Raw genomic sequence first — 72,089 nt, forward strand, 5'->3', positions numbered from 1 at the left:
CCAAAAACAATCATCCAACAATTTTTCCTTCACAAGTCTGGCCCTCCCAAGATTATCATCTCTATAAATATTCCATTTCTCACTTATCACCATGTTTTGGAGACCGCTCTTTATTAACTTGAACCTCTTCAGCATCACAATCATTGAAGCAAAACGAGTATCAGCAATAGAAAGCAACTTCAAACTCACAAACTCATTATAGATGGCCAATCTCATAGAATGATTCATAATGAAATGCTTTATTGCAGCAACATCACCTATAATATCAGAAATCCAACTGCATTCCTCATACGTTATTTGATTGTTCTCCACATTCTTTGCAGCACAAATATTTTTCACTGCCAAATTTAATGTGTGAACAACACACGGTGTCCAGGTAATAGATGGGAATTCCTGCTCAATTAGTTGCCCTGCTCCCTTACAATTTGCAGCATTATCTGTGATTACTTGAACCACATTCGCCTCTCCTACTTCTTGAATAACTTCCTTCAACAACCTGAAAATAAAATTTTCATCATTAGTCTTTCTCGAGCAAACAAACAAACACACTCAAACAGATTATAAAAGAGCAAACGAACAACCTGAAAATGAAATTTTTATCCTTGATCTCCCCCGAGCAATCAACTGATTTTAAAAACATTGCTTTACCATCAGATACTGCCATGAAATTAATGAGTGGCCTCCTTTGTGAATCACTCCACCCATCACTTACAATACTTACTCCCTTATGAGTCCATGCTTCTCGAATAGGTTCACACAACCTATGAATATTTTCTTTCTCCTTTTGCAACAGAGTGGTTCGCAACGCGTTATATCCTGGTGGCAAATAACCTCCAATATTATGATTTGCTGCATAAGTATACGAAGCTTGGAAGTAAGGGTTCTTTGCCAAATTGAATGGCAATCCTGCTGAATAAAACATTCTAGCAATAAGATAATTTAATTCTTCTTGTTCCCCAACATTGAATGCCATCTCCAGAGAACCCGTAGTTTTTCTTTTTTTTGGGCCAGTGGAAGAGGTAGAAGGGGGTAACGGTACATTTCTAGGTGCATTAGATTGCTTTCTCTGTTCAGCTTCATGTTCCAATCTCTCCATCTCTATCATGTCTCTATTTTGCACCATTAAGCATTTCCCAATTCCTTTGCCTGATATTTTTAACAAATGAGCCCTCACTCTAGTATATGAACTTTTATAATCTTTTTTACAAAAGTTGCATTTCCAAGACAAATTCCCTCCTGCTTCCACTCTAGCATCCAATTGGGTAACATATTTCCATAAGGGTTTATCTAGTAATTCATTGGCAGTAGAGACACTAGCAGCAGTGGCACTATCACTGCCACTGGCGGAGGCAGAACTTGAACGATCCATATTGTAATCCTGTAAATGTGTTAAACAAATAAAAAGTTATATGATTCATAATTAAGTCCATATATAATACATAAGGTAGATGGAATACCAAGTAATGATAAGGTATATCTGTGTTTTCACATATATTTTAGCAGGTATAATATAATATCTTGGTCTTAATTCTTAAAGAACATAGATGCTAAATCAGTGAAGTACACTTAAAAATTAATAGAAACAAAAGCACACAATTTGACAATAAACTATTCAGTAAAGAATGATAAAGAGTAAAGCATTTAGCCGCCCACAACTACAATTACAAAGAATCCAATGTACAATTATTTAAACAAAAAAATAGGAGCATACACATTGCGGTTAGTGATAAATTTTAAAATAATTAATAGCCCACTTTCAGTGACAAAAAAAAAACAACAAACTACTTAGTAAACATACACACCCTACTTAGTAATCAAAAATAGTTCAATAAAAAAACATATAAAGCCAACCAAAGTATTCTGTTTTTGTTTTATTATCCATATTCCCTAGTAAACATACACACCCTACCTCCTCTGTTTCAACCAGAATATGATTGCCTTCTTTGCCTTCTTTCCTTCAACTAAATTTCTTATTTTCCCTTCTTCAATTAGGCCCCCACCTCAAGAATACAATTCATTGGTCTTTGACATCAGCACAAGCATTGGAATACCAACATATCTATGAAAAAAAATAGATTGTTAGTTATTCTTAAATTTATGAAAACAATGACTTCTATGTTTTGAAGATGTCTTCAATTATGTACTGCATACTAGTAGCAAATTTATGCTACACCGATGAATATATATATATATATATATATATATATATATATATATATATATATATATATATATATATATATAAAAGAAAAGATTGTACCGTGTTCACCTTGAGGGGTTGTTAAACTGTTGGGTCCCATCTATTATATATGGCTAAGTTGCTGCCATGGATTGGTGATGACGCATGTTAAGAAGAACATGTTAGGAAATGGGGAAATAGGCACCTGTTAAATTCATGAGGGATGTGTCTTCAAACCCGAATAAATTAGGGAAAAAAATGAACCGAATTGCATATGTATAAAAATATAATAAAACTAACAAATATTATAAAAAGTAAATAAATCGGAACAGGTCGATCTGAATCATGTGATACAGAAAAATCATAAGACAAAGAGAGATAAACCTTGCGAGTATTGTTGGAATGGACAGTATGAAGACTAAAGAGATCTGTAGAATATTGAGCGGAACAAATAAACCTTAGAATCGAAAATCATAAGAGTGAGAGATAAAGAAAAGAAGATAGACTCACCCACAAAAAAGTAATTGAGGGGTTGCTACAGAAAAAAGGTACGTTGAGAATGAAGAACACACCTCAAAGAGCATTGACGGACGGCGAGCCGGTGAGGTGAAGAAGAACGATGGAATGGGGTCTGAGTGGTCTGATTTAGGGCTCCAAATTGTTCGACCAAATGTTTTTTTTTGGTTTTGTTTTTATTTTATTTTTATTTTAATTTTATTTTAATTTAATTTTAATTTTATAAAAATTTCAAAATATTTACATTTGTACCCTTTGACCGTGTCCGACACGGTCAAAATCGCGTGTCGGGATAGTCAACGTGTCGAAAAAAGTTGACTACTTGTCGGACGCGTGTCGAAGCGTGTCGGAACGTGTCGGTGTCGGACACGTGTCCGACACGCTTTTTTCTCCAGAATTGACGTATCGGTGCTTTGGAGGCCAAACAGACTCGTTCCTCTTTTCCTATTAATAAAAAGCAGAGTTTGCAACCTTTTGATTTAATACATTGTGACTTATGGGGGCCATATAGAACTGTTTCATCTTGTGGTGCACGTTATTTTATTACCATTGTGGATGATTTTAGCCGCCATGTATGGATTTATCTACTGCGTGAAAAACATGAAGCATGTTCTACTTTAATCAAGTTCACTACAATGGTGCAAACTCAGTACAATTATACCATTAAAAAGATTCAAACTGACAACGGAACTGAATTCCTCTCTTCTGCTCTTCGAATTTTTTTTGAAAATCGTGGAATTTTACAACAGTTCTCTTGTGCCTATACACCGCAACAAAACGACAGAGTTGAAAGACGTCATCGTCACATACTCAACGTTGCACGTGCATTACGGTTCTCTTCCTCTTACATTATGGGGTGAATGTGTTCTTACAGCTGCTCATTTGATTAATAGGACTCCTACTACTCTCCTTGGTGGTAAATGTCCGTATGAACTTTTACATAATACTCCACCAATGTATGATCATATTAGAATTCTGGGTTGCTTATGCAATGCTACGGTCCTACCCAAACCTCTTGATAAGTTTGCTGCACGCTCCCGTAAATGTGCATTTGTGGGTTACCCTCCAAATAAGAAGGGCTGGAAAATGTTTGATTTACATACAAAGGAGATCTTTGTCTCTCGTGACGTTCAGTTCTTTGAGGATATTTTTCCATTTGCAATAAAAGAAACTCAAGTTGTGTCGCAACCTATCTCCTCACCTGCTGTTTTAGTTGAATCAGACTCCATTGAAACTACACTTGTTCCACCTTTGGACGATGAAACTGCACCTGCTCCAGCGTTACATGATGTCGAAAATTCATCACTTCAGACGTCGCACAACAGTCCATTTCAGACGTCGAACATCAAGGGGAGTTTGCCTTCTTCGAGTGAGTCTTCTTCCCCTCCGCCAGTATCTCTAGTTCGACCTAAAAGGCTCCATCATCCACCAGCATATCTTAAGGATTATCAATGTCACATAGCAACTACACCCTCTTCTGTCAACTCTCTCTCCAATGTCTCCTCAGGTATGGTCTATCCTATTGAAAAATATGTTACTAATCATGTATTTTCTTCAAAGCATCAAAAATTTTTGGCAGCTATTAGTAGTTCTATTGAACCACGTTCATTCAAGGAGGCAGTAAAGAATCCGAATTGGCAGAAGGCTATGCAGCTTGAAATTCAAGCACTTGAGGCAAAACGCACATGGGTTGTTGCTCCTCTTCCTTATGATAAGAAAGCAATCCCTTGCAAATGGGTTTTTCGCATCAAATATAACTCAGATGGTTCTATAGAGAGATACAAGGCTAGACTGGTTATTGCTGGGAACAATCAAACTGAAGGAGAAGATTATACTGAAACATTTGCTCCGGTTGCCAAAATGGTAAGCATACGTGCCTTTCTTTCTGTTGCTGTTGCAAAAGAATGGAATCTTTATCAATTGGACGTTCAAAATGCATTTCTCCATGGTGACCTTAAAGAGGAAGTGTATATGCGCTTTCCTCCTGGTTTTTCTAATGGAGCTCCTGGCACTGCATGTAAACTTCAAAGATCTCTCTACGGTCTTAAACAGTCACCACGTAATTGGTTTGCCAAACTTCGTAATTCTCTTCTTAGTTTTGGTTTCAAGCAATCCAAGGCAGATTATACGTTATTTACTTTTACTCAGGATCACAACTTTGTTGATGTTTTAATTTATGTGGATGATATTATTTTGGCTGGCAATAATACTTCTGTTTGTGATCGAGTAAAGCTTCATCTGCAGTCTTGGTTCAAAATTAAAGACCTTGGAAAAATTAAATATTTTCTAGGTATTGAATTTGCTCGCAGCTCATCTGGTTTAGTTCTTAGTCAAAGAAAATTTGCACTGGATATTTTGAGTGAATGTGGTTTACTAGGATGCAAACCAGCTGAATTTCTTATGGATCAGAATCATAAATTGGCGCTTGCGGATGGACCAGCGTATGAAGATCCTACTCGTTACAGGCGCCTTGTTGGTCGTCTCGTTTATCTTACAATTACACGACCTGAACTGAGTTACGCGGTTCACACACTTGCTCAATTTCTCCAACATCCTCTACAAGAACATTATGATGCTGTGTTGCGAGTTTTGAGTTACATCAAAGGGAATCCTGGTCAAGGCCTTCTCTTACAATCAAACTCTGATCTTCATCTTCGGGCATTTTGTGACTCTGATTGGGCGAGTTGTCCAGTTACTAGAAGATCCATTACTGGTTATTTTGTTAAACTTGGTAACTCTCCAATTGCATGGAAATCAAAGAAGCAACACACAATTTCCCGTTCCTCTGCAGAAGCTGAATATAGATCCATGGCTGCTGCTACATCTGAATTATTATGGATTAAAGCTTTCCTGCAAGATCTTGGAATTGCTCATCCCATGCCCATGCGCCTATACTGTGATAGTAAATCTTCCATTCATATTGCATCTAATCCAGTTTTTCATGAGCGTACAAAACACATAGAACTGGATTGTCATTTTGTTAGAGAGCATATCATGTCGAAAACTATTTGCACTGAGCATATCCCTACTTCTTCTCAACCTGCAGACATCCTCACAAAAGCTCTTGGCATAAAACAATTTGAATTCCTATTATCCAAGTTGGGCATTTCATCCTTACATGCTCCAACTTGAGGGGGAGTATTAGGATAACAGTAAACAACTTAGTTTGTTTTAGTTTGTTATTATTTTCTGATGTAAACTTGTATTATTTGTTTTCCTTTATTTTAGGGTTTACTAGTGTACATCCATTATTTTTAGGTTTGTTAAGTTAGGTTTGTTAGCCCTCTCTTGTATGTAACTTTGGTCTATTTAAAAGACTTGTACAAAATTAATGAAACAAGTTATTCATTCAATTGCAACTTCCTTTAGGAATATTTTCAAAAAAGTAAAGTTATGAGTTTTGTGATCAGCTATAGTTTTATTATGTTGGAGAGTTTCTCGTGGCAATTGCAGTCCACTGGTAAAAGTTGGGTTAGGATACTGATAAGGACTCTCCAACACTCAAATTAATCTCGAAGTCAAAAAGGGATAAGAATGTAAGAACGAAAGTAGAGGGGAGAATTAAATGGGAAATAAGGCCCTACGGTGGTTTTGATGATTTTTAACAAGAGAAAAGAAGAGGAATTAATTGGGGATTCCCTTTAAAAACGGGGATATGTTATCCTATTTTTTTCCACACTTATCATTCTTTAATATCGTTTAGATCAGAATCTCAATTAACCTTTATCATTTCTCTTTCATTTCGAGATTCTAATATTATGATATTGAAAAGTTGTAGATAAAATAAACATAAATAAATAGAATAACCTGTCCCTTAAAAATATAAAGACGTGTTTAGGAATTAAGAGGAAAAGAAAAGAAAAGGGATTAAGGGAGAAAGAAAGTAATAAAACTATAAAAGGAAGAAAAATAGGAAAGTAAAGTAAATAAAGGGTAAACATTTACTTAAAACTTGAGAGGTGGAGACTTAAAACATTTCTCAAGTTAAATGATCATTGCTTGAGTATTGAGTTTGATCATCCCTTTAGTTAAAGGGGTTTGTATTTATCATTTAACATGACCAGAAAAAGTTTCCTACACACATAACATTTTGTGGGGCCCGCATGTTTAATAAAAAAAAAACTATAACGCGACAAAACGAATCTTTATAACATAACACAATCACTTTTCCTACAACATAACTCGTAACTCTTATAAAATCCTTAGTTAAAATAGAGTTTTAAGTGTTGTTTTGGTTAAAGGTTGAGTTTGTGTGTAGTTTTGGATAAAATCAACGAAAGTCTTTAGCAATGATTTAACTGTTTTTATGGGAAAGCTATTTGCTAGATGCTCAGAAACTCTTGTATCAGTATCATAGTAGAAATCAATAAAAGCATTAATAAACATCTCTCTTCCCTGTTTCAACAACTCATACATTTTAACGAAATCTGTGTCACTGCTCACCTGTTAGTGGAACGAGCTTTTTGGACCCACACGAGAAGTTCTTCTATTTATCATTTGTCTTTATACTTCTCATAAACAAAAGATTTCTCATTACATCTTGACTTCATTTGTTATAGCCCAAAATATAAAACTGCAATCTCCTTTAAACGGATTCTACCAGCATGCAGAAAAGGATGAACTTTGCCCTTACCCTTTAGTCTTCCGAACTTTTTCCCTCTTTGTCCTTTCAATAATGTATCACCTAATCTTTTACAACATGATATATCGTTGTGTACATAAGAAGAACTATAGTCTACTTGGCTGGCATCAAATCCAACTAAAACTGTTGGGATGGTATCATGCATGGCTATCGTATAATACGATACAATTCGCAATGCAACAATATATATGGAGGGGTGTATTAGAAAAAGGGTTGTATATAATGATACAATATTATATTGTATCGTGTATTATATGATACAAAAATTAAATCAAATTTTATAATTTTTAATATAAAATAAAAATTTGATTTATGATTTAAATTCAAAAAAAATCTTAAAATTTATTATTAATAAGAAAAAAATAAAGATTTGATTTGTAAATTAAACTCAAAAATCAATATGAAAAATCTGTATTAATAAAAAAAATAATTAAATAAATATTTAAAATCTCTCTAGTCTTCAAAATAAAAAAAATAAAAAAAAGATGGATTAGTTATCTCACTTGTAGATGCTGATAATAATAATAGTGATATTATTAGTCTTGATGATTTATGAATAAGAAAATAACTTGTTTATACTTTAGTTACTTACTAGTATATTACCCGTGAGATGTACGGGGGAAAAGATCAAATTTTTTGTCGTCCGTCGTGATTGGTTAATCGCAATGCAAACTTTACACTTACAAAAAAATTGTGTTGTTATTTTGTTCTACATTTCAGGTGGAAAAAACTACAACATTGACACAAAACTTTGCAAATATTAACCACAACAAAAATCTTCTATTCAGAGTGATCAATTATTTTGCAAATCAAATATAGTTATCTACTGAATCAGTTATGTAAAAAAAATACGCCATAGTAGACTATGTTAACATGAAGATAGCTAAAAAAAGAAAAATGCATACAACTTATTGTTAACTATAACTGCCACCAATAAAATTAAGGTAACAATCAGACCAAGCAAATATGAAATTAAAAGATCAGCTTGTACCTATAATAAGAAAACACTATCAATTCAGTGTCATTCCGTAGCAATTATTGGAGGGATGAGTTCAACACATACCAAACACGTGATTTCCTATGATTATGCATTACCAGGGATATCATCTTCTACCATCACATTTATGCCTGCGATACAAAATGAAAATACTCATTAAATAGATTACGCTAATATGTTAACACCTAAAAGTAATAGTCTCAGCAAAAAAAAATTTGATTTTTTTTAGAACCCAAAAAACGTTGTCTGAAAAGGGATTTGGAAGCAACTTAACCAAATAGGCATGTATGAGTCATATTTTTTTGTTTACATTGGAACAAATGTGTCTAAACAACATCAAATCAACTTGCTAATCTTTGAAATACTTCCTTGTAGACGATGTTAAAGGTACTATTTGTAACACAACCATTATCATCAAGTATCAAAATCTTCAATTTTGTTTGAAATAAATACTCAATTTTGTTTGGAATAAATAGCCGAGTACTTAACTCCTTCTCCAATTTAATATTTTTAAGAGGACGCACAGTTGTCAGCTGAACAATTAAATTTGTCTTCAACAAAATTGTAACGCCCGGCCGCTTCAAGAATCAATGACTATCCCCACATATTAACATGAGACTTTTCAGTGTACTTTTTTCTCACTCGCACACTTCCTGAGAATACTTTCCAAGAGGTCACCCATCCCAGAATTGTTCCAAGTCAAGCACGCTTAACTATGAAGTTCTTCCGTTCCGGGCTGTCGAAAAGAAGGTGCATCTTGTTAGTATAGGTAGTACCAATTAATTCTTATAAGCTATCCCAAACTGTGCAGTCTCATACTTGCACAGTCTTTGGAATTCCTCTCTTTCGGGTGTCGATTCGATTCATTCATGTAACCCCCCGCTAGAAGCCTGTCAAGAGCCGCTCCTTGTCCATGCCCTTTCGCACCGGCGATCACCTCCCATCCTCGTCAGCGCCCGGGATGTTACAAGAATCAGTAAAATTCACAGAAGGTGTCAACTACGACAGAGAAATTTCAGCATCACTGTACTCTCACAGGTTGACTTTCAACATCCTGGTCAGAAATAAAAATTGTATGAAATATAAAACAATTTTGAAAAAAAATTTATTGATTAATTCTGATATTAATAATAATTTTAATACACACTGCAACTTTTCCAGTGTCCGCCGATACAACATCATTGTCGGAAGCATGATTGAAGATTGCTTCATCTTGTAATTTTTTTAATCATGAAAGAAAGAAGAAGATTAAAACACATGCTAAACATTTGTAACAATATAAAGAACCCACATTGATAAATTTTTAAGAAAAACAACATACATTCGAGTCCATCAAAGACTTAAGGAATGAGGTGACAATAGCTTCGCTGCTGCAAACTCTTGAAATTTGATATCTTCGTTCATTATGGGTGTGCATAACAACCTTCTCGGAATGAGTTTTTTTTTTTAATTTCTGTTGCTGGGAATAAAAATGGATGAGAAACTTGTTTGGTAAAACCAGTTTATTTTTTTGTTCTCCGGATGAACCGGTTTAATTTTATGCCGAGAAACAAAAAAAAGAATCAAAAAATTTCTGCTTTTCTCATTCTGGGAAAAAAAAATAGAATCAGTTTTCCCTCGTTCTCTCGCTTCTTCGTACCCCCTCACACATCAACACCAATGCATCACCGGCCATCGACATATCAGCAGACCACAACCCTTTTTCATCGCGGAATTTCTTTCGTCTCCTTCCCTCTCTCTTTCGCGTTCCCACCAGCCTTCAACATTTTCTGCATAATTGCATATGAATCTTCCCATGATTATAATTCTGATTTGTTTCATATGGGACCTGGACTAACTAATTAGTAGGGTTGGGCTTCGCTTAAAGGGGAAATTAAAGTATTGTTTTTTATCTCCTCTATATTTCAAATCCATAACTTTTTTAGCAATCTGTCATATGCGAACCCAAGCTTTATACATAAATAATAATAATAAACCTTACATTCATTTGTTGAGAGTTCAAGCACACAAGTTCGTGGCTAGAATTCCCTCAAAAGTAATCTCAGGTCCAAAAGCAAGTATCAAGCCCCATTCAGGATCTTCTCCTCCTCCAAAAACAAGTGACAGGAATAGACATTATTAAGAAAAATATTGCAAATCAATTAGCTATAGACAACCACTTGCCTCCAATATGATGTTTAGGAAATAAGAAATAAAAAAATGAATTGAGAAGAGGATGAAAAATAATGTTTAGAATTATATCTTAGCATTTGTTGTAAAAACAATTACACAATAAAATATTATAATTTTTTAGATAATTTTTTTAAATATGAAATGTTGTCATTTTAATTAAAATCTATTGCAATTTGTTAGTTTATACAAGTGATGAAATTTGTAAACAAAAAATAATGAAATAGATTTATACGTAATTTTGATTCTCATAATAAAAAATAAAACGTGTTATCAAACACAATTCTCATTCTCGGAATAAAAATAAAACACGTTATCAAACACGTTTTTTTTCTCATAAACTGTTCTAAGACACAGAAATAGAAAAGAATTGTTTCTTTTCAGAAACAGTGCCAGGGAAGAGAATGGTTGTCATGCACACCCTATATGACTCCAAATTATTTTTTTTACGTTGACCTTAAATAACATGGACTTTTCATTAAGAACGTTAAGATCTCCTGGATAATGTTCCAAATCAGCACCCTACATAAAAATCTCCTTCAAAATTAAGTATTACTCGGTTTTTTAAACGATTGGAAGTTAAAAAATTAGAAGTTATTTTTTAAATTTTTTAGAAAATATTCAAGCTACATTTTTTACGTTTTAGTTTTAATGAAAAAATTATTTAATTATTATAATGTTGTGCTGATTGTTCATTTAGTTTAGATAGACCTTCATTTATCACAATTTGATTGTTCATTTTATTTAGATGCTTGTTTCTAAAATATTTACAGCGGTAAATCCAATTATCATAGCTACACAAAAATGGGTGTGTTAGACAATAGATATAAGAAAAAAGTGTTAGTAGGCGGGATGGTTGCCACCTCTAACTATCAGCATTTTATATCAGCATGTAATAGGTTTTAATATTTATCCACACATAAAAAGTTCTTATACTTGCGTCTAGATTACTATGTATCTATATTTTTGTATTGGTGACGTATATCACATGAAGAGTTAGAAAATATTTGAGTTAGTATGTTTAATAGTCTAACATACATTTCATAGTTGAAGTTATGTTGTAATATCAAAAGATAATTTAATAGCTTAATTGCATAAATAAAAATAATTATTCATAAAATTAGAACATATATATATATAACCATATATTTAATGCATTGTATTTAATCTCATTAATACTTCAACTCTACCAATAATAATTTGGTGAAGAATATAAAAACATGTTGCCGGGCGATGTGGGCCGACCCGAGCCCATTTTGTCACTTGTAACTATCAGTATTTTATATCAGTAGTAAATCCATTGATCTTAACCACACAAAGACGAGTTTGTTAAACAGTAAATATAAGAAATTGGCCGATATTACTCCTATATATATATATATTGAATTTTTTGGTTTTACATTCCAAAGAATTGGCCGGTATTAATACACAATTTGAAATCTTTTGAATATTGTTTAGGGGGGTGTATTGGATTAGGATTTCAAAAGACTTTTTGAAGCTAAAAAATCTTATAGATTTTAAAAGACTATTTAGAATTGGAGAGACTTTAAAGACTTTTTTAAAAAACTTTCTTTACAATCAAGATTTCATAAGATTGAATTTTAAAGGACTTTAATAGAATTCATAAGATTTGAAAAGACAATATGGATTTATAAGATTTTAAAAAATCATATGAATTTTTAACAAACATTCAAAATTACAAGAGTCAATAAAAAAGGGAAAGGTTATACTTACAACCTATTTTTGTTTATAACTTTTTACAACAATATCTTAATCGTTGATTTCCGTCAATCAACGGTTATCATTCGTTGTAAATTAAATATTAGTTAATGAGTTTGATTTGCGAATAACCATTAATTGACGGAAATCAACGGTTAAGATATGGTTGTAAAATGTTGTAAACAAAAATAGGTTGTAAGTATAATCTTCCCCATAAAAAAATAACAAATGAATGCAATGAAATTAATAAAAAAAGTAAAACCTAATATAATTTTCTCAATCAGTAAAACATAATATAATTTTTAACAAACATTCAAAATTACTAAGCAATAACTTTTCACATATCTAATGGGTTGAAAATTATCTTCTTCATTTGGTATCAAAGCTATGCATATTTGATTATAAGATCCAATTTTTTTAATTATAAAAATAATTCTAAATTTGCATATAGAACCTAAAGTTAATGATAAAATTTTGTTTGCAATTTTTTGCAATTGATCTTGAAAACCTTGGGGTTTTTGTTTTACGTGATGAGAGTTTTCTAACCATATATCATATGCATATTTTCATTGAATATTCTAAGAAAATTTCTAATATGAAATTTTGGGTTTAATTACATGAAAGTTTAGAAAAATTTTCAAATTTTTTTCAATCGATACATTGAAACCTTAAATTGCTTTGGGGCTTTTGAGAAACAAGCTTTTAGTTATCTATTGACACAAAAATTGTTTGAAATCGTTTCCTATAGTGAAGAAATTTCATTCATGAATATATTGTTACGAAATATAGGGTTCATATTATGAAAGTTTCAATCTTTCTTTAATTGATATTGTTTCATTGATGTAAAACGAAAATTGGTTATAGGGTTTTAGTTCCCCTGTTATTTTTCACTGTTTTATGTTGTTTTTAATACAAAAATCATACGTTTTTGTGCCAAGAAAAATCGCGACCCATAGCTTGAAAAATCACTTTTTAAACTTCCAAAATTTCTCAAAAATGGTTCAAAAATATGTTATTTTCGAGATAGATTATATTAAAATCTCGTTGGTTTGTCGTTTCTTGGTTGTTTTGTGATGAAAATCGCTCAGCTCCCATGGCGAAACCCAATTTTGAGCAGTCAATCTTCCAAAGGAAGAAGTAAACACTGCAATAGAAGAATCTCAAGAAATCCTAGGGGTTAAGGTGAGATTGTGAGAGAGGCATCCTATTTGTATTTTTCACTAAAAAGTTTCACGAAATCTGTAAGAACCCGCACCGTTAATTAAGGAATTTAATTAATTAATTATGAGATTAATGAGATAATTCCATAATTGACCCTTATAATTATGAGAAGACTTATATAATTATGGTAAGTGATTAATAATGTTGAAAGTCGATTTTCTGGCGAAAAGTGCAGATATCGGTTCTGCTCCTCAATATAAATGCGTACTGATGAAGTATCCCGAAAAATTATTATAAGTGTGGGAATATTTCTAGAATAATATTTAGGACTGAATCTTAAGTTTGAAGTCGAAATGCTAAGCGTAGCTATTATTGTTAATACTGTGTGATTACACTTAAGTGGGCTATATAAGGACCTTTGCATAATAACCTAGGTCAGATTTTTGATATGCCTACGTGAAAAGTTTTGAACTCTTGGCTGCCGCCCATTTCCTCCCTTGCCACCCTCATTCTCCATAGACAAACCCCCAAGAACCATCTTTCTACCTTGTTTCTTCACCTAAACACCATAGCTTGATGTGAGCTTGCTCTGTGAGTGAGGAAAACACTTCTTTTCTGAGTTTGGCCACTGTTTGGTGAGGCTCATGATGCTGAGTTTGAGAGTTGGGTTGGGTGAGGCCATTGTCATGGCATTTTAGGCTTCAAGAAGTCACCTTTTGGTGTAAAGGTCTCATCTTGTGCTGCATTTTTGTAGTCTTGAAGGGACAGAAACTAGGTGCTGTGTAGATGACTTCTTTTCTGTCTCATTTTTGGAGTTTTGAAGCCTTGAGGTATACCATGAACACCTCTTTGGTATTTTGATGATTTAAGCTAGTTTAATCCTTTAAAAAGTAAAACTTGGATCATTTGGGTTAATGACTGTGTATCTGAGTTCCTATTATGTTAATAAACATCTGTTAATGGAGACATTGGACTCCAAATCGAGTTTGGACACTTCAAAGTGGACTTATATAGAAGAATGCTCGAGTTTCTGCATTCTGTCTGATAAGTATTCGAATACTTTTCGTGTAGTATTCGAATACTTATCCCTTGGTAGTCGAATACTCCTTGCAAGAGTATTGGGATACTTTTCTGGGAAGAAAAGTGTAACACCCCGTGTATACCCGGAATATTAACATTACATCGTATTAAGCGGTGCTTAATTAAAAATGCGGAATATTCTTTTTCTTTTCAATTATGACGTCATTATCAATTACTAACTTGATTACTTAATCAATTTCATAAAATATCGCCTGTATGTAAATTGCAATAAGACATCTACTGAAATACCTCAATATATAGATAAAGTGTGTATCTAAATCACGACATTACATCAAGTAATCCGGACAATATCCTGATACATTATTACAACTCCAAAAGACTCAAGACATAATCAGGACATAATAGTACTATGTGTCATGGACAATCCCCATGCTCACCAAATGGACATAGTAAACAACAAGTCTCAACATAAAACTCCATAAACATAAACTGAAGCTATAAGCATAAGCAGCATGCAAATCCAGCATCCAATCATGGCAGCATAATATAACAGCAATCTAACTCAGCTCCGGCCTCCTGCCGCCTGAGGTCTCAACATTACCTGACCCTGAAATAAGCATTCCCCAAACGTGGGGTGAGATCTCTAAACTAGAAATCTCAGTAAGACAAGGGGTCCTCCAGGATCTTCCACCCCAAGCTCACTTACATGTGCAATATAAGTTCAAAAAACATTTATATCATTATCAGTTCCAAAACTATGTAGTGCAACAGATATCTATGGCATGTGTGTAATCACAATCTACTGGCCAGAGAAATGTAGAATACGTCTATTCCCTACATGTAGTACAAGGAACACCGCTTGCACCTCACCCACAGCCTCACCCTCTTGTATGTTCTACATACTCAGGCTTACCGTATAGGTGGAACACCTCCATGCATATCAACAAGGCACTAACATATAATAGCTCAACAACATTTCCAAAACATCAAAAGCATGTAACACAGCATGCATATACCATATCCCCATGGGACATGGTGGAACCACAACATGGCTAAACCGAGGACACGAAAGCTTACCTCTAAGCTAGCTATCCAATGCCACAAGCTCAAAGTCCAATCACAGCAGATCACAATCAAGACTCAAAACTCAGAATGGAGATGCTCTTGGAGCTCACTAGACACCTCCAAGATTCTGCCTCCCACTGCACACGAAAATGGTGCACCAAGGTGGTTCTTTTACACAACAAGGAGGCTCCTTGAAGCTTCAAAACACCAAGAACAAGATGACTCCTCTCAAACCCTCAAACTCAGCCCCCTCACCAGCTCAACACAGAAGCTGGAACCTCAGAAAAGACCCTCCTTTCACTCACTCAAGGATGCTCTCAAGTGTTTACAAGATTAAGAGAAGGGAAATCAAGAGTAAAAGCTTGAAGACTCAACACAAATGAGAAGGAAGCACAAGAACAATGACCAGCAGCTGACCACACCAGAAACTCACGTAGAAGAGAGTGGAACCTAGGGTTTTGTGCCCATAATGGGAGTATTTATAGCCAAAACTCACTTAAGCACGCAGTATTAACTTTAATTGCTACGCTTAGCATTTTAATCTCAAACTTTAGATTATGAAACTACATAATTTTCTAAGAATTAACATATTTTTCTTATAATTTTCTGAGCAACTTTCCGGTACGCGCTTTTCCAAGTCAGTACCGGTTTCTAGCACCAGTTCTCATTATTTGGACTTGAAACTCGTTTCAAAAGTCCTACATATTATTCTAGTAATTATCATGCACTTACTTTAATTTTCCGGGATACTTTTTCGGCACGCATTTATATCGACTAGCAGAACCGGTATCTGCACTTTTCTTCCGAAAAGTGACTTTCAACATTCTTAATCACTTATTATGATTATTAAGCCTCATAAATACTTATTAGGGTCAATTATGGAATCATCTCTTATTTTTGCATAATTAATTAATTAAATCCCTTAATTAACGGTGCGGGTTCTTACAAAAAGTATTCGGATACATTTGAGTAAGTATTTGAATACTAAGTAGTATTCGAATACTGTTGTGTTTGTATTCGGATACCTGGTGGTATTGGGATACTGGGGGAAAAGTATTCGGATACCTTGTGGTATTCGAATACTTAAGTGAAAGAAGTCAAATACTTTCTGGAGAGAAGGAGTATTCGAATACTCATCGAGGAGTATTCGAATACCTCCTGCAGAAATTGCATGAAATGACTTAAAATGAGTTGGAAAGCCTTAATCACCTAATGGAATCTTGAGCAATGATTATTAATGATTAGTTATTGTATAAACAGATTGTGATTGTGCTGTTGTGGGCATTAAGCTAGTGTGAGCTTGGCTTGGATAGTTAGCTTGCAAGGTAAGTTTTTGTGTCCTCGGTTTAGCCATTGTTGGTTCCACCATACCCAATGGGGGGATGGTTTGTATGCATGATGTGTTTTCATGTATTGATTATTGAAATGCTTTTGAGCTGTTAAGTGCATATGCTTATGATATGTATGTGATGTTTCACCTAGATGGGATGTGATCTTGTGGGCAGGTACGACATGGGCGTGTACTATGTGGGTAATGTAAATTTTGCATTTCTTTGGCCAGTAGAATAGTTAACTCACATGACATGATTATCTGCTGCATTGCACTGATTTGGAACTTATATTGTTAAACTGCTTTTAGAACTTATATTGCACATGTAAGTGAGCTTGGGGTGGAGAAATCCTTGAGGTCCCCTTGCCTTACTGAGATTTCTGTTTAGGGATCTCACTCCACGTTTGGGGCGCTTATTTCAGATTCAAGTAATACTGGGGTGAGACCTCGGGCGGCAGGAGGCCAGAGCTTAGTTGATTGATGTTTACCTGCTTATGCTGATTATGTTTGGATGCTGGATTATGTTTATTGCTTTTATGCTATTAGCTTCATCTTGTGTGGATTATTGAGCTGAGCCTTTGTTGACTTTGTTGCCTTATTTGGTGAGCATTATGTTTTGTTTACTTTGACTTTTTATGTATATTATGAGGTATTTTAGTTAGTTGTTGAATTGCAATTACATTACAGGCAATGTTTTGAAAAAGAATTAAGTAATAAACTTGGTAATTGATAATGACGACATAATTGAAAGGAAAAAGATATTCCGCATTTTAAATTAAGCGTGGCTTAATACAATGACATGTTAACAAACCAGGTATACACGGTGTGTTACAAAATCCACACAATAGAAGATCCATTAAAATCGTCGGATTTTTGAATACCACGAGATTGTGATTCCATTGTTTAAAATCCTGATTGAATACCAACAGATTTGGACGGATTCTAAAATAATCCATTAAAATCCTAATCGAATACCAACAAATTTTTTTTTTGTAATAAATACCAACGAATTTTTTTGTCAAAGAATAATCCAATAAAATCCTTTGAAATCTCAATCCAATACATCCCCCTTAATTTCGCTAGAGAAAAAAAAGAAAATAAAAGGATATACAAAGGATACATCATAAAAACCATATAGAAAGTAGTGGGAAACATTAAAATAGTCTGTAATATCTATATTTTTTTATCAGAATCATATTTCTACAGTTACTGGAGATAAGTTATCTGCATTTACTCCCAAAAATGACTTCATTTTGGGATTAAAAAAGTAAAAAATTATAATTATAAAGAATATAATAATCCTGAAATAAATTAAAATTACAAAAATACCATGAATTCCGTCCCAAAACGACGTCGTATTAGGCTTACTGCAAAAAAAAATGTACCATTTTTTTATTGGTTATACATATATATTTAAAACGTGTTGCAATATATATATATATATATATATATATATATATATATATATATATATATATATATATACATATTCTTAATTTTCTCTTTCGTGCTGCAATAATATTGTATTGAGATTTTTTTAAAAAGGGCCCAAAATTTTGTTAAGAGAAGATTTCTCTTTTGTATTATTTTTTTGTGTTTAATTTTTAATTTTTCCTTTTTAAAGTATAAATATGTCATTTCTTATTTTTTTATTTAAATTTCAAATTTAAATTATTTTTTGTCAACTAGACATATATTTTTATAATTTAATTTTTTTCTTTTAATCTATAATCTATTATATTAAATTTAAATTTATTATATATATATATATATATTTTTTTTTTCTCAAAACAGAAGCATTGAACACTAAACTTTTTTGCTACCTATTAAGTTTAAAAATTCAAATATAAAAAGATTGAATTTTAAATATTAAATATTTTTTCACCCAATAGACATAATAATAAATATTATTAATAAGCTTAATAATTTTTCATGCAGAAAGTAATGAGAATAGATATAATAATAAATATTATTAATAGACTTAACAATTTCAAATGCAAAAATTAAGTAGAGGAAAATATTAAAGTAGTCCGTAAAATACTAACACCGGTTAGCAAAATCAAACCTATCGAACTAATGACTTGCATTAATGGTTTTCAAATTCAATTCAATTTGTTTGTTTAAGTTTTTTTTAAAAAGTCAAAAATTAAAATTCCAAATGATACATAAGGACATCATTAATAGCATTAAAATTTCAACTTTTTTGGCTATCATCGTTTTTAATCATCTCAGTTTTTAATGCAAAATTACTGGAATGACACGAAGTAATGACATACATTAATAGTTTTCAAATAAAATTCAATATGTTTGTTTAGCTTTGTTTTCTTCAAAAAATCAAAAACTAAAATTCCAAATAATACAGAAGGCCATAATTAATAACATTAAAATTCCAAACATTTTTGGCTATTATCGTTTTTAATGCATGTACTTGTATGGCACGTAATGACCTTCTTTGCCTTTTTAAATTCCATTCAATATATTTGTTTAAGTTTTTTTTAAAAAAATTCAAAATTCAAAACTGCAAACGATAAGACAGACATCATTAATATAAGTAAGATTCCACACATTTTTGACTTGCATGTTTTCTAAACATATGTTGATTTTATGATAATTATGATTTTGGTTTTCCAATATATATATATATATATATATATGTATGGTTCGCTTTTTCTGCAGTTACTTCAGATAAGTTATCTGCATTGAGCCTAAAAAGATGTCATTTTGTGTGGAAATCAAGGTATTTTTGTAATTTTAATTTATTTCAGAGTTATAATAGTCTTTATAACTATAATTTTTTAATATATTAAAATCAAAACGACGTCGTTTTGGGAGTAAATGCATATAACTTATCTGCTGTAACCATTGTTATTAAAATTTCGATTTATCACTATGATTTTACGTTTTTACGATTTTTTTTCATCAAAACGATTTTACTAATATTTCAAACGCTTATACGTTTTTATGATTTTTTATGATTTTTTTACATTACGATTTTACGTTTTACGATTTTTTAATCAACTTCCGATTTTACTTAAGATCTAGATTTTAACAACATTGGCTGTAACTGCAAAAATATTTTTCTGATATATATTTGCAACTTCAGAAATTTCTTTGGGTCTTTTGATTTTTTGATTATATGGAAAAAAGCATAAAAATGGTTTTTAAAAGGCTTTAATATTTCTACAGTGAATGTAGATAAGTTATCTATATTCACTCCTAAAATGACGTCATTTTGGGTTGAAAAATTAAAATATTATAATGAGAAAAACTATTATAACCCTAAAATAAATTATAATTACAAAAATATCTTGATTTTCGTCCCAAAACGATGTCATTTTAAGTTCAATGTAAATAACTTATCTACATGGACTGTTGAAAAAATGAACACTTTTTAAAATGAGGTTTAACAATTCCCACGTAGAAAATAATGAAAACTTAATATAGTTGTCTCTCATTAAAAGATGTTAAACTCTTTTCCCACCTATATCAACTTCAAATTTCGAATTTTAAAATAGAAGTGGGATATTAATGCACATGTCTGCCACTATTTAATGCTGAAATTTTTTTGCACTAACTATTTATTTTAAATAATTTAAATTTCGAAGTAAAATAAAATATTTTCATTCATCTGTGTTTTTAAATTCTATATCTCATATAATTATTTTTCATTTTCCATCTTATCATTATAAGCATTGGCAACTCCCATATTTATAAGGATTCCATTCATATCTCATTCATCTTGGGATTAATGATTTCCCATTTTTATTCATCGAATTGGCAACTCATTATTAACATCCAACAATTACAGCAATTATATAATAAATGACTTATTCCTAATACTTAGAGGTATATTAATAACTGCTATTTTCATTAACTGTTAAAAGACTACTCGTAATATAATTACTTTGTGTTTTGAAAACATCTACATTGACCTTTGAAAATTTTCAAGAAATCAGAATTAGAATAGGAATTCCTTGAAATTTTCAAGGCATTCAGGTTTACAATAGAAATTCCAAACGATGTCTCATATGATGCATTACTTGGATCGTATTTTTGCTTGCATGTGTTTTATTTAATATGTATTTTTGTTTTATACATTTCTTATTTGAAACTAAACAATGAAATTTCAATTTTTAACTTAAATATTACAGAAGTAGAGCTTGAGAAGATGAACATATAAAGAAATAAAAATAATAAACAAACAAAAATTTTAGGTTATTTGCACAATTTCAAAAGTTATTTTCCTTTATTATGAGATGTTTTTCGAATTTCAATAGTTTATTCACATTTAAAGCATATTAAATTTTTGAAAGTTTTACCGAAATAAGTTTTAAATATTATTTAATTTCGCTGGAAAAAAAAGAAAAAAAGGATATACAAAGGATACATCATAAAAGTCATACAAAAAATAAAGAAAAATCATTATTTTTTTGGATATACAAAGCATATTAGTAATTATGTTCGGTGGAGAAAAAAATAAAAAAATAAAAAAGAAAAGGAAAGAATATATAATAATATATCCTTTTTGTTATTATAAAGCCACAATTGCATGGTGCATATACAAATAAAAGGAAAAAAAGAAAAAAGAAAAGAAAATGGGAAGCAGCAAATTCGAAAAACCAAAAGAGGGTAACTCATATTTTCATCTTCCACCGAATATACTCACACATCGTTCTTCTTCTTCTTAACCCTAATTTCATTGATGATGTTGCTTTCATGATAGATTGTTTGCTTTCACTGTTATAAAGCCTTGATCTTTTCCTTTTCCACCAATATGCATTTTTCGTATTTTTCTCACTGATACCCCTAAAAAGCATAAAATGAGCAAGAACTATAAAAAAATATCCTTGAAATCCTATTTCCACATTTTGAGGAGATTGATTATTTGCAAAGAAAGTTTTTACTTGATCTACATATCGCTCCCACAAAGTATACCCAGGCTTATGACCCATATTTCGTAGTGGTTGTAAGAAATCATCGTATATATTAAAAAATTTACTTATTTTATAATATATCATGCCCAAAGATACTTTTCCAGAACAATATCGACTCAATTGTGCAATTTATTTATGGGAAAAAGTTTCCGATGTTACTTTAGATAACTTTGTCTAATGTTCATCGAAACGACGTCATTTTGGGATTGAAAAATTAAAAAATTAGAGTGATAAAGACTATTATAACCTTGAAATAAATTAAAATTACAAAAATACCATGATTTCCGTCCCAAAACGACGTCGTTTTGATGAACATTAGATAAAGTTATCTAAAGTAACATCAGAAAAAACAAACCCTTTATTTATTTTATAATATTCAAAAAATGAAAAAAATTATGGAGAAAATACTTGTAGAAGAAAAGAGATAGAGAAGAATGTCATACGAACACAATAAGATTGTACTTATATCAGAGACAAAAATATTACCTACTAAATAAGGAGAGTTGGGTGCTTCCTTCTCAATAACGTCAAAATCAACAAAATCAAAACCATCGACAAGAATAGAAGCATCAAACGTGGATTTCAAGTCAGTTCTCAAGTTGAAAGACAGACAATATTCATGCCTAGTTGGCCTGAAAATATCACCGTTCAATCCAACTCTAAAATTTTTCATGAAATAGACATCTCTTTCTCGATTTTTTTTACGGACCTGCAAAGAACCTTTCACTGTAGCATGAATTTTTTCACCCTACAAAAGAGATACATTAGTATATTAATGGAAAACAAAACAAAAGACACCAAAAAATCGCATGGTAATAATCATTGAACCATTACATGTTCATCCATCAGAATCATGTCCACATTATCATTAAAATCCTTACGGTGAAAATTAGGAACCTTTCAACACCTCATCATCCTAACCTTAATCCTCCAATCCTCCTTGGTAGGATTAATATCCTTTATAAAGTCATACTTGGAGAACATCATGAAACACAAACAAATAAAATAGCTCCAGCAAACGAACAAAATAGCTCCAACAAACAAATAGCTGAAACAAAACAGTCAGAACAAATTCGCAGAAGCAAGAGATGAAAATATACAGGAGGTAGAAGATTACGCATCTGAATGATTTGAAGGCTATAAGAAAATATGAAATAATGTATAATAACCCTCACATGTAGCGTGAATTTAATAGTTTTAATCATGTTATTTAGGAATAATTATAAGGAAAGTAGAAGAAAAAGAAATAAAGTCACCTTTGGTGAAAAAGGAGTTAAAATGACAGTTAAGGGGTAAAAATGCGGGTAAATAAAGTTACCCTAAAGTGAAAAGTAAAATTATAGATATTACCATAAAAATATTTTGGACTAGTGTGCAACGTTGGAATGAGAGTTTAGTGAGCAGGATAGATAAGCTTTTACCCAGTTGAATTTCACTTAACCTATGTAAGTGAAATATGTTAAAAAGCTTCGTATTCTTCTTCTTCCTTCACGCGACGAGCCGACGATAGGGAGCTAAGAAAAAAAAAAAAGTTGAGAAAGTCTTCAATATTTGATAACTTGAGCTAGGATTGATGAAATCAATCCATTCCAAAGCCTAAAGTGTGTCAAATTTCATCCTCTACAAAACCCATAACATAATTTTAGTTGGTAGTCATTATATTGAGAGATTTCTACATCTCTAGGTCGCGGGTACTGTTCACAAGAGGAGAAAAATGATGTTTTTCTTAGCTTGAAGGCTTGGGTTGTCTTCCTCTTAGTGATTTGAAGCTTCTAAGGTAAATGCCCTAACTCCCCTCTTGTGTTTTTGGAGAAAATGCATGATATAGGGTTGTATAAATTGGGATTAAATGGTATGAGTAGTTGGAGGGTGATTTGTAGGTGAGTTCCTTTGTTAAACATGTTTGGGATTGGTTCCCGTAAAAGGAAAAATTATGAAATCGCCATTTAAGACACTTTGATAAATTGGACAAAAAAATCAAGTGAAGGTTTCTTGTATGTGTAGTCTTGAAAATTAAACGTGGTAGACTGGTATATAGGAATACTGATTGTCTTCACATCTTGGAACTAGGTTGTCACTTTGTGAGAGATCGTGACGCTGTGGACACGAGAATTAGTGGATGACACTGCTTGCCAGGTAAGCTTTCGGTCCTTGGGGTTAATCCTCTGTTTGTTCCATCAGACTCCGAGGGAGTATGGTAATTTGATATGATATGTGAAAATGATGTTATATGTTGCATGTATATGTATGTATGTTTGTGTGCCACACAAGACGGTGTTTCCTTGTGTAAGGCATAAAATGGTGTTTCTTTATGCATAGTATGAGACGATATTTTCTCATACGGTATATTGCAAGATGGTGTTTCCTTGCGTAATCCATACTTGTTATATTCTCTGGCCAGTAGAATTACATTATTGCACATTGCATTGTCATACATATTCTGATGCATGCATGGATTTTTATACTGTGTTTATACCAGAAGTGAGCTTAGGGGTGGAGGAGCCCTCCAAGGGTCCCTAGCTTACTGAGGTAATTATATTATCTCACCCCGCGGTTTGGGGATTACCATTTCAGGTACAGGAGCTGATGGTGCTGAGGTATCGCGTGGCAAGAGGCCAGATGAGGGATACTACTTGACATGATTGTCAAGGTCATGTGGATATTTAGATTTGTACTTGACATACTTTATTTGGAGTTGTATATGCCATGTATATTTTTTGAGAGCATAGGAGATGTCTATGCCATGTCGATAGTCTGTATATGCTGTTAGTTATGCATGCTCAGGTCTATGTTACTTATTTAATTGCATCTCTTTTATTTATTTGATGTAATTATATAAGTAACATCATGGACATTATTTTGAGACAGTGTGATTATGAGATAGCCTAGGCCATGGATGACTGGGCAATATGTTTTATCTATGTTGTTGTATGCCTGAGTTATATTAAACTGTCAATCAGGTTGAAATTATCATAATGAGAATTATCCCTAGTGGTCCAAAATACAGAGGAAATGCTGTCCGTTTTATTTAGCCACAGAAGTGAAAAAGTTTGCCAATACATAAGGAAAAGAGAAAATTTATTCAGTTAGCTTCCGCATTAATTAAGTTGGGCCTGCTGCGCTTACTATCATATGAATGTTAATTAACCGGCTGCAGACGAGGCGTTACATAATGGGTTTTCTATTTTCAAGTAACATTAGTAAAGAACCTTCCATCTTCCAACACAACAATTAAAAACCTTACAATTCCAATGTAAAAATGATAGTGATTCATTAATTTGATGTCTCCCACTAATTTTTTAATTTTGATTTTTGATTTAATCAAAAACTTATTATGTATTTTTTATTTTGAAATTTGGCATGCAAGTGTGAACACATAGTGTGAATACACAGCTAAAATTGCATGAGAGCTTGACACGTCAGTTTTTTTAGTTCTCCTTTAAGTATATAATATATGTATTTTGTTGATTAGATCCTTTTTTAAATTTGGATTTATATGATATTAATTATATTTTATATTTTTAAATTATTTTTTATTATATTTTTGTATCTTATGATTCAATTCGATTCACGATACACGATATAAAAAATCAGGCAAACGATCATGATACGTATTACTATTCAACAACCTTGATATCATGGCAACCCAAAATTCTTTACAAGTCAACAATGAACAAATGCTATCCATAATTACAAATAGGAATTTACGAAAAGATTATTGATACAAAACAAATTATGAGCACGAAGTTGCCTCAAATATTCATTTAGCAAGTATTCCTATTCTACATATTTTCCTTAGCTTTTGCCTTAAAGCAACATTATAGTTCTTTATCTATTTAATTTATGTTTTCATTGTGGGATGGTAAAGACTAAAGGCTAAAGACAATCTTTATAATTCGACAATAAACAACTGTCCCTAACGTAGATTGGAAATTGACAATAACTTTTGGTAATGGGTAAACTGTTAAACTCATTTTAAAAAGCAACTAACGTTAGAAGAGCACGTGCCAGCAATGAGACAAATTATGTAACCCAATGATGGGATGTCTTATATTCTCATGTCTAGCTTTATTAGGCAATGATTCTTATTTCGTGGCCTACCTTATGAGGTGCAGGTTGCTTTCAATGGACCTGAGAGCAGATATATAACCAATCATTAGACTCGTGACGAGGGCACTGACACATGTGAGGAAAACAGTGTTCCCTCTACAGTTTCCAAAGATATAGAACCCTAAAGTTTTAACTGTGGAGACCATTGTTCTGTATGATGGTGCACTATGTGGTAATTTCGGTTGACCCTTCCCACACATTGGCTTAAAGTTCTGGGTTCGATGGTTATTTTCTGTTAGCTTGAGATGGAGGCTTAAGTGGAAGCTTCATAAGTCCTAGTAAAAAATAAAAATTCAACCATTTAAAGTAAGGAATATTTGGTAACATGATGATGGTAGACCCTAAGGTATTTATTGATAGGTGTAAGTCATAGGCTGCTCCAAAAATAGGTCTCTGGACTTGCTTCAACGGCCAGCATATATTTCCAAGAGTGAAAAGGACAAATAGAGAGGGCAAGTGAGGAAATGAGAATGATGCATGAAACTAGATTGTGATGTGATGCTTTTACTATTTGTATCTCAAGTTCATTGTCTATGCTGATGATATGCTGAACCATTTAGGCTAATATAGATTACGAAAGATCCTGGCTTATATAATCCCATACAAGAGATTTGGAAGTTTTTGGTTTTTGCTAATGTAAAGTTGTACATTAAGGTAAGCCAACAAGAGACTATAAACAGCGGAAAGCACTTTGTTTTGGAAAGGGTGGTGAGCCTCAGTTCAATGATCTTGGTGCAAAGGATAAAATTCCAATTAAGGTGGTAACAAGCATAAAGACGTGTGAGAATGAAACTTGTAGACCTATAAGTCTCATCACTTCAAGTGGAGACAGAAAAAGCTAGAAAAAGAAGGCGAAATGGCCTCTTCCTGACACGTGGCTCAATAATTTTGGTGGTAGTTAAGGGTCCCCGCGTGGGAAATTTTTAAAAGGAAAATATTACTCTCATTTTACATAAGACAACTTCTCTCCTTTTTTCTCACTCCGATTTTCGCACCTCACCTTTTTTTTTTTCTTGTAATGGTGGCACTCACATATTTTCTCTCTACAATATAAAATAACTATCTTATTTAAAAGGAGAATAATAAAAACTTTTTTAAAATACAACCGTTTCACTAAATATTCAGTGGGACTGTAATTCATTTTGTGACACGTACAAGATTTACTTTCTTATTCAGGTCAAGTGTCATTTAATTTTTTCTTTCCCTGATGACGTGATAATTTTTTATCAAAATATGAACACGGATCCTACACATGTCACAAAATGAATCCTACTAAATATTCAGTGGGACGGTGCACTCCCTTCTTGGTTGAATTATGAGATTTGCTAGATGCCTGGAACAATATGATGTATGTTTGACTGTCTAATAGCACATATATACAACACAAAACGTATAAATTACATTACGAGTTTCTAATTTTTTTTTTACCAACTACATCATGTTATATTGTTCACAGCACAACAAAATTAATAATTTTTATTTCTTTATTTTTTTAATTTTATTCCGCGTAGAATTGAAATTACGTGCGTGAACTGAAAGAGAAGTAGAATAAAGCAGTCGAAAAGACTCAATTTCAGGAAGAAGAAGGAAACATGGTGAAAGCGAGGTTCTTGGAGATTTGACCCAAACAATCGGTCTCTTCTCTTGGAACTCAAATTGAGAACAGAAGAATGAGTCCATTAAAGAAAGATAGGCTCAACGATTTATATGATAAATCTTACTTTATATAATAAATCTCAACTAATCGAATTCACATTCTAAATAAATAAAGTCTACCAAAGTTCATAAGCACCTAATTTGAGATGGGTTGTTCCTTCTCTGTACGAATACTAGAACACTCCTTCGTCTCTGGTCTTAATCAAAAAGCAGTTCTACAATATATATATAGATATTGGACATGCATTTCAGTATTTAAATAAACACTATTGTCCCTAGTTCGTATGTGTTAAAAATAATTATAAAAAACACTAATATATATATATATATATATATATATATATATATATATATGAAAAAATATTTCTGCATAAGTTATCTGCATTTATTTCCAAATTTTTTTTATATATATATATATATATATATATATATATATATATATATATATATATATATATGGGTTAGGATCATTTTACACCAGTGTAAGTTACACCTTTAATCTTGTCCGTTGATTCCACTTATATCTCAAGGCTCTAATTTTTTTATTAATGTGAGCCATTTGATACAAGTGGATCAATGGTCAAGATTGAGTGTAAGACTTTTAACTCTTACACCGATGTAAGAATATCCTGCCCCTATATATATATATATATATCACAGAAATCTGTGTTACATCTTCTGAATTTTGTAATGAATACTTCTCGACGACCCACTTTATATATATATATATATCACAGAAATCTGTGTTACATCTTCTGAATTTTGTAATGAATACTTCTCAACGACCCACTCAATTTGCTAGGGATAATAAATTAATAACCGACCCAAAAATATCATTTTGAACGTGAAGCCATAATAATTCCAAAAACCATAAGCTGGCCCTGGCCGTGCTCTCCATTCTATAATATATTACATAAATAGTTTACTGCTACGGGCACCTAAAAGATGTATTTGCTTGGCCAAATTGAAGGAAGGTCACAAAAGCCATAATGAAGGGTGTTGAGTTAATAATGGAAACTGAGTTTTATTGCAGATCAGAATGAACTAAAAGATGTATTTTCTTGGCCAAATTGAAGCAAGGTCACAAAAGCCATAATGAAGGGTGTTCCGTTAATAATGGAAAACTGAGTTTTATTGCAGATCAGAATGAACTACCTCCATGGTAGTGCCGGTATGGTGATTTTTTATTACTCATCAGTCATCAAGCAAAAAATGATGCGTAGAACTGTAAATAGACTAGGATAGGCTAGATATTAGCTTAAATAGGTTATCCATGTGTAAAAAAGCTTACCCTGGATTGGCCTATTAGTTTGTGTAGGCTCAAATTACACGTCTGCCTTAACCTATATTTAAAAAAAAAAGCATAAACCTGTTTTAAGCCACTAGAATAAGTCTAATGGTGAGGGATTTGAGTGAGTTATATTAGGTTATGTGTTCAATTTTCACTTGTATCCAAAATAACAAAGGTGGGTCTTACTTTTTTTTTTCTTCTCTCCAATCATTTGTAGATCCATCTTAATATTATCTACATCAATATAAGAAAAAGATTTCCCTTAGGGGGTGTTTGGTATGCGGGATTTTGAGAGATTTTCGGGAAATTGAATTTTTTTAAATTTTAAATTTTCAGATATTATCGTAAACTAAATGCAAAAATCATATTTTTGAAAATCGAGATTCCCGGACAAATAAAAATTCCTCACGTACCAAACGCCCAAAGTTTTCGTCCCTCCTCAAATATATTTAGGAAAATTGAACTCAAATTCTCTCTTTATTTATTCAACCTTACCAACTGAGATACATCAATTCGGAGGATGTGCGAAGGAAGGCTGTATAGGATAATGTGTTCTCAGTTTGAGTTTACAAGCTTATGACTTGTTAAATGAATTGAATTATTTGTCAAATGTGAAGAAATCGACCGCGCGGGTTTTTGTCAAAATTTAAAATTACAATGAACTAGAAAATTACCATACTGCTGAGTATTTATTCCTTAATTTTTTTTAATTCTTTATTAATGAATAGCATTACATAATTGGAGTTGAATTGACTTATTTAAATTTTCGATAAAAATATATCCAACTAAGTAAACTCACAAAGAAAAAATTGAATAAATTTGACCAGCAGTCACTATGGAATCTCTGCCGACTGCCAACATGCTTTTTGTAGTCTAAAAGGACAGATTGTATTATCTTTCTGGTCGTTTCAAATCTCCTTATTTTCTTCCATAAGGCTAATTTTATTATTATCATAATTTTAATTATTTTATTTTCTCAATCTAATCTAAAAATTAAATAAAAATCAAATAGGCCGCGGAGCAATTTCTTTTTCACACATGCATGCCTCGATCGTGTTCATGTCATGTCCAAAAGAGAGATTCTAAACTTCTAAGACTAACTTGGTGTAATGCTGAAGGGCACTAAATATGTAAAATATTGGTGTACAATTAGTTTTAATTAAATAATATTATATTTATTAGTAAATTAATAACATGATAACATGCTCAATGCACCCAAATTAGATGTATTAAAATCATCTTCCATTTTTTAATTTCCCTTTGCATCCATTGGGGTTGGCAAGTCATAAATTGATTACTTTGATTCGGGAATGACCTTCGTATCCTATGTTCCCAAGCTAGTCCTCCAGCTAAAGTCTCAAAATCAAAGGCCTTCACACGAAAATTATGTAGTATTCACGCAGTATTGATGAACAAGTGAATTATATACTAACTTTTTAAAAAGGGATTATCACGTATCATGTTACAGAACTTTTAATTTACTTCCAGCTGACTCATCGATTAGTGTGAAGTTATTTTTTTTTTTTTTTTTATTAAAAAAAATAATGGGTCCCATAATTGGTGTGTCTATGGCATGATTTAGTGAGTTTACTGTCACATGACACCTATAAATCCCTTTTAAAAAAAACATGACTCATAATTAATTGTATTTATCATAGTTATTAAAATTGGACCGACCCGGCCGGGTCGACTCGAAAATTGGTAAACCGGTCATATAACTGGTCCGGTTGAAACAACAGATCGGCCATGCATCAGAACCGGTGCAACCCGGTCCAACCCGGCCGGTTTTCATAAAAACCGGTGACCCGGTCAGTTAACCGGGGACCCGGTCCGGTCCCAAAAAAAATCATAATAGCCATATTTGAATTTTTTTTACTTATTGACTTACACAAGTTATGTACCTACAACACTAATATTATCTCAATTATGTATTATGCATAAAATTTTGAATTAGTTTATAGTTAGAGATGTCGTTTTCTGAACCTAAAGTCCTGTATCATAATCATTATATTTTTATTTGATAATAATAATATGTGATTTATTATATTTTGTATTAAAATATTTGAAATTTGTATTTTTTTTTTAGATATTTGAGTATGTTTATAATTTTTTAATATAAATTATAAAATTACATATAATTACCGAGTCATGCGGTTGAACCAGTGACCCACTGATTGAACCAGTGACCCGGTACCTCGACCGAGTGAATGACCGGGCCGGTTTTAATAACATTAGTATTTATTATATCTATTGTTTTATTATTAATACCACATAATTATCATTTGTTTCTAATTTTAAAAGTTACTGTAATAAAATCTTAATTCATGGACTAAATCAAAGATATTTAAATGATTAACGAATTTAATTAATGACATTTTATATTGTCTAGAGACTAAATTTATATTAAAAATATTTGGAAAAGTAAAGATATGATGCTTTATATTATTGATGAATTAAATTAATGATGAAAATCATTCAAAAATTAAAACAATATATATTTAAAATACAAAAGTAAAAGTTTACTGTTGTATAAAATATTGTTACATAAAATTTAAATTCTTTTTTACCGTGAGGTCTCATTCGACCAAAGGAAAACCCTACTTTGGAGCGAGAATTTAGTGTACCACCTGAAAGTGAAAAGGATAAGGGGATGGAAATAGGTGAGTAGATCCAATGACTCTGATCATGGGCCAATGTATGCAAAGCTGAGCTATAAGCTCATGAGGTATAAAATATAATTTTAAGAAAGGAAAAAGTTATTCCAATGGATAATGTTAAATAAGAGTATAGCATGTTTAATTATGAAAGTTAGGATAAGAATTGTAATTATATTAACAAAGTCACTTATCATACATTTTAAATTAAATAAATTGCAAATAAACCATTACTTCTCTTTACATTACGCAGAAATTCCACAATCCACCGTTTGATTGATTCCTCAGATTTATCCGCCAAAGGATTCGTGGAATTCAACGATAGCCTCGGGGAAATCTAGAGAAACTAGGCAGATTCCCATTACCACCTATTCCCACGAAATAGATATTGTCGAGCATTAGTGTCACATGCTCCTTCTCTGTTCTTCTAACCTGTGTTTGTTTGCAGGTAAGCAGAGGATGCATGCCAGAAAAGTAAATTATATTTAGTTTGATAATTTAAATAGCATAAGAATTGAAAAAGATAAAAATAAAACTCAAGATATAGCATAAATCTTCATATTTTTGTTACTTATTAAATTAAGTAGCAAAAAATTGTACACAAAAAAAAATCAATAATTCGATCTATCTCTTATTTTAGCTTTATTTTACTTAAATCAACACATAATATACAAAATATTTTTACAATAAATTTTACTGTATCCACAATTTTAGTCCTGTGTGCTGAATTATTTAACTATATAAATAAGAGTGACTAAGAGGGTGTTTAACACACAATGATGGCACCTAGTTATCTTGCAGAACTGGAAGTGAAGACAGAACTTATCCCAATAGAAAGAACTCTAGCTTATTGTCTTTTAACCTCTACAAAGAATTGATCTCATAAATCTCGATCCAATCACAAGGTCCATTGTTTTTTCATTTTTAAAAAACAGAAAATAATTTTCAAGACAAGAAACTAAACAGCTCTTTTCTGCTTAGCCGTTGTCCGGTTACAAAATGATACGTGGGATAAATTTATCAAGGAAAATCTACAGTTTTGGCCTCTGGTTTTTGGCCTTTGGTCTTTGGCACTTTTTGCAAATTTTATTTTTAATTAAAATCACAACGGTTAAAATCTCATTACAACTGTTTTTTAATTGCAGAAACTGCACTGTTGAATACGTCTCATGTTCCTGCCGAGTCATGTGGAACTACCATTTTCCTTTTACCTCAACCAGTGAGTTATGAGTATGACAATATATATATATATATATATATATAGCTTAAGCATCTGCATTCATTTGGGTTGACATAACTCAGACACAAAACACATTCCCAATCTAAGTTTACCAACGAAAACTGTTCTCAACATCATTTAAATCCCACGAATTAGACAAATACAGTATTATACTGTATTTAAACTTGCACTCGTTTCCTTTTCCTATATAACCCCACTAACTTGTGCTCTCCTATCATGGTAGCTTGTTATCATTTTTAAAGAAAGAAGCATTTTTTGAGCACTTTGGTTCCTGCAGATCAGACAGAAGAAAGGTAAAAAAAAAAAAAAAGTTCAAGGTCATGGATGTTGCGCATTTGGTGTTTGGCATATTTGGTATGTTAACAATCCTTCTTAGTTCTACAAGTGTCTCTCTTTTTTTTTTTCCCTTCTTCTCTAGGATTTATCCGTTTCTCATTGTTCTTTGTACAGGAAATGCTTCCGCTCTGTTCCTCTTCTTGGCTCCAGTGTATGCATCACATAGCTATCTCCTTCCCTCTCTATTATCTCTCTCTCTCTCTCTCTCTCAAACTGTTAAGTTTTTTTTTTTTTCTTTCTGGTTGTGGATCTTCTCCTTTGGAGGGGCTTCCATGAACCTTGCTAACCTTTTCCATTCTCTATTCTGTTTAGGTCCTGAACATGGTTTACGAAATTGAGAATTTCAACCAACTCTGCATACATGTGCATAAAATCAGCATTTTCCCCTTCTTTTTCTTCTTGGATGTGTGGAAGAGTGCAATATGAAGTGAAAATTGTGACAAATTTGGGTTTTGCAGGATCACATTCAAGAGGATTATAATCAACAAATCCACAGAGAAATTCTCGGGTATTCCATACGTTATGACACTGCTCAATTGTCTCCTTTCTGCTTGGTGAGCTGCTTCTCGCTTGTTCTTTCTTTTGCTTTATTGCAAAGAACCACTTCTAACTCAAAACCTTAACTAGTTGGGTGAAGGTCTTAATGATTTATATTACACTCTAACACACCCCCTCACGCAAGAGCCCTTTGGGCTAGAAGCGTGGAAGCGTGGATATTGCACAGTCTCAATTTTTGGTTTACCTTTTTGTGTTTTTTCTTTTTAATTCCATTTTAAAGTGAGGGGCGGTGAGGATCGAACTTGTGACCTTGTAGTCACTCAAGCTCTGATACCATGTAAAGAACCACTTCAACTCAAAACCTTAAGTGGTAAGTGAGGATCTTTTTAATGATTTATATTACACTCTAACATTTATCACCTCCTCCCCTCAAATCTTCCGTCGAATCACGTGTACTTAATTTCTTTCATTTTTGTGGTGCATATTCGTACATGGCACTAAAATTGAGAAAAAGTTTTTTTCTATCATAAGAGCACCTCTGTTGATTTTTAATTTAGTGTGTTTCTAGTCCTTCTGATTTTTACAATGGACAGGTATGGTCTACCTTTTGTGTCTCCCCACAACATATTAGTATCAGCAGTGAATGGCGCCGGAGCAGTGATTGAAACCATATACGTTTTGATCTTCATCATATTGGCACCCAAGAAGGAAAAGGGTAGAATTCTTGGGCTCTTCACCTTCGTGCTCTCAGTGTTCTCTGCTGTTGTTTTTGTGTCCCTTTTTGCTCTGCATGACAATTCCAGGAAGCTTTTTTGTGGCTTCGCTGCTGCCATATTTTCTATAATCATGTATGGTTCGCCACTCTCAATTATGGTAAGCTCAGTTTCCACCTCATTCGACCATTATGCCTCCATGCCGTCCTAAATATTCCTTTGTGGCTTAGTTACCCTGCTTTGGTAGTGTTGCAATAATTACATTGAAAATATCATCGTGATTGTCTTGGATATAGTGACAAATGCTCACAATTTCTTATTATTTTTTTATGAATTCGGTTATTTGTATCCAATAAATTTTGTACCCAGTAATAATGACTTAATTATTAGTTAACAAGTTGTATAATTAATAACTTTATTCAGCTTTTAATTTATATAGCTAGTTAATTAATAATTAAGTGATCCTTAACCGATGAAAAATAAATAAATTGTTATACAAATTTTGGTGTGCAAGAAATGTTTTTGTTAGCCACTGAGATTGATCTAGTGGTGAGAGATTTAGATAATTTGTATTAGGTTGTGTGTTTAATTCCTACAAATGTATAAAAAAAAATGTTTTTGCTTAATATCTAAGTAACGGATTTGAAACTATGTGCAGAGACTAGTGATAAGAACTAAGAGTGTGGAGTTCATGCCCTTCTTCTTATCGTTGTTTGTGCTTCTCTGTGGCACTTCCTGGTTTATCTTCGGTGTGCTAGGCCGTGACCTATTTGTTGCTGTAAGTTCACTTTGCAATTTTAATTAAATAATTTCTAGTTGCGTTTTACTGTATTGGCATTGAGGTAGAAACATGGTTTTGCAGGTACCTAATGGTGTTGGTTCTGCTTTGGGTGCAATGCAACTAATATTGTATTTCATATACCGTAACAAGAAAGGTGTTCCAATGAAGCAGGCCTCAACAGAGGAGGAATCTATGGAGATGGGAGATACAAAACCTTACCAAGAGAAACAACCTAATGGAACTCAAGGATGACGTGTCAAGAGACTCGTTTGTCTCAAAGCACATGATCATCTTTGTCATTTGTCAGCTAAATAATCAGCAAATGGAAACAAGCACCTCTATATTTTGGTCTCCTCTTATTTTAGTTCCACAAATGGCCGTAATTTACCTCTTCCTTAAGACACTAGAAGCTTTAGCTGATAGTATTGCACGGAAACATGTATGTTTGTGTGAATTTTAGTAGCTTCCTCCCCTGCTTTGGTTACATCCAAGTAATTTTCTCTTTTAGTGGCTTTTCCCAATTGTAATTTTCTGTTAGAGAATTTTATATTGGGAAATTAAGCTCAAAGTAGCTTCAAAGTAATGTCAAGAAGGTAGGAAGAAATACGGTTAGTTGACCATAATTTTGAATCTCTGAGGTGTTGACAACACTTGTTGTTGATATAAATTTGAGAAAGTTTAAGAATGAAGTGATCTTAAAACTTTTTTTCCCCCTACACGGAAGTTTTGAGCGAGTGCTTGATGTCATTTTAGCAGCCACTAAATCTACAAAGTAAGCCATATTAGTTGAATTAATATTGCTATCAGCACGAAAGAATCCACTCAAATTGCATTTGTGAATAAGGGGGTGATTGTTCACATGAAACATGGATAGGTTATGTTAGTATCAAAGAAATGAAGGAAGGTGAAAGAGAATTGGGAAGAGAAGAGAACAGAGAAGAAACGATTGAATTTGCATGTAATGAATTAACTGAATTATGTGATACAAAGAATTGTTCTTATATACAGAATAGAAAGTGAGTGACTCAGCAACTCAACACTCATGTGAGATGACATCTGTAACTGAAAGCCTAACAGAAAGCTAACCACTTGACAACTGTAAATGAAGATTAAAAGCTAATTACAAAATAAGCTAAGCTAAAACAGAAGCAGTGCTAATACACCCCCTCAAACTCAGAGTTTGTGATTGAACGATGCATAATCAACAACTCTGAGTTTGTCATGAAGAGAGGTAAATTTGGGAGCTCCAAGAGGCTTAGTGAGAGTATCAGCAATTTGATCTACTGCTGGAACATGAAGAACTTGTAATTCTTTAGCAATCACTTTTTCTCTCACAAAGAAGATATCGAGTTCCATATGCTTTGTACGAGCATGCAAGACTGGATTGTGAGATAAGGCAACTGTGCTGAGATTATCACAGTAGATAAGAGGAGTGCTAAACTGAATGTGCAACTCTTTAAGTAAGGATTTTAACCAAAGAATCTCAGCAGTGGCAAGTGCAAGACTTCTATATTCTGCCTCAGTGCTAGAACGTGTTACAACTATTTGTTTCTTGACCACTAAGAGACAAGGTTGGCTCCAAAGTAAACACAGGCTCCAGAGGTGGATCGGCGATCGTCTGGATCAGAGGCCCAGTCTGCATCACAATATGCAGTGATAGAGAAGTGGTTGTTAGGATGACTGGGTTGCAGCATCAGTCCATGTGCAAGGGTGCCCTTTAAGTAACGAAGAATGAGTTTAACAATGGTCCAATGTTCTTCCAAAGGTTGGGACATGAATTGACACATCTTATTGACAGTATAACTGATCTCTGGTCTGGTCAAGGTGGCATACTGCAGTGCCCCAACAGTGGAGCGAAAATGGAATGAGTCGGAATAGTAGTTTGATCCATTTTTGGACAATTTGCATCCGGTTGGCATGGGAGTTGAGATGCCTTTTGCTTCTGCCATGTGAGCCTTGACTAGTAGTTCTTTGATATACTTAGAATGAGAGAGAAAAATAGCACCATAATTTTCTCTTTTGACCTCAATACCCAAGAAATAGTCAAAATCACCAAGATTTTTGAGTGCAAACAGAGAATTAAGTTGAGTAATCAGATTCTGAACAAGAAGAGCATTACTCCCAGTGATAATAATATCATCTACATAAACGAGCATGAAGACACATTGTCCATTGCTGCGATGAATGAATAAGGAAGGATCAAACTTGCTGCCAAAAAATCCTAGCTGCAATAGTCCTCCTTTCAATTTATCAAACCAAGCCCTTGGTGCTTGTTTTAGTCCATAAAGAGATTTCTTTAACCTGCAAACAAGAGACTTGTCATTAGATGTGAATCCAGGGGGCTGTTGCATATAAACCTCCTCCTCAAGAATGCCATTAAGAAAGACATTATTAACATCAAGCTGTCTTAGTGACCAACTATAGGATACAACTATTGTAAGAATGATTCGAATTGTTATAGGTTTAACCACTGGTGAGAAGGTTTCATTATAATCAAATCTTGCTTGTTGGTGGAATCCTTTGGCAACAAGCCTTGCCTTGTACTTATTTATGCTTCCATCTGGATTTTCTTTCACACAAAAAACTCACTTGCATCCTATTGCACTTCTGTCGGGTGGAAAAGGAACTAAAGTCCAAGTATCATTTGCTTGAAGAGCATCATACTCAGCTTGCATTGTTGAGAACCAGTGAGGGGTTGCCAAGGCCTGTTTAATTGAGCTTGGTTCAAGAGATGTTGTCATGACATGTGGTTTTGAAGTAATAGAGCTTGAGGCTAGATTACAATGGTAGTCTTTGAGGTAGGATGTGGGATGTGAGGATCGGGTGGAATGTCTTACAGGACCAGTTGCAGGTAGAGAAGGAACATCACATGGGGTTGGAGATGGTTCTGTAAGGGAAAATTGAGATGATAGAAGCTGAGGTATAGGATTAATTTGTGGTTCAGTATGGGAAAGATGAGAGGATGAGTTATTTGAATCTGAGATAGAGGTGGTAACAGGACATAAGGCATTTGTGGTAGGTATGCAGTCAGTGTTGAAGTTAATCATGGAAAACTGTGATACTGTGACTGATGGACTGTGAGTTACAAGAGGTATGACATTATTAACAAAAAAACTAGAAGTGTGAGAGGAAGAGAAGTCAGATTTAAACCATGAAGGGTAAGGAAATTTGTTTTCATTAAACAAGACATCCTTGGAGATGAAAACCCTCCCATCAGAGTTGAGACACTTGTATCCTTTGTGATGTGGTGAATACACAAGAAAGACACATTCTCTGGATTTAAAATCAATTTTATGGTGGTTATAGGGTCGGAGAAAAGGAAAGCATGTGCATCCAAACACCTTGAGGAACTTGTAGTCAGGTGTAACTTTGAGCAGCTTGGTAAATGGTACTTCGAAATTCAAAGAAGAAGTAGGAAGACAATTGATGAGATATACAACTGATATGAAAGAATGATCCCAAAATTTTAGTGGTAGGAAAGCATGTGCAAGAAGAGTTAGACCTGTTTCAACAATGTGACGGTGCTTTCTTTCAACTACCCCATTTTGATGATGGGTATGAGGACAAGCAATTCTATGAATTATTCCTAACTGCTGAACAAGTTGAGTAAAGGGGAGAAATTCACCTCCCCAATCTATTTGGATGGCTTTGATTGTCATTTGAAATTGATGAGAAATGAGAGCATTAAACTGTTTGAAGGTGAGAAGTGCTTCTGACTTTTGTTTTAAAGGATAGATCCAAGTGAATCTGCTATGAGCATCAACAAAAGACATGTAGTAGGTATATCCCATGGTGGATTTAATTGGAGCTAGACCCCATAGGTCACTGTAAATGAGGTCAAAGGGTTTGTTATACTTGGTGGTAGATAAAGTAGATGATAATCTATGAGCCTTTCCCAAACAACAAGCAGAACATAAAAATGAATGATCTTTATTAGGAATGGAGATATTACAAGAGTGTAGGACATTTTTAAGTGCCTCATTATGAGGATGTCCTAAACGACAATGCCAGAGGTTGTACAAGTAGTTTGATTCTACTGGTTTGCTATTTACGGATTCAGTGGTATTATCACACTGAGATGGTACAACAATAGAATTCAAATCAGAAAACAAATTTGGAGTACAAGTAGGATTACAAACAGGATTAATAGGAGACACTGAATTACTATGCTGCCTAATTTGTCTTGAAGAATGAGGAAGTTGAACACCATTGAACTTATACAGTCCATCAATCCCTAATGCACCTTCAAGTAGTACCTCATGTGATTCTTGTGATTTGACATAACATAAGGATGGGTGAAACTCAAAATACACATTGTTATGTTTTGCAAACTTGCTAACACTGACTAAGTTTTTGGTAATAGAAGGTACAAGAAGCAAATTGTGAAGAAAAAGATTTGTGTGTGGATTAAAGGGAGATGAGAAATGAGAGGAACCAATAGCTTGAATATCCAGACCTTGACCATTGCTAATGAAAATCTGATCAGAACCTGACAGTTGAGAGCTCTGGAGCAAATTGTGAGGTTCAGCTATTACATGGTGTGATGCACCTGAATCTGGATACCAATCCAATTGTGATACTTGTGATGGAGTAGGTAAGAGTCCTCGTTGAAGTGCTGCATTTTGCCGTGAAGAAGCATTCTGTGCTGGAAGTGAGGTAAGCATAATTTGTGGAGAGTGAGTACTGGCTGGAGGTCTCACATAGTGAAAAGACCTCTGGTATGAATTTCTGTTGAAATATTGAGGTGCTTCTGGTTCAGGTTGTGTAGGAGTGAAATGTTCATCAAACCGATGCCAACAGTTATGAACATTGTGTCCAAACTTGTAGCATAGTTGACACTGAAGATTGTTACGACCTCCTCGACTTCTACCACGATTGTTTCTACCAAAGGATCTTCCTCTACCTCTGCTGGCCTAATAGGATCCATTGTTGTATTATTGATCAAGTGCAGTTGAGATTAGGGGATCAATATTGCTCGTCGAATTTTCATTCTGATTCGAAATTGGAGCCTTTTGAGCAAGGTTTACTGTCATTGATTCTGACAACAGAGCTTCATTCTGTTTAACTAACATCATTTCATATGCTATGAGTTCAATTCTCAAGTCATCTAGAGCATATAGATTTTCTCGTGCACGAACTGAAGAAACGAAAGCATTGAATTCAGGTGGAAGCCCATCCAAGATTATCTCTGTGTGTTCATCTACTGATACTGGATTCTTTATAGCTTTGAGTTCATCACACAAGGTTTTTACATGTCGAAGAAACTCTACCACAAACTTGTTACCTTTCTTGATAATTCTAATCTCATATCTGAGTTTACGTAGTTTTGAGCGCATCATTCCATGAAAAAGCTTGTGGATCTGTTCCCAGGCTTCATACGCATGATGAACTCCTAGAATTTCATTAAGAATTTCTTCAGAAATTGTTGATAGCAACCATGAGAGAAGCATTTGATCTTGCTTTATCCAGTCAGTATAGGCTGGATTAACTATCTCTTGAGTTCGATCCAGATCTGACTCATACTGTAGTGGAATTTTAGGATTAACAAGGAAATGATGTAGTTGATGAGACATGATACAGGTTCAACAATCTGGCTCCAAAGAAGAAAGTTCTTCTCTATTAGTTTCACAGAGATCTGATGATTAAACAAGAATACAATCTTGTTTTCAGCCATTGAATCTTGAGATGATGTTGTGGAAGACATGGTGTGTGGATCAAGCCCTCAAAAAGAGAGCTCTGATACCATCAAAGAAATGAAGGAAGGTGAAAGAGAATTGGGAAGAGACAAGAGCAGAGAAGAAACAATTGAATTTGCATGTAATGAATTAACTGAATTATGTGATACAAAGAATTGTTCTTATATACAGAATAGAAAGTGAGTGACTCAGCAACTCAGCACCCATCTGAGATGACATCTGTAACTGAAAGCCTAACAGAAAGCTAACCACTTGACAGCTGTAAATGAAGATTAAAAGCTAATTACAAAATAAGCTAAGCTAAAACAGAAGCAGTGCTAATATAAATTTTAGTGGCTTTTCCCAAGTGTAATTTTCTGTTAGAGAATTTTATATTGGGAAATTAAGCTCGAAGTAGCTTCAAAGTAATGTCAAGAAGGTAGGAAGAAATACAGTTAGTTGACCATAATTTTGAATCTCTGAGGTGTTGACAACACTTGTTGCTGATATAAATTTGAGAAAGTTTAAGAATGAAGTTATCTTAAAACGTTTTTTCCCCTACACGAAAGTTTTGAGCGAGTGCTTGATGTCATTTTAGCAGCCACTAAATCAACAAAATAAGCCATATTAGTTGAATTAATATTGCTATCAGCACGAAAGAATCCACTCAAATTGCATTTGTGAATAAGGGGGTGATCGTTCACATGAAACATGGATAGGTTATGTTAGTGGGACGAAGGTAACATAGTCTGTCTTCCTACTCCATCTCACCAATCTTTGTGTTGCAATTCGGCAAATATACAGTATTGTTACTAGAGGATTAGATTTCAAACATTAATTCATTATTTGGTTTAAGTTGGATAATTCAATTAAGAGAGTTAAATAAAAACTAAATTAAAAGCAAAACAAGAATACAATAATAAGAATTTGAACAATCAAGAAAAACGCAGTTATAGATTCGATTTCCCACAATCTCCCTTGATGCTTTGAATTAAAACCTTAATTAAGTTTTCTTTTTTATATTGTCAATTGATTTCCCTGAATTAGTTAAGAATCAATCTCTTGATATCATAATATTTTACTCCCTTAAGAGAATTATAACTCTTTGATGTTCTTCAAAAGGGTTTAAGCATTAAAATGACTAATCATAAAGATTGCACAATTCGTATGTCTATATCTAGATTTATACAAATTAATGATGAATTACCAACCTCATTTTAGATATCAACATTTCTATTGTCATACATGATTCCTAATTTAATCTATAAGATAAAGAACTCATGGAAGGCAGGAAGAACAGGTAGATTCATTCAAAATAAAAAGGAAAGAATGCATAAAGATTAATTCAGAAACATTAAGATTAATTTGGTTTCCTTCTAACCCTACCTACAAAGAAAAATTAGCTAAAAACTAAAACATAAAGAATAATAAAGGCTTCTCCAAACTCCATTGATATAAAAACGTGGTGAATCTTCATGTATCCTACCTTGGTCTTGTCCCTGACGCGTCTCCAATTCTTAAAAGTATGAAAATATAAGCAATCCAACTTTCTATATATCCGAGATGTGTAATTCCTCTCAAGAACAGCTTATATAGGTGAAAGAATCCTTGTTTTGGACCCTAAATAATGTCATGGGCTATAACTGAATCATACTTGGGGTACTACAACGCACTAAACAGTGTACTCTTTACACAAGGAGTGATAGAAGTTTTTTGCCTCATTATCGTTTTTTTAACTCAGGCTAAAACACTCTCCTCCTGAGAATTTTCATGATATTTAGGTCTTTCACAAAAAAGTTAATTTATTGCTTGTTTAAATTAGTTTATTTCAGGAAATTAGTATTTTTTTTCAGCTTTTTGATTTTTTTTAAACATGATAATAGATTATAAATAATGAGAGAAGATAACATGAAATTTTGGTTGAGGAAAAAATCTTGAGCATGGCCTGACCTGTTAGCCAGCATAGGCCCAAATTACATGTCTGGTATGGCCTATATTTTAAAAATAAAAATTTTGGCCTTGGTCTGTTAGCCTTTTTAAGCCTATTAAACATTCAATAATTAAAAAATAACTAAAATAATATTACTTTATTATTCAAAATTATTAAAAAAAATTATTTATTTTATTTGATATAAATAATATGATATAGGCCGCCTGTAGGCATGGTTTCTAAATAGAATTTTTTTTAAAGGCTAGACCTGTTCTATTTGACTATATATTAGGTCAAACCTGACCTAATATATATGGCCTCTATCGGCCTCGGCCTAGCCCATTTACACCTCTAATTTTATTTCACACAAAAAACCTTTTTTATGGGTGATTCGGCGCGAGTGTAACAAAGTTTGACCATAACTATTAAAGTGAACTAGACAAGAGAGTAGTGTAGTAGTGTTCTTTACCTTTAATTTTGGGGAACGATTTTATAACACAATCGTTTCAAAAATTAATCTTAGACATTAGAGTTGTGGTTGGATTGGGCAACTACAATTCAACAGTCAAAGAAATGAAGAAATAAAATTATTTAACACGCGAGTATAACACATTATGATACATATTATTAGATTAAAAACATAAATATTATTAAATCAAACATAAATAATTATAAAATTAGTTACTCTTAGTGCAAATGAGTATTTTTCATCCTCTGAAAGAGGAATCCTGTTGCGGAGCGCTGGAACACTGAGGAACCAAGTCAACATCACACCAATGGAGGCTTGGGGTTCTCTTTTCTTTACTATTTTTTTTCAATTCAGTATGCTAGGCTAGTCTTTTATGTAGTTAGGGGTAGATGGAACCCAATTGAATCGTTTATGTTTATGGATTAAATTGTTCTTGAATTCTTTTCTTTTTATAATTGAATAAATTTATCTGTCTTTAATGCTTTCTATGAGTTTGCTCCTTATAGAATGATTTTGGGGAATTGTATGACAATAGGGATGTTGGTGCATGAACCCCGACTTGATAAATTTATCATAATCCTTGTGATCTAGGGATAGACATAGGGTAATTGTGCAATCTTTAAATTCTTGATCTTAATGCATGTTTTCTTGGAGAATAATCAGGGAACTAGAGTTCTTTAAAGATCACATAGATTTAGGGTAACAAGGAATTGAGCCCTAATTAACTTAGATAGAATTGATTGGCATTATATTAAGAAAAGGTTCTTGACTTTTTAATTCATAACATAACGAGGATATTAGGGGAAGTCGAAACCCTAACTACTCTTGTTTTACATTCTTAATCAATCATCATCTTTTCAATTGTCTTTTTTATTCTGAATCTTCTTAATTGAATGTTATTACTTGTTTTTAATTTTAAGTTCCTAGTTACAATTATCTCAAATCAAATTTTTGATTGTCCAAGTAAGACGCGATTAGCGAACTAGTTCTTGAAAATTCGATCCTCGTGGGAACGATCTCGTACTCCGGTACACTTTTATTACTTAACGACCGGTGCACTTGCCGAGTTGCAACAGTTATTTTCCAATATGCCACACGGGCAAGTTCGCTAAAGTGCCCAACGAACTTGGTTTGCTGATGTGGCACGTTGCTGGTGGACAAATAGTTCGCTACTCCCAGTAACAAACTACATTGTAACTAATGCTAACACATTGGAGAAGTTCGCTGCCACAAGCAGCGAACTAGGTGTGCCACGTGTCTGACATGCACCAAGTTCGCTTAGAGTCCAAGCGAACTATGTGCCACATGGCACCTCCCTCCCTAATAGTTCACTGCATGGGCCAGCGAACTAGGTGCCAAGTGGCATCATCTGACCAAGTTGACACATTTCGACAACATGGAAAGTCCTCATACATCGAATTGTATATGGAACTAAACACTAGTGGAGAGATAAGCACTCAACATTCCGTCCCTTACAGTTACTCCATAGACATTAACAGGGAGCCGCTAGTCAATCTGGAAGATATGCATGTGTCACCCCCACTAACAATGCCTTCAGATGTGATTCATGCCCATGACATGTATAATCCCTCGTGGCGTACTGATAGTTCTGAGGAAGAGGTTGACGAAGGTCTTGTTCCTGATAGTGACTCATCGGATACAGAAGGTTATGGTGATTTCGAAAGGGAGTCGTCTAGTGCCTTGTGTCAACCGATTCCATCACTGGGCATTGTCGGAACGCATGACCCACCACCAGTGGCAGGTTAGTTTATTTACTGTGGTTTTTATTTTATTTGAAATGGTATTAGTAATGACATGCATTGGGATTATACAGGGGAAGATACTGTACCGTTTTGGTTGCAAATAAGCCTCTACATGAATATTAATTGGACACACCCAGATCAGGAGTGTGATGAAATGCAAGGGGCACAAATACCTAATTAGCAGATGGGTCAAGATGGTAATAAAACAATATTGTATGGCAAATCATCACACGGCCGTCGTAGAAAAAAGTGATACGAAAAGGCTGACAATGGTTTGTTAAAATCACAATGATGGTTGTCCATGGAGGATGAGGGAATATCTTAAAAAAGGCGGTACTGAATGGTTTATAGGCATATGAAACAACATCCACACATGTGTTAGTCAATCACTTTCACAATATCACAAACAACTTGACTCAAATTTCATTTGTTCATTGATCATCGGTAAGTCAATTGGCCTTTGTGTTTATAATAATAATCAGACTCTATTGCTAATACATTCTTGTTTGACAAAATGCAGAAATGATATGGGAAAAGCCAAGTGTTAAAATTGGTCAAATCTAGGAAATGATTGCATTAATTCTTGGATTTCATATATCATACAGAAAAGGCATGGAAGGCAAAACAAAAAGTAATTGTGAGGAATTTTTGGGATTGGGATGATTCATTCGCGTTTCTGTCGAGATGGTTGGATTATATGTTGTGGTTTTCTCCAGGGTCTCCTTACAAAATGGACGTGAATGACCATTTCATTGATGCTCGATGGATCACACAACGTGTTCAAAAGGTTATTTTTGACATTCAAACAGTCTTGTGATGCTTTTAATTATTGTAAGCCTATGATCCAGATCGATGGGACACATTTGTATGGGAAACATAGCGGAACGTTATTGATTGCTACAGTCATTGATGGTAACAATTATAACCTGCCTATTGCATTTGCTGTTGTTTTCTGGAGAGAATATTGCTAACTGGTTGTGGTTTTTGGCTATGATACGAATCCATGTGACTCATAAAGTTGGAATATTGTTAACAATGTTGAGCTAGGGTGGCAACCACCCAAACCTTACCATGTTTCTTTCCTTCGACATGTGGCGAGTAATTTCAAACATAAGTTCAAAAATGTCATGTTGAAGAAGCAGTTAAAGAAGTTATACTATGGATCTTGTTGGTATCAATTTTAGGATGTTATTAATTTAATTAATATTTGTTGGTATGTGTAAGTTATACTACCTCACGATTAGATTTTGATACGAGTTTAGAAAAATTTAAAGTGTGTTAACAAGGTTCTTGAAGGTGCCAGAAACCTACCTATCACGTCATTGGTTCGTATCACATATGCCAGGCTAAATCAATACTTCTTGACACATGGCTAGGAGGCCCGGAAGGAGATGGACAGAGGTAATCCTTTCGCCAAAGTATTCTGGCATTCATAAGTTGAGAACCAACAAAAGGATGCAACACACTGGGTTATGTCTTATGACAGACAAAAAACAATATTTGAAGTTTAAGAATCCTACAGTCAAAGAACCCACAGAGGCAGAAAAAAATGGTGGGTTTCGTTAGCTGATCGGGCATGCCAGCGTGGTGAGTTTACTGCTTTTAGGTACCCGTGTACTCATGTTATTGCAGTATGCAAATCCGTGAACCATGACCCGTTGCAGTACATTGATCCAGCATATAGTGCCGCATTTCAGTGTCAGGTATATTCCGGACAATGGTACCCAACTGACAATGAAGATTTCATACCACCCAGACAAGGACCAACCATACTCCCAGATGTGTCCATGAGGCGTAAAAAAGGAAGGCCATGAAGTACACACATCCATAACGAAATGGATGAACGCGAAAGATCGACTACTCGCGCAAGATGTGGTTATTGTAGGGTTGTTGGCCATGACAGACGTTGGTGTTCATCTCGTCAGCAAGGCCAATAACGGGGGTTAACAGATGTGTTCATTGTTTGTAAACTATTTAAAGCCTACATTTGACATTATATTACTACGATTACTCTGCGTGTTGTTACTTGTTTTGTTCATATTCACTTCCTTGTAGATTACGCAGGATAAAATAATTAAACAAAATACAAACAAACATAAAGAAACATCATACGTCGAACATAAGTAATGTAAAAAACTCACAGCGATAATACGTCGAAAAACAGTGACATATAAATAAACATAAAGTAGCACAAACATCCACAAAATTCAAGTCCTACTAGGATATACAAGAGCTAACAAAAAACCCTACAATAATATAATAAATCATTGCTCTCTCCTCCTCCCATGATAGTCTGCGCAACGTGACATGTCATGCTTAAACGGTGACAAGCCACAACGAACCCTGGAATCTATAGCAGGGTTCCACCTGATGCCATCGTCGTCGTCACGTCCATCCTCAGAAGAATCACCAGGGACATCGTTAACACTCTCCATAACCCCCGCAATATCCTCCGGTGAAATCACCCCCGTAGGCCCTGAATGTGGTGATTGGAGGAAATCCATCGAGTATGCCTGTGGTGTGGCCATGACAGGGGCATCATACTGTGGTCTATAATCCTCTTTAAACTCGTCAAGATCGTGGTCTAGCTGTGAACTGGACTGGCTGGGAAACACGCCCGACGTATGTGTTGGAAATCCCGTTTGCGGCATGGACTGTCCACTGCTCTGCACTGGAAACGGATGATACACATATGGCGAAAATCCCTGTTGCGACTGTGATGGGGCTGAATATCAAGGGGGATAGTACAATGGTGGGCCACCTGTCTGAGCACTACCGGCTGTGCTAGGGACATACTACGGCGACCACCAGTACGGATGCGATGTCCAAGATGGGTACCCCAGTGCATAAAACTGCCTTGCTGGACGCAACGTAAGACACTGCAAAAGAACCGACCGATCAGTAGCAGGAGAAGTCTGAAAATGTAGAGGTAATCCCTCATGGTGTGCACGCTGGCTCCAACGCTCAGGACGGAGAGGCTGAACTGTCTAAACAACGGCAGGTGGGGGTGCAGGCTCTCCTGGGTCTGTCAATCTACCGAACTCATGGAAGGTAGCCAGAGCCTGAACCACCTCCTGGTATATCTGATGGAAGGAGAATGAATCCCTCGCCTCGTCTGATGACATGTGGACAACCGTCTCCATTCGGTCTGTCTGCGTTTCACAAAATAGTCAAATATGTTAAATTAGTCAATCAACATTTTTAACATTTAAAACGGAAATAACATTAAACCCAAATTCGTACTACATGCGAATGAATCGCCGATATCTGCATCATCCACCGTCGAGTATGCTGGAAATACCACTGAATGTAAGTACTGTTGACTGACAGATAACCGTTCAATGTGTCTGGTTGAACCCCCAGAACAACAAGGGCGTCCCTGGAATGCCACCGGTAAGGGTGACGGTCAGCAGCTCATAACATGATGAAGGATCAGTAGGGATCGGCTGACGCAACCCAAACTTCCAGAGAGCTCTGTCTGGCTTCTGGTACACAACAACCTAGTAGTGTATGAGTGGAGATATAGCAAACCATTTGCAGAACTTGTCAGCCGACGGCGGATGTGTTAGGAATCCCTAGTAAGGCCTCCATCGTATCCTGCGGTTGGGCATAACATCAATGTGGTGACGATAACGTCTGATGTGCAAGTAAACGAATCGCCTCAGCGTGTAAACATTAAATCTTCAAAACAAATAAGCGAACAATAGTAACAATTTTATAAAATAGACACACTATGCAGGTAGCAAGAAAAAGATAAAGAAACAATAAGATACTTGGCTCCGTATATATCATCTGCGTCAGTCACATTGAGGAGCCTTGGCGAGATCATAGGGAAACGCGTCCATGCCCACAATTGTAGTAACAAAGCACATCCTCCCATGTCGGATCGTCTCAGCTCTGTGACCTTGCACAACTCCTTATACAAGGATACAAGTAGGCTGAACCCTAAGAAAATGTCCCTGTCCGCTGGAAATTATCCAAAACTAATAAATATCGTGCCGACACAAAGTTGGATGTAGTCTCAACGAACAACATCCCCCCCCCCCCAAGATGCTCATGATCAGCGCACATGTGTATCTCATACGACCAACTTCAATTCCAGCATGCTTCGCGTAATGCTGAAAACGCTCTCAAAGAAAGGTCAGATATAACTGGTTCTTATGGAAATCCCGTTGCCGTGTGTAAGAACCTGCACCGTTAATTAAGGATTTTAATTAATTAATTATGCAAAATTAGGAAATGATTCCATAATTACCTTAACAATTATTATGAGGCTTTAATAATTATAGTAAGTGAGTAAGAATGCTGAAAGTCGCTTTTCGGAAGAAAAGTGCAGATACCGGTTCTGCTAGTCGGTATAATTGCGTACCAAAAAAGTATCCCGGAAAGTTATAATAAGTGCATGATAATTTCTAGAATAATATGTAGGACTTGTAAAACGAGTTTCAAGTCCAAATAATGAGAACTGGTGCTAGAAACTGATACTGGCTTTGAAAAGCGCGTACCGAAAAGGTGCTCCGAAAATTATAAGAAAAATATGATAATTCTTGAAAAAATGAGTAGTTTCAGATTCCAAAGTTTGGGATTAAGATACTAAGCGTAGAAATTAAAGTTAATACTGTGTGTTTGAGACTTAAGTGGGCTATAAATACCCTTATGATGGCACAAAACCCTAGGAAACAGATTCTCTACGTGAGTGTGGCGCTGGTCAGCTGCTGGTTCCACCACCATTTTGTGAGCCTTTTGACCTCTCTTCTTCATTTTATCTTCACTTTGTACCTTGGGTGAGTGGGAGAGATCATTGTGAGTGTGAAAAGAGCATTTTTCCTGAGTGTGGTGGCCGTGTGGAGGCTGTTTGGGGTCTGAGCTGCCTTGTGTGAGTGTGTGAGCTTCTTCCTTGGGTTGTTAGAGCTCCAAGGAGCAATCTTTGTGAAGAAAGATCCTTGCTTGGGTGGTATTTTCGTGCACCCTTGGAGTCAGAACCTTGGAGCTGTTGTGTGAGCTCCAAGAGCACCCATTTTGCTGAGTTTTGAGCTTTGGTAAGTTGTACCAACCTTGGTCTTCAGTTTTGTTGCTTAAAGATGAAGTCTTGGTATGTTTAAAAGAGTTAAACAAGTAACCAACAGTAGTATGACCCTTAAACAGTATAAAGATGCATGCTTTAATGTTTGAAAGTGTTAAAAATAGAACCTTGGAAGGATATCTTCACGAAATGTAGTTTCTATATTCTGTCGTGAAATATGCGGATATTTGCCTGAGAAATATCCGGATATGGGATTTGGATATCCGGATATTGGATATCCGGATACGGGAATCTGGATATCCGGATATTGTATATTCGGATATGTACAGTGAGATATCCGGATATTGAATATCCGGATATGGTCCCGAGGAATATCCAGATATTATGGGATTTCGAAGAACAGTAGCTGTGTTGTGTGTACAGTAGGCTATTGGGGGTTTGTGGACCCTAGTTTGATGAAGTTGAACTTCTGTAATTAAGGAACTAAGTCAGAATCAAGTGATTAAGAGCTTATGGCTTGGTATGGAGCCTTAGGACGTAAAACGTAAAGGAAAGGCGTTGTCTTTAAGTTATATGCTTGTGGTGCATTATTATTGATATAGTATTGGTCCATAACAGATTGTGAATCTGTTGTGTTTGGACTTTGTGCTGTGGACTCTTGGCTTTGGGTGTTAGCTTGCAAGGTAAGCTTTTGTGTCCTCGGTTTAGCCATGTTGTGGTTCCACCATGTCCCATGGGGGTGTGGTTATATGCATGTTGTGTTACATGCTTTGAATATTCGAAATGCTGTTGAGCTTTATGTGTAATGGCTTTTAATATGCATGTGTTGTTTCATCTTGACGGTAAGCCTGAGTATGTGGCGTCATACGATATGGTGATCAGGGGTGAATGCAAGTGGCGTCTTGCACTATGTGTGGGTATTTGGCGTATATAAATCCTGCATTTCTCTGGCCAGTAGAATAGAATTGACACACATGACATGATTATCTGTTGCATTGCACTGTTTTAGAAATGATATTGATGAAATGCTTTTAAACTTATTTTGCACATGTAAGTGAGCTTGGGGTGGAATATCCTTGAGGACCCCTTGCCTTACTGAGATTTCTTGTTTAGAGATCTCACCCCACGTTTGGGGAATGCTTATTTCAGGTTCAGGTAGTATGTGACTGATGCCTCTGGCGGCAGGACGCCAGAGCTTAGCTGATTATGATATTACTGCTTATTTGCTAGCATGACTGGATTGGATGCTGTTTATGTTTTCCGCACTATTATATGTTGTTCATGTTGAGACTTATGTTGGGCTTGGTTGCCTTATTTGGGTGAGCATGAGAGTTGTCCATGCCACTATGTCGTTAGTACTTTTGAGCTTGGTTGTATAAACTGATAGTTGGTCCGGTCTACTTGTTGTAGCTCCGTGACTAGAGCCATACATTATGTTATTTTATTTAACGAGGTATTTCAGTTAGATGTTTTATTGCAATTACATACAGGCGATATTTTATTAATTGATTAATAAGCAAGTTGGTAATGATAATGACATCATAATCGAAAAGAAAAAGATATTCTGCATTTTTAATTAAGCGCTGCTTAATACGATAATATAATAACATTACCGGATATATACGGGGTGTTACATTTATGATATCAGAGCAATGGTTCGAGGGAAAAGCCTGTATGTATTGCAATGGTTAGGATGTTTGGTTGTGTCTGTCCTGTGTGTTTACTCCGTCGAATTTTATTATGATGATGTATATGTAATCACATTGCGTTGGCCTGATCAACTCATAAATTGTGTAACTTGTGCAGAGTCATGGTAAGATCCGGGAGAACACGAGAGACTTCTAAGGATCAACCCGATCCTATCCTGACTGCATTGGCTGAGATGCAGGCGGCTAGGTTAGCCGATCAGGAGGCCACTAGATTGGCCAACGCGGCAATGATGGATGATGTTCGCGAGGCGAACCGGATAGCCGCAGAAGAGGTTCATGAAGCTAACCGGAGGACCACTGAGGATGTCCTCGAGGCGAACAGGATGGCGAACATGACGATGATGAGAGTCATGTTGGAGGAGATGAGGGTTGGTCCTGCTGCAGGCCAGTTACCACCGCCGTCGCCGCCGCCGCCTCCACCTAGTGTTTAGGATGAAAGCCTGAGTCAAATTGGCAGTGCTGCTCATGTCGCTGAGATGAGGGAGACTCTTGTAGAGCCTGCTGAGGATCGTGATGTGATAGATCGCCGGCTGAATGCTTTCAGGAAGCATAAGCCACCTGTGTTTGAAGGGTCTTTGGATCCTATTGCTGCTGCGAGATGGCTGGAGTCGCTGGACAAGATATTTCAGGTCATGCAGTGTACAGACCCACAGAAGCTGATGTTCTCGACTTACATGCTGGAGGGCGATGCCCATGAGTGGTGGACGAACACCTCTCATGCTTATGAGATGCAGGATCGTGTCATGACGTGGCCATTCTTTGAGGAGTGCTTTTTGGGCAGATACTTTCCCTACGATGCGCAGAAGAGGAAGCAGGGGGAGTTTGATAGATTGGTTCAGGGCTCGATGTCTGTTGACGAGTACCTGGCCAAGTTTAATGAGCTGGTGAAGTTTGCGCACTTCTGGATGCTTCCTCCTACTCTGATATTTCTGGCTGCTAAGTTCCGCAGAGGACTTAGTGAGGTGATTGCTGAGCATATTGCTGGAGCTGCTTCGAGGGACTTTGGTACACTGGTTCAGCAGTGTAAGGACATTGAGGATGTTTGCATAGCGAGCAAGGCCAAGAGGGCCAAGGTCGACGAGACCAAGGGGACTGTTAGTTCCACTCCTGTTTCTACTTCTTGGAAGGACAGGAAGTTTGCTGGGAAGGGCAAGGGTAAATAGTTGGCGACTAGGTAGGCGCCTGGTCAATTCAATAGGACTGTTTTACAGCAGGGGAGTTTTGCTAGGCCTCCTTCCACTCCGAGATGTGCGGGGTGCGGGAAGGAGTATGCTGGCCGTTGTGCTTCGGGTCAGTTGATCTGTTTCTAGTGTGGCAAGGAGGGCCATTTCTCTAGAGACTGTCCGTCGTCGACAGCGAGAGCTGCAGTTGTTCAGGAAGTTCCTTTGCAGATGGTTCCGATGGCTTCTACTTCGGCACCTGCAGTGCCACCTTCTGTTGGGCGTGTATACACCTTGGATAGGCAGCAGCCGGACCGCGCTCCGAACCTTGTTAGAGGTACTGTGTCTATTGGTGGTATCGCTGTTGATGTATTGTTTAACTCCAGGGCTACGCATTCGTTTGTTGCTACCCCGATTGCTTTGGGGTTTGAGTTGCCCATGTCTGTGCTTTCTCCACCGTTGCGGGTGATGTAACACCCCGTGTATACCCGGAATATTAACATTACATCGTATTAAGCGGCGCTTAATTAAAAATGCGGAATATTTTTTTTCTTTTCAATTATGACGTCATTATCAATTACCAACTTGATTACTTAATCAATTTCATAAAATATCGCCTGTATGTAAATTGCAATAAGACATCTACTGAAATACCTCAATATATAGATAAAGTGTGTATCTAAATCACGACATTACATCAAGTAATCCGGAGAATATCCTGATACATTATTACAACTCCAAAAGACTCAAGACCAGTGTTTTAAAACTCGGACCGATAATCAAACCGGTCGAGGTACTGGGTCACTGGTTCAACCGGGTTCAACCGGGTTGAACCGGTTTTACTGTTCACATATTAAAAATATAAAAATATTACTTATATTAATAAAAATTCATATAAGAAAACTATCAATGAGCTTCAAGAAATAAATTGGTTTTCAATGATAGCAAATATTATATACTTCTAAGCTTCTAGCTCTAGACCGTATCCTAATATTGGATTAAACCATGCAATATAAGTTAAATGCACTTTTTGTGCTTGACATGATACGGATAAATTAAATTATGATAACAAATAGTATGCATGAAATATACACTATAAGAAAAAAGTGTCCACTGTTGAGATGAGATCATGAGACCCTCGGTGTTTATCACCACTTAACTTCATGAGATCATTATAAGATGCAACTAAATTACATAAACGAACTACACTAATCTAAAATACCTTATTATTTTCACCTTACTTTTAATCATATTCATCATAAAATATGAATATGATTTAATTCAAGAGTTCTTATCAACAACAAGAAATTTTACCCAAAAAAAAGAAGGAAAAACCGGTTTAACCCGAGTCAACCGGGTCGCCGGGTCACCGGGTTTCGGCCGGGTCAACCGGTCCAATCCAGGCTGACTGCATAACCGGTCCAACTACCCGCTCGGACCGGGGAACCCACCGGGTCACCGAGTCCCGGGTCGACCCGGCCGGTCCGAGCCGGGTTTTAAAACACTACTCAAGACATAACCAAGACATAATAATACTATGTGTCATGGACAATCCCCATGCTCACCAAATAAACATAGTAAACAACAAGTCTCAACATAAAAATCCAAAACAAAAACTGAGGCTATAAGCATAAAAGCAGCATGCAAATCCAGCATCCAATCAAGGCAGCATAATATAACAGCAATCTAACTCAGCTCCGGCCTCCTGCCGCCTGAGGTCTCAACATTACCTGACCCTGAAATAAGCATTCCCCAAACGTGGGGTGAGATCTCTAAACTAGAAATCTCAGTAAGACAAGGGGTCCTCAAGTATCTTCCACCCCAAGCTCACTTACATGTGCAATATAAGTTCAAAAAGCATTTATATCATTATCAGTTCCAAAACTATGTAGTGCAACAGATATCTATGGCATGTGTGTAAACACTATCTACTGGCCAGAGAAATGTAGGAATACGTCTATTCCCTACATGTAGTACAAGGAACACCGCTTGCACCTCACTCACAGCTTCACCCTCTTGTATGTTCTACATACTCAGGCTTACCATATAGGTGGAACACCTCCATACATATCAACAAGGCACTAACATACAATAGCTCAACAGCATTTCCAAAACACCAAAAGCATGTAACACAGCATGCATATACCATATCCCCATGGGACATGGTGGAACCACAACATGGCTAAACCGAGCACACGAAAGCTTACCTCTAAGCTAGCTATCCAATGCCACAAGCTCAAAGTCCAATCACAGTAGATCACAATCTGATATGGACCAAATATAAATCAATAACATGTACCATATGCATACAAATTAAAGACAACGCCTTTTCATTATGTTTTCAAGTCTTAAAGCTTCTAACAAAGCCACAAGCCCTTAATCCCACGATTCTGGCTTAATCCATTAAAAACAGAAGTTCAACTTCATCAATCTAGGGTCTATAAACCCCCAATAGCCTACTGTATGCACAACACAACTACTGTTCTGCGAAATCCCAGAATATCCGGATATTCCTCGGGACCATATCCGGATATGCAATATCCGGATATCCAGAATCCCATATCCGGATATCTAATATCCGGATGTCCAAATCCCATATCCGGATATCACATATCCGGATATTTCTCGGGCAGATATCCGGATATTTCACGACAGAATGCAGAAACTGCATTTCGTGAAGATATCCTTCAAAGGTTGGGTTTTTACCGATTTTAAACATCTAATCATGCATTTCTAGGCGTGTTCAACATTACCCAACAACAAGTTATCATCTTTTAGTCATTAGATGCATCAAGGTACCATTTTTAAGCCTTAAAACTCAAGTTAAAGGTTGGTGATCATACCACATCTCAAAAACAGCAAAGGGAGATGCTCTTGGAGCTCAACACGGCTCCTCACAATTCTGACTAAGAAGGTGCACGAAAATGCACAACAAGATGGCTCATTTCTCCACAAAGATAGACACTTGGAGTTCACAAATGGAAAGACCAAGGCTTCCACTACTCAACCTCCAAACTCAGCCCTCAAGACTGACTCAAACAATGGCTAAGACTCAGAAAAGACCCTCCTTTCACTCCCACAAGGCTGCTCCCAAGTGTTTACAAGGTGGAAAAGTGAAGAAACTCAAGAAAGATCACAACTTGGCTCAAGAAATGGAAGGGAAAGCCAATGGAACAGTAACCAGCAAATGGTCAGCCCCAACTCACGTAGAGAAATCTGACCCTAGGGTTTTGTGCCCATAATGAGAGTATTTATAGCCCAAACACACTTAAACACACAGTATTAACTTTAATTGCTACGTTTAGAATTTTAATCTCAAACTTTGGATTATGAAACTACATAATTTTCTAAGAATTAATATATTTTTCTTATATTTTTCTGAGCAACTTTCCGGTACGCGCTTTTCAAAGCCAGTACCGGTTTCTAGCACCCGTTCTCATTATTCGGACTTGAAACTCGTTTTACAAGTCCTACATATTATTCTAGTAGTTATCACGCACTTGCTTTAATTTTCCGGGATACTTTTTCGGCACGCATTTATACCGACTAGCAGAACCGGTATCTGCACTTATCTTCCGAAAAGCGACTTTCAGCATTCTCAATCACTTATTATGATTATTAAGCCTCATAAATAATATTAGGGTCAATTATGAAATCATTTCCTATTTTTGCATAATTAATTAATTAAATACCTTAATTAACGGTGCGGGTTCTTACAGGTGACTACCGCCACCGGAGAAATATGTGATTCTACCACTGTACATCGCGATGTAGCGTTTCAGTGGGATGGTCGTGAGTTCTCGGTGGATCTGATAGGATTGCCGATGGCCAATTTGGAGATTATTTTGGGCATGGATTGGTTGTCTAGAAACTGTGCACTGATTGATTGATGTGCAAAGCGCGTGGTGATGTCTCCGTGTGATTCCACAGCTAGTTCCTCACCATATATTTCATTGCTGTAGGCTAGGAAGGCCTTGAGAGCAGGGGCATTTGGTTATGTCTTGTTGGGAGGTTTGGTGAGTGGGACACAGGAGGATATTACTGACATTCTTGTGGTGGGGGAGTTCCTAGAGGTGTTTACTAAGGAGATTCCAGAGTTTCCGCCACAGCGGGAGATAGAGTTCTCCATTGACTTGTTGCTTGGTGTGGGGCCGATTTCTTTAGCTCCATATCGGATGTCGCCACCGGAGTTGGCTGAGCTGAAGAAGCATATTGAAGATCTTTCAGCGAAAGATTTTATCCTGCCGAGTGTGTCTCCTTGGGGAGCACCGGTCATCTTTGTGAAGAAGAAGGATGGGACAATGCGATTGTGCACCGACTACAGGCAGTTGAACAAGGTGACGATCAAGAGTAAGTATCCCCTTCCTCGGATTGAAGAGATGTGTTTGCTGTTCTTGAGGGGTGTGACCTTTTGTTGGCATTTTGATGCTTCAAGGTGTCTTCTTGTTGAGTAAAAGAGTCATCTTGTGTTCATTTTCGTGCATCCTCTTGTGACAGTAGCTTGAATCTGATTGTGAGCTCCAAGAGCATCTCCCTTTGCTGTTTTTGAGCTTTGGTATGTATATCAACCTTTAACTTGAGTTTTAAGGCTTAAAAATGGTAGTTTGATGCATGTTAAGGTTAAAAGATGATAACTTGTTGTTGGGTGAGGCTTAACACATCTAGAAATGCATGATTAGGTGTTAAAAATCGGTAAAAAGGGAACCTTTAAGGGATATCTTCACGAAAATGCAGAAACTGCATTCTGTCGTGAGATATCCGGATATTTGTCGAACTGATATCCGGATATTGGATATCCGGATACGTGGTTTTGGGATATCCGGATATTGGATATCCGGATATGTGAATCTATATATCCGGATATTGCATATCCGGATATGGACGGCGAGATATCCGGATATTCTGGGATTTCGCAGAACAGCAGCTGTGCTATGTGTACAGTAGGCTATTGGGGGTTTGTGGATCCTAGTTTGATGAAGTTGAACTTCTGTATTTAATGGATTAAGCCAGAATCATGGGATTTAGGGCTTGTGGCTTTGTTAGAAGCTTTAAGACTTGAAAACGTAATGAAAAGGCGTTGTCTTTAATTTGTATGCATGTGGTACATGTTATTGATTTATGTTTGGTCCATATCAGATTGTGATCTGCTGTGATTGGACTTTGAGCTTGTGGCATTGGATAGCTAGCTTAGAGGTAAGCTTTCGTGTCCTCGGTTTAGCCATGTTGTTGTTCCACCATGTCCCATGGGGATATGGTATATGCATGGTGTGTTACATGCTTTTGATGTTTTTGAAATGCTGTTGAGCTGTTATATGTTAGTGCCTTGTTGATATGCATGGAGGTGTTCCACCTATACGGTAAGCCTGAGTATGTAGAACATACAAGAGGGTGAGGCTGTGGGTGAGGTGCAAGCGGTGTTCCTTGTACTACATGTAGGGAATAGACGTATTCCTACATTTCTCTGGCCAGTAGATAGTGATTACACACATGCCATAGATATCTGTTGCACTACATAGTTTTGGAACTGATAATGATATAAATGCTTTTTGAACTTATATTTCACATGTAAGTGAGCTTGGGGTGGAAGATCCTTGAGGACCCCTTGTCTTACTGAGATTTCTAGTTTAGAGATCTCAACCCACGTTTGGGGAATGCTTATTTCAGGGTCAGGTAATGTTGAGACCTCAGGCGGCAGGAGGCCGGAGCTGAGTTAGATTGCTGTTATATTATGCTGCCATGATTGGATGCTGGATTTGCATGCTGTTTATGCTTATAGCTTCAGTTTACGTTTGTGGAGTTTTATGTTGAGACTTGTTGTTTACTATGTTTATTTGGTGAGCATGGGGATTGTCCATGACACATAGTACTATTATGTCTTGATTATGTCTTGAGTCTTTTGGAGTTGTAATAATGTATCAGGATATTGTTCGGATTACTTGATGTAATGTCGTGATTTAGATACACACTTTATCTATATATTGAGGTATTTCAGTAGATGTCTTATTGCAATTTACATACAGGCGATATTTTATGAAATTGATTAAGTAATCAGGTTGGTAATTGATAATGACGTCATAATTGAAAAGAAAAAGAATATTCCGCATTTTTAATTAAGCACCGCTTAATACAATGTAATGTTAATATTCCGGGTATACACGGGGTGTTACATTTTATGGTATCAGAGCAACGGTTCAAGGGAAAAGCTTGTATGTATTGCAATGATTAGGATGTTTGGTTGTGTCTGTCTTGTGTGTTTACTCCGTCGAATCTTATTATGAAGATGCATACGTGATCACACTGCGTGGGCCTGGTCAACTCACAATTTGTGTAACTTGTGCGGAGTCATGGTAATATCCGAGAGAACACGAGAGACTTCTGAGGATCAACCCGATCCTATCCTGACTGCATTGACTGAGATGCAGGCGGCTAGGTTAGCCGATCAGGAGGCCACTAGATTGGCCAACGCGGCAATGATGGATGTTGTTCGCGAGGCGAACCGGATAGCCGCAGAAGAGGTTCGTGAAGCGAACCAGAGGACCACTGAGGATGTCCTCAAGGCGAACAGGATGGCGAACACGACGATGATGAGAGTCATGTTGGAGGAGATGAGGGTTGGTCCTGCTGTAGGCCAGGCACCACCGCCACCGCCGCCGCCGCCTCCACCTAGTGTTCAGGATGAGAGCCTGAGTCACATTGGCAGTGCTGCTCATGTCGCTGAGACGAGGGAGAATCTGGTAGAGCCTGCTGAGGATCGTGATGTGATAGATCGCCGGCTGAATCCTTTCAGGAAGCATAAGCCACCTGTGTTTGAGGGGTCTTTGGATCCTATTGCTGCTGCGAGATGGCTGCAGTCGCTGGACAAGATATTTCGGGTCATGCAGTGTACAGACCCACAGAAGCTGATGTTCTCGACTTACATGCTGGAGGGCGATGCCCATGAGTGGTGGACGAACACCTCTCGTGCTTATGAGATGCAGGGTCGTGTTTTGACATGGCCATTCTTCGAGGAGTGCTTTTTGGGCAGATACTTTCCCTATGATGCGCAGGAGAGGAAGCATGGGGAGTTTGATAGATTGGTTCAGGGCTCGATGACTGTTGACGAGTACTTGGCCAAGTTTAATGAGCTGGTGAAGTTTGCACACTTCAGGATGGTTCCTCCTACTCCGATGTTTCTGGCTGCTAAGTTCCGTAGAGGACTTAGTGAGGTGATTGCTGAGCATTTAGCTGGAGCGATTTCGAGAGACTTTGGTACACTGGTTCAGCAGTGTAAGGACATTGAGGATGTCTGCATAGCGAGTAAGGCCAAGAGGGCCAAGGTCGACGAGACCAAAGGGACTGTTAGTTCCACTCCTGTTTCTACGTCCTGGAAGGACAAGAGGTTTGCTGGGAAGGGCAAGGGTAAACAGTTGGCGACTAGGCAGGCGCCTGGTCAGTTCAAGAGGGCTGCTTCACAGCAAGGGAGTTTTGCTAGGCCTCCTTCCACTCCGAGATGTGCGGGGTGCGGAAAGGAACATGCTGGCCGTTGTGCTTCGGGTCAGTTGATTTGTTTCCAGTGTGGCATGGAGGGCCACTTCTCTAGAGACTGTCCGTCATCGACGGCGAGAGCTGCAGCTGTTCAGGCAGTTCCTTTGCAGATGGTTTCAATGGCTTCTACTTCGGCACATGCGGTGCCACCTCCTATTGGGCGTGTGTACACCTTGGATAGGCAGCAGTCGGACCGCGCTCCGAACCTTGTTAGAGGTGCTGTGTCTATTGGTGGTATTGCTGTTGATGCATTGTTTGACTCCGGGGCTACGCATTCGTTTGTTGCTATCCCGATTGCTTTGGGGCTTTAGTTGCCCATGTCTGTGCTTTCTCCACCGTTGCGGGTGACTACCGCCGCCGGAGAAATATGTGATGCTACCACTGTACATCGAGTATCGTGTTTCAGTGGGAGGGCTTTGACTTCTCGGTAGATCTGATAGGGTTGCCGATGGCTATTTTGGAAATCATCCTTAGCGTGGATGGATTGTCCCATAGTTGATTGATTTGATTGATTGTTGTGCCTAGCGTGTGGTGTTGTCTCCGTGTGATTCCACAGCCAGTTCCTCGCCGTACATTTCGTTGTTGCAGGCTAGGAGAGCCTTGAGAGCAGGGGCATTTGGTTATGTCATGTTGGGAGGTTTGGTGAGTGGTACACAAGAGGACATCACCGGCATTCCTGTGGTGAGGGAGTTCCTCGAGGTGTTTCCTGAGTTTCCGCCACAGAGGGAGATAGAGTTCTCCATAGACCTGTTTCCTGGTGTGGGGCCGATTTCCTTAGCTCCAAACCGGATGTCGCCACCGGAGTTGGCAGAGCTGAAGAAGCATATTGAGGGTCTTTCGGCAAAAGATTTCTTCGACTGAGCGTGTCTCCTTGGGAGCACCGGTCATTTTTGTGGTAAGGTAAGAGGCCTTACGCCATTACTTAAGCGTGATGGTGCTCTGTTTGAGGATGTGAAATTCTCTTCAGGGAAACCGAGTGTGTAACACTTAGAATTGGTGGCAAGGCCACGTGTGATCTTGTATATGCGAGGCAGTACATGTACAAGTAGCTTGTGAGTTGAGTGGTCTCCATGACTCTAGGATTTTATGTTGAGTTTGTTATGCTTCGTAAGTTGTTGGCATGTTAACACCAGGGGTAGTGTTAAGCATGAAATGAGTACCATGAACTGTGATAATAAATCAATGTTATTTCACCTTTGACTAACTCTTAATTTTGCAGATACCATGGAGAGTGAGGTATACCGTTACATAGAGTTTTTAGCTATTATGTTATTAAAATTTAAAATTTTGCAGGTGTACGTGAACTAAGGTACGTTACTATGTAAATGAGTTGGTTAACTAACATGTATTGGTGGAATTGAACATGATTATGATTTAGTACTTTGAAATGAATATGAATTTATTTTTAGGAAATGGATTATAAATTGCTAGTCTTGTTGAAGTTAGAGTCATGGAATAGGACCCAACTCACTCGAGTGTTGTGTAGATTAAAGTTTGTGGGGTTAGGTCACCCTTATTGAGAGAATGACTGATGATCCCAGAGAATCGGATGACGCCGTGACGTCATTGTGAAACTTCGAGTTCTGACGATGACCTCTTTGTTTGAGGGTGCACTTCTCGAGATTGAGACTGTGAGAGTCAGGAATGAGCTTTTGGAGAAGAACCAAGACAGTGTGTCTTGGAATGAGGATGGAGTGCTTTTGTTTCAGTAGAGGATTGTAGTTCCTCGAGGCCCGTTGACGGAGGAGATTATGGCAGAAGGCCATAAGGGTCAGTTTTCTATCCACCCTGGTGCTACTAAGATGTATCAAGACTTGAAGAAGAACTTCTGGTGGCCGGGCATGAAGAAAGATGTTGCTATCTTTGTGAACTTCAACCTCTTGAAGTACCACAGTGGAAGTGGGAAGGTATTTCCATGGACTTCGTGGTGGGATTGCCGAAGACTCAGGCGGGTTGTGACTCTATTTGGGTCATTGTGGACAGACTGACGAAGTCTGCCCATTTTCTTCCAGTGAAGGTGAGCTTCACTGCAGAGCAGTTGACCAAGCTTTATGTCCGCGAGATTGTGAGGCTTCACGGGGTGCCCGAGAGTATCATTAGTGATAGGGACCCGAAGTTCACTTCTCGGTTCTGGGAGGCGCTGCAGGAGGCTTTTGGTACACAGTTGAGATTGAGTACCGCCTATCACCCTTAGACTGATGGACATACTGAGAGGACCATCCAGACCTTGGAGGACATGTTGCGAGCTTGCACGTTGGAGCAAGGCTCGACATGGGATAGGTACCTTCCGTTGGTTGAGTTTTCTTACAACAACAGCTTTCATGCTAGCCTGGGCATGGCGCCCTACGAAGCACTGTATGGTAGGAGGTATCGGACTCCTACTTGTTGGTCTGAGGTTGGGGACAAGGAGCTTTTTGGCTTGGACTTTGTCCAAAATACCACCTTGCAGATCCAGATGATCTGTGAAAAGTTGAAGCAGGCGCAGAATCGCCAGAAGAGCTACTATAATGTTAAGCATCGTCCGCTGGAGTTCAGTGAGGGTGAGCACGTGTTTGTGAGACTTTCACCTGTCACCGGTGTAGGTCGGGCACTCGGAGTGAGGAAGCTGAGCTCGCGATATATTGGGCCATACCAGATTCTTGGTAGAGTAGGACCTGTTGCCTACTGGCTTGCCTTGCCTCCGAACCTGGCTAACATCCACGACGTGTTTCACGTGTCTCAGCTTCGGAAGTACATAGCAGATCCGTCGCACGTGGTGCAACCGGATGATGTGGAGGTTCGGGAGAACCTAAAGACTCCCGTCGGACCACTCAGAATTCTCGATCGTGGCGAGAAGCAGCTGAGGAGCAAGATCATTCCGATGGTCAAGGTGCAGTGGACCGGAAGGACTCCTGAGGAGTGTACTTGGGAGCGTGAGGACGAGCTTCTCCGGCAGTACCCCGAGTTTCGACCAGGTATGTTTCTGATTTTGAGGTCAAAATCCTAAAAAGGTGGGGTGAATGTAAGAACCTGCACCGTTAATTAAGGTATTTAATTAATTAATTATGCAAAGATAAGAAATGATTCCATAATTGACCCTAATAATTATTTATAAGGCTTAATAATCATAATAAGTGATTAAGAATGCTGGAAGTCGCTTTTCGGAAGAAAAGTGCAGATACCGGTTCTGCTAGTCGGTATAAATGTGTACCGAAAAAGTATCCCGGAAAATTAGTGTAAGTGCATGATAATTACTAGAATAACATGTAGGACTTGTAAAACGAGTTTCAAGTCCAAATAATGAGAACTGGTGCTAGAAACCGGTACTGGCTTTGAAAAGCGCGTACCGGAAAGGTGCTCAGAAAAATATAAGAAAAATATGATAAATCTTAGAAAATTATGTAGTTTGAGAATCCAAAGTTTGGGATTAAAATACTAAGCGTAGAAATTAAAGTTAATACTGTGTGTTTAAGTGTGTTTGGGCTATAAATACTCCCATTATGGGCACAAAACCCTAGGATCAGATTTCTCTACGTGAGTAACTTGGAGGATGACCAGAAAACACTCTTTCCTTGCCTTCTTCACCATTTCTTGAGCAAGCATTCACCTTTGATGCTTATCCTTCCATTTAAACACTTGGTGAGGGTGAGGGTTGGCCTTGGGACTACATTGGGGTGGTGTTTCTGAGTTAGAGAACCTGTGTGAGGGAGTTTGAAGAGATGTGTTTGCTGTTCTTGAGGGGTGAGACCTTTTGTTGGCATTTTGATGCTTCAAGGTGTCTTCTTGTTGAGTAAAAGAGTCATCTTGTGTTCATTTTCGTGCATCCTCTTGTGACAGTAGCTTGAATCTGATTGTGAGCTCCAAGAGCATCTCCCTTTGCTGTTTTTGAGCTTTGGTATGTATATCAACCTTTAACTTGAGTTTTAAGGCTTAAAAATTGTAGTTTGATGCATGTTAAGGTTAAAAGATGATAACTTGTTGTTGGGTGAGGCTTAACACATCTAGAAATGCATGATTAGGTGTTAAAAATCGATAAAAAGGGAACCTTTAAGGGATATCTTCACGAAAATGCAGAAACTGCATTCTGTCGTGAGATATCCGGATATTTGTCGAACTGATATCCGGATATTGGATATCCGGATACGTGGTTTTGGGATATCCGGATATTGGATATCCGGATATGTGAATCTGTATATCCGGATATTGCATATCCGGATATGGACGGTGAGATATCCGGATATTCTGGGATTTCGCAGAACAGCAGCTGTGCTATGTGTACAGTAGGCTATTGGGGGTTTGTGGATCCTAGTTTGATGAAGTTGAACTTCTGTATTTAATGGATTAAGCCAAAATCATGGGATTTAGGGCTTGTGGCTTTGTTAGAAGCTTTAAGACTTGAAAACGTAATGAAAAGGCGTTGTCTTTAATTTGTATGCATGTGGTACATGTTATTGATTTATGTTTGGTCCATATCAGATTGTGATCTGCTGTGATTGGACTTTGAGCTTGTGGCATTGGATAGCTAGCTTAGAGGTAAGCTTTCGTGTCCTCGGTTTAGCCATGTTGTTGTTCCACCATGTCCCATGGGGATATGGTATATGCATGGTGTGTTACATGCTTTTGATGTTTTTGAAATGCTGTTGAGCTGTTATATGTTAGTGCCTTGTTGATATGCATGGAGGTGTTCCACCTATACGGTAAGCCTGAGTATGTAGAACATACAAGAGGGTGAGGCTGTGGATGAGGTGCAAGCGGTGTTCCTTGTACTACATGTAGGGAATAGACGTATTCCTACATTTCTCTGGCCAGTAGATAGTGATTACACACATGCCATAGATATCTGTTGCACTACATAGTTTTGGAACTGATAATGATATAAATGCTTTTTGAACTTATATTGCACATGTAAGTGAGCTTGGGGTGGAAGATCCTTGAGGACCCCTTGTCTTACTGAGATTTCTAGTTTAGAGATCTCACCCCACGTTTGGGGAATGCTTATTTCAGGGTCAGGTAATGTTGAGACCTCAGGCGGCAGGAGGCCGGAGCTGAGTTAGATTGCTGTTATATTATGCTGCCATGATTGGATGCTGGATTTGCATGTTGTTTATGCTTATAGCTTCAGTTTACGTTTGTGGAGTTTTATGTTGAGACTTGTTGTTTACTATGTTTATTTGCTGAGCATGCGGATTGTCCATGACACATAGTACTATTATGTCTTGATTATGTCTTGAGTCTTTTGGAGTTGTAATAATGCATCAGGATATTGTTCGGATTACTTGATGTAATGCCGTGATTTAGATACACACTTTATCTATATATTGAGGTATTTCAGTAGATGTCTTATTGCAATTTACATACAAGCGATATTTTATGAAATTGATTAAGTAATCAAGTTGGTAATTGATAATGACGTCATAATTGAAAAGAAAAAGAATATTCCGCATTTTTAATTAAGCACCGCTTAATACGATGTAATGTTAATATTCCGGGTATACATGGGGTGTTACACCAGCAGATTCGGGTGAAGCCGGAGGATGTCCCTAAGACCGCGTTTCGTTCGAGATACGGTCACTTTGAATATTTGGTGATCCCTTTCGGACTCACCAATGCGCCGACAGTGTTCATGGATTACATGAACCGGATTTTCCAGCCGTATCTGGATCAGTTTGTGATCGTCTTTATTGATGACATTCTGATTTACTCCAAGACTGAGGAGGAGCATGCAGAGCATCTGAGGATTGTTCTGCAAGTGCTGAAGGAGAAAAAGCTTTATGCTAAGCCTTCTAAGTGTGAGTTTTGGCTCAAATCAGTCAAGTTTCTGAGGCATGTGATTTCAGCAGATGGAGTTGCAGTGGATCCCAACAAGATTGAGGCCGTGCTGGATTGGGAGAGGCCTAAGACAGTTACGGAGGTGAGGAGCTTCCTAGGTTTGGCAGGTTATTATCGGAGGTTCATCAAGGGTTTCTCCATGATGGTTCTCCCTTTGACTCGCCTTACCCGAAAGGAGACTCCATTTTTGTGGACTCACGAGTGTGAGGCGTGCTTTCAGGAGTTGAAGGAGAGATTGACTTCTTCACCTGTGTTGATCCTTCCTAATCCTGAGGAGCAGTTTGAGCTTTACTGTGATGTTTCTGGAAAGGGGATGGGCTTTGTGTTGATGCAGTCTGGTAGAGCTGTTGCATTTGCTTCGAGGCAGTTGAAGCTTCATTAGGAGAATTACCCGACTCATGATTTGGAGTTGGTTGCGATTGTGTTTGCTTTCAAGATTTGGAGGCATTACCTGTTTGGCATGCAGTTTGCGGTGTTCAGTGATCACAAGAGCTTGAAGTATCTGTTTGATCATAAAGAGCTGAACATGAGGCAGAGAAGATGGATGGAGTTTCTGAAGGACTACGACTTTGAGTTGAAGTACCATCATGGAAAGGCCAATGTGGTAGCTGATGCTTTCAGTCGAAAATCTGTGAGTCTATCCAGTTTGACGATGGGTGACTTCGACCTCATAGAGAAGTTTCGAGATCTGAAGGTGACCACCTTGCTTGCGGGCTCACTTCTCGAGATGGAGACTGTGAGAGTCAGGAATGAGCTTATAGAGAAGATCCAAGAGGCGCAAGTGCAGAGAGAGTGTCTCGACTACGTGAAGAACCAAGATGGTGTGTCTTGGAATGAGGATGGACTTCTGTTGTTTCAGAAGCGTATTGTGATTCCTCGAGGTCCCTTGACCGAAGAGGTTATGGCAGAGGCCCATAAGGGACAGTTTACTATTCATCCTGGTGCTACAAAGATGTATCAAGACCTGAAGAGGAATTTCTGATGGCCAGGAATGAAGAAGGATATAGCTGTGTATGTGTCCAAGTGTTTGATCTGCCAGAAGGTGAAGATTGAACACCAGAAGCCGTCCAGTAAGCTTCAACCTCTCGAGATTCCAGAGTGGAAATGGGAGAGCATTTCCATGGACTTCGTTTTGGGTTTTCCGAAGACTCCGGTTGGCTGTGACTCGATATGGGTCATTGTGGACAGACTGACGAAGTCTGCCCATTTTCTTCCAGTGAAGGTGAGCTTCACTACAGAGCAGTTGGCCAAACTGTATGTTCGCGAGATCGTGAGGCTTCACGGGGTGCCCGAGAGTATCATTAGTGATAGGGACCCGAAGTTCACATCTCGGTTCTGGGAGGCGCTGCAGGGAGCTTTTGGTACTCAGTTGAGGTTGAGTACAACCTATCACCCTCAGACTGATGGACAGACTGAGCGGACTATCCAGACCTTGGAGGACATGTTGCGGGCTTGCACGTTGGAGCAGGGTTCGGCATGGGATAGGTACCTTCCATTGGTGGAGTTTTTATATAACAACAGTTTCCATGCTAGCCTGGGCATGGCACCCTACGAGGCACTCTACGGTAGGAGGTGTTGTACACCTACTTGCTGGTCTGAGGTTGGGGATCGTGAGTTGTTTGGCTTGGACTTTGTCCAAGATACCACCCTGCAGATCCAGATGATCAGAGAAAAGTTGAAGCAGGCGCAGAATCGCCAGAAGAGTAACTACGATGTCAAGCATCGTCCACTGAAGTTCAGTGAGGGTGAGCACGTGTTTGTGAGACTTTCACCTGTCACCGGTTTTGGACGGGCACTTAGAGTGAGGAAGCTGAGCCCGCGGTTTATTGGGCCATACCAGATTCTTGGTAGAGTAGGACCTGTTGCCTACCGGCTTGCCTTGCCTCCAAACTTGGCTAACATCCATGACGTGTTTCACGTGTCTCAGCTTCGAAAGTACATAGCAGATCCTTCGCACGTGGTGCAACCGGATGATGTGGAGGTTCGGGAGAACCTAAAGACTCCCGTCGGACCACTCAAGATTCTCGATCGTGGCGAGAAGCAGCTGAGGAGAAAGATCATTCTAATGGTCAAAGTGCAATGGTCCAGAAGAACTCCTGAGGAGTGTACCTGGGAGCGAGAGGACGAGCTTCTCCGGCAGTATCCCGACTTCCGAGACAGGTATATTCTGATTTTGAGGACAAAATCCTAAAAAGGTGGGGTGAATGTAAGAACCCGCAACGTTAATTAAGGATTTTAATTAATTAATTATGCAAAATTAGGAAATGATTCCATAATTGACCTTAACAATTATTATGAAGCTTTAATAATTATACTAAGTGAGTAAGAATGCTGACAGTCGTTTTTCGGAAGAAAAGTGCAGATACCGGTTCTGCTAATCGCTATAATTGTGTACCAAAAACGTATCCCGGAAAGTTATAAGAAGTGCATGATAATTACTAAAATAATATGTAGGAATTGTAAAACAAGTTTCAAGTCCAAATAATGAGAACTGGTGCTAGAAACCGGTACTGGCTTTGAAAAGCGCGTACCGAAAAGGTGCTCCAAAAATTATAAGAAAAATATGATAATTCTTGGAAAAATGTGTAGTTTCAGATTCCAAAGTTTGGGATTAAAATGCTAAGCGTAGCAATTAAAGTTAATACTGTGTGTTTGAGACTTAAGTGGGCTATAAATACCCTTATGATGGCACAAAACCCTAGCAAACAGATTCTCTACGTGAGTGTGGGGCTGGTCAGCTGCTGGTTCAACTGTTCCATTGCTTCACCACCATTTTGTGAGCCTTGTGACCTCTCTTCTTCATTTTCTCTTCACTTTGTACCTTGGGTGAGTGGGAGAGATCATTTTGAGTGTGAAAAGAGCACTTTTCCTGAGTGTGGTGGCTGTGTGGAGGCTGTTTGGGGTCTGAGCTGCCTTGTGTGAGTGTGTGAGCTTCTTCCTTGGGTTGTTGGAGCTCGAAGGAGCAATCTTTGTGAAAAAAGATCCTTGTTTGGGTGGTATTTTCGTGCACCCTTGGAGTCAGAACCTTGGAGCTGTTGTGTGAGCTCCAAGAGCACCCGTTTTGCTGAGTTTTGAGCTTTGGTAAGTTGTACCAACCTTGGTCTTGAGTTTTGTTGCTTAAAGATGAAGTCTTAGTATGTTTAAAAGAGTTAAACAAGTAACCAACAATAGTATGACCCTTAAACAGTATAAAGATGCATGCTTTAACGTTTGAAAGTGTTAAAAATGGAACCTTGGAAGGATATCTTCACGAAATGCAGTTTCTGTATTCTGTCGTGAAATATCCGGATATTTGATATCCGGATATGGGATTTGGATATCCGGATATTGGATATCCGGATACGGGAATCTGGATATCCGAATATGTACAGTGAGATATCCGGATATTGAATATCCGAATATGGTCCCGAGGAATATCCAGATATTCTGGGATTTCGAAGAACAGTAGTTGTGCTGTGTGTACAGTAGGCTATTGGGGGTTTGTGGACCCTAGTTTGATGAAGTTGAACTTCTGTAATTAAGGAACTAAGTCAGAATCAAGTGATTAAGGGCTTATGGCTTGGTATGGAGTCTTAAGATGTAAAACGTAAAGGAAAGGCGTTGTCTTTAAGTTATATGCTTGTGGTGCATTATTATTGATATAGTATTGGTCCATAACAGATTGTGAATCTGTTGTGTTTGGACTTTGTGGTGTGGACTCTTGGCTTTGGGTGTTAGCTTGCAAGGTAAGCTTTCGTGTCCTCGGTTTAGCCATGTTGTGGCTCCACCATGTCCCATGGGGGTGTGGTTATATGCATGTTGTGTTACATGCTTTGAATATTCGAAATGCTGTTGAGCTTTATGTGTAATGGCTTTTAATATGCATGTGTTGTTTCATCTTGACGGTAAGCCTGAGTATGTGGCGTCATACGATATGGTGATCCAGGGTGAATGCAAGTGGCGTCTTGCACTATGTGTGGGTATTTGGCGTATATAAATCCTGCATTTCTCTGGCCAGTAGAATAGAATTGACACACATGACATGATTATCTGTTGCATTGCACTGTTTTAGAAATGATATTGATGAACTGCTTTTAAACTTATTTTGCACATGTAAGTGAGCTTGGGGTGGAAGATCCTTGAGGACCCCTTGCCTTACTGAGATTTCTTGTTTAGAGATCTCACCCCACGTTTGGGGAATGCTTATTTCAGGTTCAGGTAGTATGTGACTGATGCCTCTGGCGGCATGAGGCCAGAGCTTAGCTGATTACGATATTACTGCTTATTTGCTAGCATGACTTGATTAGATGTTGTTTATGTTTTCCGCACTATTATATGTTGTTCATGTTGAGGCTTATGTTGGGCTTGGTTGCCTTATTTGGGTGAGCATGAGAGTTGTCCATGCCACTATGTCGTTAGTACTTTTGAGTTTGGTTGTATAAACTGATAGTTGGTCTGGTCTACGTGTTGTAGTTCCGTGACTAGAGCCATACATTATGTTATTTTATTTAACGAGGTATTTCAGTTAGCTGTTTTATTGCAATTACATACAGACGATGTTTTATTAATTGATTAATAAGCAAGTTGGTAATGATAATGACATCATAATCGAAAAGAAAAAGATATTCCGCATTTTTAATTAAGCGCTGCTTAATACGATAGTATGATAACATTACCGGATATATACGGGGTGTTACACCGTGCAGGCTCAACTCCCATTAACTCTGTGAGCATCTGCCTAAAAGGATAGCCTACAGCGCGACCACATATAACCTCACCATTTGTAGGCAACCCCAGGAGATGGTGTACATCCTCCAAGGTGATCGTAACCTAACCTATAGGCATGTGAAATGTGCGCGTCTCCGGCCGCTATCTCTCAACAAGGGCTGATATAAGTGAGTGATCAATCTATTTCCAAAATAGTAATATTTTATTAAAATACTATAATCGCGACATAACAATAATAATATACTAACCTCATGGTTGCACAGACGCGCAATGTGATAAAACCCAGCCCGCCTCAGGAATGGCTGGATGTCGTCAAGTATATCGAGGTGATCGTGTGTAGCTGCGTGTCTAACTTTAAGCACATGATCACGTACATCTGGGTCCTCGGATGTGTTCCACACATGAGTGAAAATGTGTTTCTCATGCAACATGAGGAGAGAACGGTCGAAAGGACCAGGGTTGATCACACTCTGGTGCGGGTTGTGATGCTCCATAGATCTATTTATATTAAAAATTATATTACAGTTACAACATTATAAATTACAATAAGATTATATATAAACATGGACGGTATCGTAAGAGACGAAAACAAAATTTTAAACATATCTTATTACCCAAGAGACCTAAAATCGTAATTATTAAAATAAAAACAGATATTTTTTCTAACCTAAGTTTTCTACCTATAAATAAAAAACATCAAACAATATTTAATTATTCTATAATGCGTAAATAAATAAATAATAATGACATAATTAATAATAATGCATAATCAAAAAGTTATTAAATACAAACTTTAACAACATTAATATTAAAATTTTCTAACTTATGTTTTCAACTTATAACTAAATAATATGGGCCATTTAATATTATTAAATAATGCATAATCAAAAAATTATTAAATACAAACTTTAACAACATTAATATAAAATTCTTCTAACCTAAGTTTTCGACCTATAACTAAATAATATGGCACAATTAATATTACACAATAATGCATAATTAAAAAACTTTTAAATACTAAATTTAACAACATTAATATAAAATTCTTATAACCTAAGTTTTCTACCTATAAATAATATCAAACAATTAATATTATTAAATAATGCATTAATATAAAATACTAAACCTAATAACCTTAACAAACATATTATTTCGTATTGTCTCAATAATTAAATTAATCTTCTAACCTAAAGTTTCAACCTATAAATAATTAATATCAAATAACTAACACCAAAAAATTGTAAAAAAATAATATTTAAATTACTAACCTTGAATGTAGAGAGAGATGG

At 36.7% G+C, this 72,089-nt stretch overlaps 2 protein-coding genes across 2 annotated transcripts in view; one reads left to right on the plus strand and one right to left on the minus strand.

The window, feature by feature from the left end:
- LOC133293575 (uncharacterized) overlaps positions 1 to 1,369 on the minus strand; it is a 2,313-nt gene extending 944 nt beyond the window's left edge. The window contains exons 1-2 of the mRNA XM_061492164.1: positions 582 to 1,369; positions 1 to 496 (exon numbers count right to left, since the gene is read on the minus strand). The exon at positions 1 to 496 is cut by the window's left edge and continues 263 nt beyond it. Of these exons, the coding sequence (XP_061348148.1) occupies positions 1 to 496; positions 582 to 1,369 (1,284 nt within the window). The remainder of the gene's footprint in view (positions 497 to 581) is intronic.
- A 31,655-nt stretch (positions 1,370 to 33,024) lies between these two features.
- LOC133293587 (bidirectional sugar transporter SWEET1-like) lies at positions 33,025 to 35,284 on the plus strand. Its single transcript, XM_061492177.1, has 6 exons — positions 33,025 to 33,058; positions 33,155 to 33,191; positions 33,499 to 33,594; positions 34,132 to 34,411; positions 34,910 to 35,029; positions 35,114 to 35,284. The coding sequence occupies exons 1-6, from the start codon at positions 33,025 to 33,027 to the stop codon at positions 35,282 to 35,284; spliced, it is 738 nt and encodes a 245-aa protein (XP_061348161.1).
- The last annotated feature ends 36,805 nt before the right edge of the window (positions 35,285 to 72,089 follow it).

The sequence above is a fragment of the Gastrolobium bilobum genome, unplaced genomic scaffold (genome assembly GCF_033153095.1).
Source record: "Gastrolobium bilobum isolate Gb01-03AN ecotype WA unplaced genomic scaffold, APGP_CSIRO_Gbil_v1 utg1090, whole genome shotgun sequence".
NCBI lineage: Eukaryota > Viridiplantae > Streptophyta > Magnoliopsida > Fabales > Fabaceae > Gastrolobium > Gastrolobium bilobum.

Coding starts and splice junctions, on each gene's coding strand:
- LOC133293587 (XM_061492177.1), top strand. CDS start 33,025: ATGGATGTTGCGCATTTGGTGTTTGGCATATTTG. Junction 33,192..33,498: donor TTCCTCTTCTTGGCTCCAGT/GTATGCATCACA, acceptor TGGGTTTTGCAG/GATCACATTCAAGAGGATTA. Junction 34,412..34,909: donor GTTCGCCACTCTCAATTATG/GTAAGCTCAGTT, acceptor AACTATGTGCAG/AGACTAGTGATAAGAACTAA.